This window comes from Bos mutus, chromosome 2 (genome assembly GCF_027580195.1).
Source record: "Bos mutus isolate GX-2022 chromosome 2, NWIPB_WYAK_1.1, whole genome shotgun sequence".
Classification (NCBI taxonomy): domain Eukaryota; kingdom Metazoa; phylum Chordata; class Mammalia; order Artiodactyla; family Bovidae; genus Bos; species Bos mutus.
In genome coordinates this window covers 65244594-65316194 of record NC_091618.1, presented here as the reverse complement: position 1 = coordinate 65316194, position 71601 = coordinate 65244594, and the positions used below count along the sequence as shown (strand labels likewise).

General features: G+C 47.3%; 1 protein-coding gene and 1 long non-coding RNA gene across 2 annotated transcripts; one reads left to right on the top strand and one right to left on the bottom strand.

Moving 5' to 3' along the window:
- Positions 1-56401: 56401 nt before the first annotated feature.
- LOC138992084 (uncharacterized) lies at positions 56402-61841 on the top strand. Its single transcript, XR_011467944.1, has 3 exons — positions 56402-56496; positions 58123-58342; positions 60842-61841. It is a non-coding gene; the product is annotated as an uncharacterized lncRNA (long non-coding RNA).
- A 790-nt stretch (positions 61842-62631) lies between these two features.
- Positions 62632-68316, bottom strand: EN1 (engrailed homeobox 1). Its single transcript, XM_005902026.3, has 2 exons — positions 66821-68316; positions 62632-63725 (listed from the first exon to the last, which is right to left on the bottom strand). Exons 1-2 carry the CDS (start codon positions 67704-67706, stop codon positions 63409-63411), a joined length of 1203 nt encoding a protein of 400 aa, XP_005902088.2. The 5' UTR covers positions 67707-68316; the 3' UTR covers positions 62632-63408.
- Positions 68317-71601: the final 3285 nt, after the last annotated feature.

Genomic DNA, 71601 nt, shown 5'->3' with positions numbered 1-71601 from the left:
ATTTATAACCTGGAGGAGTTCCCATGGACCTCACTGCCTCTAGCTAACATCTGAAAATAGGCATGAACCCTGAGCAGAGTCATCCAGCTTCCAGCTACCAAGAACTTGAAAGAGAATAAAGTCATCATGGCATGGTGAGAACTGAACTCCTAGGAAGACTCTTGTAAAGCAGGCACCAGGAACAAGAGGTTCATCAGAAGAGATTCAGCTTGTTATTTGCTTGCTTGTTGGTTCAAACCTTTGCTTTAGTGGTAAAGTGTCAAAAGTGCACATTTTGGAGTCAGAGCTGGATTTAGATCCTACTCTGTGACCTTCAGGGTCTTCACTGGTGGCTCAGATGGTAAAGAATCTGCCTGCAATGTGAGAGACCTGGGTTTGATCCCTGTGTCGGGAAGATTTCCTGGAGAAGTGAATGACAACCCATTCCAGTATTCTTGCCTGGAGAATCTCATTGCAGAGAAGCCCGGCAGGCTACAGTCCATGGGGTCACAAAGAGTTGGATACAACTGAGAGACTAACACTTTCACTTTTCACTGTGACCTTAAGCAAATTATACATCCTCTCTGGGCAGCAGTTTCCTCTTCTGCAAAAGAAAGATGCAATAACCAACTTGCAGGACCACTGTGCAGAGTAAATGAAAAAAGTCCAGCCCAATAAATAGTTATCTTCCTTTTCTACCTCTCTCAGTTTCAGAATCAGTGCATGGACCCCACGTTGTCTTCTTATAGTAAAGCGTACTCACAGGGAGACAGCAAAATCTGTAGTGAGGTCATCTGCTGTCATGTCTCACGTGTTCATGTTATAGAAATGTACATAGTTTACTTCAGGCTGTGCTCACACCCTGCACCTAAAATGACCTCTTCACTCTTTGCCACCCACCAGAATTCCTTCCATATTCCAAGGCCAAGGTCACAACCAGTTCTACAGTAGAGCCCACTCAGCCCTCAAGTAAGAAGCAATGTCCCCAACCTGAGTATAAGCATCCTGGGGGCAAGGTTTCTGTCTGTCTTATTCAGTGCTATATCACCAACACTTGGGAGATGCTTAGTATACAGTAGGTGCTCAATTAATATCAGTTAAACAAACATTAATTAAACATGCCCCTCTGTAACACCTATAGCACTACTCATCCCACCACCTTTCATTCATTCTCTCCTCTGTCAACAAATATGGTGAGCCTATTGCACAAGGCACTGTGGAAAATGCTAAAATGATTGGGGAGACAGACTGACCTTAGCAGACAAGCCTGCTGTCTAGGAGCTCACAGCCAAGGAGGAGATATAGACTAGTACATACACATATACAAATACATATATATATGTATGTATGTATGTATATGTAAGAAGATACCAGGTAGGTGTAATGCTATTGTGCAGGGGTTGTTCAGAGGAGAGGAAAGCTGCCTTCTGCTGGAGTGGTGGGATCAGATAGAAGGCTCTGATTTTAGCATATCTCCCACCACACGTCTTGTTACTTATTTTCATGTCTTATACCTCCAAAGATCCACAACTCCCTGGAGGCATAGTCACCCCCTCATCTTCCAGGACCCTCACCGTACTTTGAGGGCTCACCCTCCTTCCTACTTCTGGCACAGAAAAGTGTGAATTTATGCCATTTTTGAATACAGGTATTGGGCATGGATGAAAATGGACCCAGGTATGTGGAGTCTTAAGAAAACAAGTTGTCTACAACCCCTTGCCCATTACTTTCTTGTCAAATGGCAAATCATTTTGCAAAATCTGGCCATATCCTGGGAAGCCACCCCTTGCCCCAAATTCACCTGCACTAATGATCCTTCATGAAGACAGAAGTCATATGTTAAACAACATACCATTATAACATGAATAAGACTTCTCAGCTTAAAAATATCCATCAATTTTCTTGTCTCTAGAAATGTTAGCCTTCATAAACCCAGCAAGCACCAGCAAGGCAATGAACCTGGGGCAAGGACATCTGGGCCAAGTCTAGGTGCAACTCAAGTCACACCTCGTCCTATCTTCCAGTCATATTAGCATTTTCCACAGTGCCTTGCACAATAGGCTCACCATATTTGTTGACAGAGGAGAGAATGAATGAAAGGTGATGAGATAAATCGTGCTGTAGGTGTTACAGAGGGGAATGTTTAATTAATAAGTTTGTGTAACTGATATTAATTGAGCACCTACTGTATGCTAAGCATCTCCCAAATGTTGGGGATATAGCACTGAATAAGATAGATAGATTGGGTATCCCTCACCAATCTATCTTTTTTTGGAATTTTTATTTTGTTAACTATCTGTTTCAATTGAGTTATATAATATGCTTAGCACATGCTTACTATACAGTTGGCCCAGCAAACGTTCACTCTCCTCACCATCACTGTTACCACACAGGCCAGCCCTGGATGTATTCCATCTTAAGTGAGGCTCTCAAAATGCTATATGTAAACATCCTGTACAATCAAAAAATCTTAACCTTTGAGAGAAAGAACTTAGATCTGTACTCCCCTGGTATTCACCAAGTGCTTACTACTATTATTTTTGTTTTCAACTTTGAAAGCACAAGGGTATATGCATGCAAGTAATCTGTAAGTACAAAAAGAAAATATGAGAAAATCCTCTGTAACATCTAACATCAGTGGGCCATATTGCAGGCATGGCTGTAATCTTCAAGATTTGATTGAGCAAGGAAATATGTTAAGCAGGATTCTTTAAAAAAAAGAAAAAAAAAACCAATTCAGACTCAGGATAAAGAAATAATAGGTAGGGAAACTATACACCATGGGCACATATAAGAAAAGCAGAGAACCATAGCGGACAACAAGCATATAGAGGTATAACACAAGTCATTTGGATAAGGCTGTTTTTAATGGAGGGGATTGCCTGGGAGTGGAGAGAAAGAACATAGTCCATGGTCTGGGATAAAACAGGACCACTTAATCAGGATTGCTTTGAACTATCACAGTTCAAGAATGATGTGGGGAATATGGAAAAGATTTAGAATAAATTTGCAAACAGGTCCTAGGAAGAAAGGGAAAACCCTCAAGTGAATTGTTACTCTTGAGCCTGGAGAAAAGGATGAAGAGAGAGGTTGTGGCAGTTTTCATTTGTGAGCAGGTACAGCAAAGGAAGAATGGTGAGCAGCTGTTCCTCACTCCACTGAGTCCCGGAATGGAGGAAATAGTCAACAAGAAGAATCTAGGTTAAATGTCAGGATTAATTTCCTGACCATGAGGGTTGTTAAATGCTAAAGCTGTTGACCCACAGATGTTAAGGACTCTCTTTCGTTGACACTCTTTAAAAAGGGAGAATGAATGAAAATGACACTTCTGTCTTGAACAACTTAAGTGAAGACTGCCTCCAAGAAGAATGAAAGAGCAGATGGCTTTTGAAACCTCATGCCCACATATATACATGTTATTTTATAGACATCTGTATGGTGGGAAGCATTCAATAACTGCTTCACACTTAGAAGCTGATATTCTGTCCGAGTGCACGCTTCTCCCTGCAGTGTTGCTTAAGGATGAAAATAGGTCTAGCATCACCAATTACCACCATTACCAAACGAAGCATCTTTAGGAACACACTCCAGATCAGTCAAGCTCAACATGTTCTATAGCCATCCCCCAAAATTGTCCTCTTCTGTTAAACTGAGTAGATGAATTGAGCAAGAACAAGCTAAAGCTGTCCAACCTGGGCTGAGTTTGCCTGTTTGGTGACATGGACAGTCTTGGGTTGTGGGGATGGGGGGTCACAGACAGGGGCCTCAGATCCTCTTTCTGTGTTCAACCCCAATATTCCGTGTGGCGCCAGACAGATCTTATAGCTTCCCTAATGCAGTCCGTGGTCCCACTTGTGAAATGGTTTGCCAACAAGGACTGCTGGATCAGATACCACTACAGAAAACCAGAGCTCCAAGGCACTATTGTTGTTCAGTCAGCAAGTTGGGTCCGACTTGCTGAGACCCCTTTGAGTGTAGCAAGCCAGGCCTCCTTGTCCCTCACCATCTTCCGGAGTTTGCCCAAGTTCGTGTTCATTGAATCAGTGATCTCATCCAAACATCTCATCCTCTGTCATCCCCTTCACCTCTTGCCCTTAATCTTTCCCAGCATCAGGGGCTTTTCCAGGCTCTTCACATCAGATAGCCAGAGTATTGGAGCTTCAGCTTCAGCAGCAGTCCTTCCAGTGAGTGTTAGGGTTGATTTCCTTTAGGATTAGCTGAGCCACATGGCTCAGATGATAAAGAGTCTGCTTACAATATGGGAGACCCAGGTTCGAACCCTGTGTTGGGAAGATCCCCTGGAGAAGGGAATGGTAACTCACTCCAGTATTCTTGCCTGGAGAATCCCATGGACAGAGGAGCCTGGAGGGCTATAGTCTACAGGATTACAAAGAGTCAGACATGACCGAGCAACTAATGCATAGTCCTTTAGGACTGACTGGTTTGATCTCCAAGGCACTATGTGGAACTATTATTGCCAAAGTGAGCGTGCTCGAAGGACCCCTCTGCTAAAGAAGATGCTGTTGATTGGAGCTGAGCTGGACTTAGCTGGTGGGTCCTGAAAGCTATGCTTAGGCTCAACTGAAGGAAGCACCAGGCTGAGTCCTTAGTTTTCCAAATGCAATTAGCTTCCTGAAGCTTCAGTCAATTTTCAGGGAGCTGGGAGTCACAGCACCCTCTTTCAGTTTCTCAAGCTCACGTGCTTCAGACAAAAGGACAATTTAAGGATCTTGCCCTGTTTAGCATTCAACTGATCACTCTTCAGAGAAAATTATTTCTAGATGGAACCAGGACAGAGGTAGCATGAAGAGAAGCATTAATGACCTAAATTTCCAGTAAGTAAAAAAAAAAAAAAAAATCACTTTCTCATGAAGATGTGCATCTGTGTTGGAGGTCCTATGATTCTTTTTTATTATTAAGATTGTTTTTGAAAAAACCCTCAGGGCCATTTCTAGTTTTAGACTTCCAGTCTGTGGAAGTAGTACTAGAAAATGCACTTCCTCTTCTCCAGTCACCTTCCCTAAGAACATTCTAGTCTGCTTGGTCCCCCAGGCTTGGTAGCAGAAAATCATGAAGGTGAATGTGAATTCACCAACATTGGACTTAAACAAGCCTGGAAAACCATCAGTGAAATCAACTGTGTCCATTAAGGTGGAGCAAGAACCTTCAGTGTGGGGAAGAATGCAAGCTGGGTCTCCTATTCACCACGATGTCAGCCAGGCCATCTCTGGCCCTGGCTGTGCCCACCCTGACAGACAGTTGTGGGAACACATATAACCCTCCCCCATCTAGGCCAGACTTCCTCCCTGTCCAGTACATCCCTGTGGGATTGATCCAGGTCCTTCTTCACCCCATCATTGTCTCATCACAGTCCAAACTCAAAGGCTTCAGAGAGATTCAAGAGGAGATACCTTAGGGGGCTGGCACCTTTGGGCAGCCCAAAGTCCCTTTCAACACTGCTATCTCAAAGGGTAAATCCTTTGTTTCAAGGCAACAGGGACCATACAGTCCCCCAGGGAAGTATGGGCTGAAACTAGCAGATGTTTTGTAAAGTGTTTAGAGCAGCTCAGAGCACACATGGCTGTAGAGAAAGGTCAAGGCTGGCAGTGCCCCATCCAGCCTACAGCTCCCCATGCACCTAGGTTCCCCTGCCCAGAGCAGCTCCTGATGGGAGAGGAAGAGGCAAGGAGGATTGACAGGCAGGTACCTGCTACATGCCAGGTGCTGGGCTGGGGTTCATGTGTGTCCCATTTCATAGATGATGACAGAGAGGCTCAGAGGTGACATGACTTTCCCAGTAACTCTCCCTGAAGACAAAGGCATCCTAGGGTAACTCCCTCTCACCTCTTCCAAGCATGTGGACCATTCTGAGTGGGAGTGGGTAATGGTTGAGCAGACTGGTGTGACAAGAATACTGACCAAAAATGATCTATCCTTGCAGGCTCTCTCCCTCTCCTACCCCTCTCCACTTCAGTATGGCTTCGCTGTAGGTGTACAGGCAAGTGAGAGGCACGTCAAAGTAAAGGATGCTCCCAACAGACCCTCTGATCCCAGGGCCTTGAAGTGAGAGGCCCAAGTGGACTACAACAGCAACCGTGTTAGGGCAGGGCAGTGAGCATCAGGACAGGACTGAGGAGGAGTCCTGAACTTGGATTTCGTGCTCCAGCCAGGACTGCTGGAGCCGCCCCAGGCTAACTGCCACGTGCCTGAGTGAAGTTAATAAAGTTGCATCCTAATAGCCTTCGAGGTCTCCTGGGCTGACGTTCCTGAGGGGCCCAGGCGTCAGGAGGTGCTTTGTTCATTTATTTTGGCAACTTGAGCTCTGTGTGCTTCACGCTGCTCTTCCCGTCTGTTTTGCAAGCTTAATAAAGTCCTTGTAATGAGGCTCGACTTCAGTGAGTCTGTGCAGAAGCCTCTGAGAAATGGGGCAAAAGTGACAGGCTTTTTTTTTCTTTCTTTCTTTTTAAAGAATTTACTGTGTTTGCAACAGAGAGAGGTAAGTACTAACAAACTTCTACTCCACTGGTACAGCCCTCATTTCTACACTGTGTCTCCTAGGGATACCCTGTTCCTACTTGAGTATTTCCAGGTTGAGATTTTGCACAGGCACTCTCAGGAAATGGGGCTCAGGAGGTAAAGACACATATCCCCAGTGGCTGGGCAGAGGCTTTGCTATCCACTCAGGGTTACACCTCCTTGTGGCTCCTTCGGTATGGTTGTGTGTGTGTGCGTGTGCACACTAGCCCTGTGCTAGATGCTGATAAAGAAAAACAGGAAGCAGAAGTGGAGACTGTTGCTTGGCCCTCCCAGGATAGGAGGTAGCTGGTGAGGTCTATATACGTTGGGGAATAGCACGCACAGCGTATGCTCAAGGGGAGCTGTTTTTACTGCAAGGAAAAGACTTTGGAGCTAATGTTCCTCAGAGAGAAAATTTCCTGGAAGAGGGTCCTGACTTTGGTCTTGAAGGAAAGGGATAAAGAATGAGAATACTACATCATATTACATATGTATGTTACGTTATTCACCCACACTATGAAAGACATGTTGAGATCATCTCTGTTTTCACAGATGAGGAAAACAAATCCCAGAGAATTTAAGCAACTTGCCCAAGTTCCCACAGCAGAGTCAGTGCCTAAACCCGCAGCTATCTGACCCTACAGCCCACATCTTCCTACTCTTTCTCATTGTCATTTTGTTGCTAAGTCATGTCTGACTCTTTTGCGACCCCCTGGACTGTAGCCAACTAGGTTCCTCTGTCCATGGGATTTTCCAGGCAAAAATACTTCAGTGGGTTGCCATTTCCTTCTCCAGGGTTCTTCCATGGTATAGGACTTGGATTAGCAAGAGAAATTTAGGAAGAAGTTCATGGAGAGAAAAAATGCTTTTATTTTAAATAAAAAACATGAAAAAAGGTTGAATGCTCAATCTCAAAAGACGAAAACCAGGGTGCCTGCAAACCAATTATAAATTCTAAAAAGACAACCCAACAAAAACTCAAAGAAAATTTCTTCCATCAAGGAGAGCTCTATCTCCTTATCTGTTGCATTAATTTCCTCAGGCTGTCATAACAAAATACTACATCTCAGTGGTTATGACTAGACAGAAATTTATTTTCTCATAGTTCCAGGGGCCAGAGTCTGAAATCAAGGTGTTGGCAGGGCTCTCCCCAAAGGCTTTAGGGGATGATACTTCCTTGCTTCTTCCAGCTTCTGGTAGAGGCTCCTGACATTATATTACTTTATCCACCTACCCTGACATTCTGACATTCCTTGGCTTGTGGCAGCATCATTCTGATCTAATCTCTGCTTCTGTCTTCACGTGGCCTTCTTCCTATGTTTCTCTGGGTCTCCTCATGTTCTTTTATAAGGAAGCTGGTCATTGGATTTAGGGCTCACTGCAATCCAAGGTAGTCTCATCTCAAGATTATACCTTAATTACATCTGCAAACGCTCTATTTCCAAACACAATTACATTCACAAACCAGGAGTTAGGATTTGGACATATCTTTTGAGTAACACAGGGCTTCCTTGATGGCTCAGATGGTAAAGAAGCTGCCTGCAAAGCAAGAGACCAGGGTTCAATCCAGAAAGAAAGATCAATCCAGTCAGAAAGATACCCTGGAGAAAGGAATGCCAACCCACTCCAGTATTCTTGCCAGGAGAATCCCCTGAACAGACGGGCCTGAAAGGCTAGAATCCATGGGGTCACAAAGAGTCAGACATGACTGAGCAATGAAACAACAACAATTCTATGAGATTTCCTTCCGCTCAAAACATGGTATGTCTATTCTTGCTTAATACCGTACTGTCTTGATTACCATAGCTTTATAGGAAAACTTGAAATCAAGTGCTCTAATTTCATTCTTCTTTCCAAAAGCTGTTTGGCTAGCACACATACTTTGCTGTTCCACACGTAAATTTTAGAATCAGCTAGTCAATTTCTCCAAAAATAAGTAAATAAATAAAGCCTGCTGCCATTTTGAATGGGATTATATGGACTCTTGCTTAAAATATCTAGAGTTCATTTTATTTCCTGTTCTCTATCCAGGCTAACAAAGAGTCTCCCCTGGCCCTTGCTTCTGGACTTCCCCCTCCATTCAGTTCACCTGGGATCCCTATTCAAGCTAATGACAAAGACAAGAACCCTTTAGCCTCTCCCCAAGTCCTGAGCCACTGGCTTCGATGGGCAGCTGTTGAAATGCACCTCTCCAGTTATCCTTGGTGATGTATGTCTCCTTCCCCATCCCCCTCTCCCATTGGCTGACACTCCATTTTTCTTCCCTCTCCCAGCACTCTCCCTCTCCCAAGCCCCTTCTGCCACCTATCACCTTAGCTTAGAGTTAAAAGACCTTTAACCTATGCAGATTTATTTTTGCACAAGGAAGTACAGCTCTATCCATTGCCCTCATTTCCCTCTCCCTCCACCCACCCACCATACTGCCAACCCAATTCCCTGCCCCAGTGCACAAAGCTTACAAACACTCCCCGCAGTCCTAGAGAAAGAGATGGCCAAATCCCTCCTCTTCTAGCTTCCAAATTGCAGGCTTCTGCAGATGGGAAAATATAAGGTGTGAGGCCCTAGAAAGTTCATAAACTTTTATGCAGATTGGTTTTAGTCTGGTTTAAATTAGGCAACAAAATAGAATTTCCAGATGTTCTATTTGGAATTAACTTGGCTACAGAGAAAAGGCTACTAGAAGGAGGAGTTGGTAATGGGGTTATTTTTACATTCCAGAAAGGGAGTCACAAACAGCATATGGACTTGATTAGAAGAAAAGAACCTGCTGGTTGGCACATTAAGAAGACTGTTCTCATTTATTCTGGTTGAGGACATGCAAAGGTGCAACGAAACATTCTCAAGTCACTGGGAAGATAAAGGGCCTGGGTAATGGTGTTTTGTCCCAGCAGTCAGCTAAAAGCAGAAAGGATTTTGGGCAGACGTAAAGGAATTCTTTGACTATAAGTCTGATCTTCTCAAACTTTAGTGTGTGTTTAATGAATCCAGAATGGATCTTATTAAATGCAGACTGCAATGGGTAGATGATGCCATAGCTTCTGGTCCACAGGCCATGTGTTATAGAGCAAGGCATTACGGTGTTAAAATGGAGCTAGGAAAGAATATTCCACTTACATCGAGTGTTTCTTAAGGACCTTCCACAGATCAGACCCATGTCCAAAGGCCTGAGGTTGGGGAGTCCAAGAAGGAACATGTGAAAGTTGGACATCAGCATAATCTCCAGTGAAAGTAAAGTATGGATAAAGAACTAAGGTGAGAGCCTTTGATTGACAGCCCGGCTGCGCGGCCGGGACGGTCCCTCCGCTCTCGATCCGGTGGGAGGGAGGGGGTTTAAAAAAAAAAAAAAAAGAACTAAGGTGAAATTCAATAAATAGGAGTCATAGATCTTCAACTTGAAGTGCTATGGGGACCCTGAGGAAAGAGTAGCCAATTCTATGGGAACTAAAGGAGGTTCAAACAAGCCAGGTCATGGGGATGATGGTATGTCAGGGAAGAGAAGGAGAGGCATTCTTTGTGAGAGGAAGAGTATGTGCAAAGTCCCAGAAGGTATGAAAAAGCCACAATATGTTTAGGAAACAGTGAACTGAGTGGACCACATGGTGGATGAGAGAAGAACTAAAACAATATAGAAGCCAAGTTGGAAAGTCCTCAGAGTCATACTAAAAAATTTGAAATCACAGCAAAAAGAACCACTGGGCACATTGAGTGAGAACAAGAGTAGCTTGGGTTTATGTCAGGGGTGAAAACTGAAGAGGAGGGAATGAGATGCCTTCATCCTTGTTTAAGATGAGATGAGAGGACCATGGGCCTGAGTAGCTTGACAACAGCCAACACGAAGTCACAAAGTTAGACCTGGTGCCCTGCCTCTGCCTTCATCTTCCCCACTGAGTTCAAGGCCAATCAACCTGAGAGTTTCATGGGCAAACTCAGGCCCCTATAAACATAACAGAAAGGCAGATGTCTGGGACTCAGAAATACAAGCAGAGAAGGGAAAAAGGAAGGATTATGAATCTTTGGGTCAGGTTTAAAGGGCTGAGCATTTTCATTCATTCAAAAAATCCATGCTGTGCCCTTGCACAGGCTTCTCTGTGTCTTCTGAGAAAGGGTCCATGTAAAGGTGAGGTCAGGTATAGCAAAATGTATGCCCAGGTGCCAGGAAGATATAAAGGGGTGCCAGCTTGGGTGGGCAGAAAGACAATGAAATCAAGCGAGAAGCCTAAAAGAGATGGTCCCTTGGTTGAAGGTTGACGGGCAAGAAAATATAACCGGGAAAAGAGGAGGGATAATTCAGGCAGCTGGAACAGATAAAAGCACATGGCATAAGGACCTGCCCCTCCATTCAGCATGGAAGGGCAGTGGGGCTAGGAATGGGTTGTGGCGTGGCAGAAGATGAGTCTTGAGTAGAAGCTAGATCTTCAAGGGTTTCTGGGGTCAGAGTATTGATACTGGGGGAAACTAGCCTAGTGGAATCCTGTCCATCAGGAACTAGGCATAACAACAGTGACACCAACAAAAAGGCCAAGAAGCTGCCTGTGCCAGGGCCACATGGACCAACCTGCACAGCCCAGGACAAACTATGGTGGCTTCACAAGGCTGGGCCAGGACCCCACCAAGTACTTTCCTGTGAATGCTTTGGGCAGACATGTGGGGTCAGGGTCTGATCATGGGGCCATTAACGTCATACTTCCCTTCAAGGTCACCTCAAGAAGAACTCTCATCCTTGCTGACATTCCCAGCCCAGCCAAGGAATGTGAACAGAGGTGATGGGCTCCTATGAGGAATCCTTGAGTCTCCACCCATTCCAATCAAACAAACGTCACCACTGGCATCAGTTGATGCTGAAGTTTAAGATTTCTGAAAACTCAGTTTGGTTGGAACATCAGAAGCTAGATGAATCATTCCAACCTGTTATCAGTCTGAAAGGACCAGGAAGAGAGAATAACTGGGAATAACCACAGCAAAATGGAGATGAGGGGCCTGAGATTAGGACCTTAAGGAATAGAAGCAACATGGAAGGAAGTGGGCATCAGGGCTGGGTAGGGGCAGAGCACTTCCCTGTGGGGCAGGAGCCCCAAGAGAGCTTGCCAGGAAGAACAGTGAGGACAGAAGGAGGAGTAGACAGAGAGCAGCATGTGAGGAGGAACTGAGAGAGAGCAGCATTCAGTGGTGCCAAGTGTTGCAGACACTCCAGTCCCAGCTGTTCTGAAAAGAAACCTGGATGGGGAGCCAAGAGGAGAGCTGCAGATGTGTGCCCTGTGTCTACACAAGGGTAGGGAAGCTTCTAGAGGTACAGACACTCCTCACACCTGCTGTGGTTAAAGAAAAAAATCTTATTCTGAAACTTCTTTAAGTGATAGGGAAGGCCTTATTCTGAACTATTGCAATTGGTGAACCATCACAACAGGGGAGAAGAAGTGGGCTCAACTTCAAGAAGTGGGACAACACAGCCTCTGGGAAGGCATAGGTTCTCTTATGGCCTCACAGCAGAGTGAGGGCATCGGTGGCTGGGAAATTCCTAAGAGGAGGCATCAAGGGTAAGGGGCTTCTGTTAAACCAACTTAACAGGATTCTTGCTGAAAACAGAGAACCCTCATTTGTAGACTTTGCCAATTTCTGTGATGCAAATATGTCCCTTTGAGGCTTCCCAGGTGGAGCAGTAGAGAATCTGCCTGCCAGCGCAGGAGATGCAAGACATAAGCGTTAGATCCCTGGGTCAGGAATATCTCCTGGACCATAGAGAAGGCTGAGAGCCGAAGAAGATGTTTTCTAATCGTGGTGCTGGAGAAGACTCTTGAGAGTCCCTTGGATAGCAAGGAGATCAAACCAGTCAATCCTAAAGAGAATCAACCCTGAATATTCATTGGAAGGACTGAAGCTGAAGCCCCAATCCTTTGGCTGCCTGATGTGAAGAGCTGACCCACTGGAAAAGACCCTGATGCTGGGAAAGACTGAAGGCAAGAGGAGAAGCGGCTGACAGAGGATGAAATGGTTGGATAGCATCACTGATTGAATGGACATGAGTTTGAGAAAACTCCGGGAGATAGCGAAGGACAGGGAAGCCTGGCATGCTGCAGTCCGTGGGGTTGCAGAGTCGGACATGACTGAGCAACTGAGCACACACACAAATATGTCCCTTTGGCTGATTTCAAGATGCCAAATGACATCACTGGACTGAGTTGGGCAGAAACACTAACAGTGGGCCCATCATACTGCTCTGCTCTACTCTTTATCTGAGGAGGTGGGCTGTCAGTCTCTGTGGGGAGGAGAGGACACAGGGAACCTATGCCTTTCTAGAGGTTGCCCGGGGTCCTGCCAGATGGACACTGATCAGCTCCTCTCTCACCTCCAGATCACCTCACTCACCCAGTGCCCCAACCCATGCCCACCTTCTGACATCCAAGCCCACTTTCCTTAAAGTCTACACCCCATACATAACTCTGCTGCTACTGCTGCTAAGTCGCTTCAGTCGTGTCCGACTCTGTGCAACCCCAGAGACAGCAGCCCACCAGGCTCCACCGTCCCTGGGATTCTCCAGGCAAGAACACTGGAGTGGGTTGCCATTTCCTTCTCCAGTGAATGAAGGTGAAAAGTGAAAGTGAAGTCTCTCAGTTGTGTCTGACTCTTCTCGACCCCATGGACTGCAGCCCACCAGGCTCCTCCATCCATGGGACTCTGCAATGTATATCATTCTGGATTGTCTCCAATTCAATCACCTCCAAGCTAGGATGTATGAAGAAAGAATAGGAAATTCTATTTGTGTTATTACCTGGCTAGAGAGTAACACAAACTTTACAAATATCTAATTCAGGATTAAGCATTGCTGCCCTCACCAGTTCATTAAGTCAGACCCTCATGTGTCACATGGTATGTGGGGAATTCAGAGGGGACAGTGGCTGGCTGACAATACAATGGGAATGATGGCGCCTCCCTCACTTTTCTGATGGTTTCAGCATCTTGTGATATATATAGTATATGTGGAAATTATGGATTACATCATCTTAAATAGTAGAATGTTTATAATATTTTAAAATAAGATATGGGGTGACCATGAAAATCTTTTGTATCATAAGAGGACTGTAGGTTATCTCTTGGCAAAGTAATTTTTTTTTCTTAAGTAAAGGTGAGTGTATAGTTTTCTTTTGCAAAAAAAAAAAAATGTTCTAGATTTGCTGAACTTTTCTTTTATGGAACTGGCTCTTGTAGTTTAACAGCTGGAATATTCTTAATTTAAAACAAAGAACAAAAAAAAACCCCTATATTTTCCAGGTAAAGGTAGTATTTTCACAAGGAGTGATAAATAACCATTTTGCCCAAGCAACATGTGCTACAATAAAAGTACTTTGAGAACAGATGTTTGTAAATGTTTCCATCACTGTGTGATTTTATTCCCCAAGATAATATATGTCATACTCTTTCTTTATAAAACTCTAGTATTTGCACACTTAAAAAAAAAAACAACTTGGAAACAATTTTCTAACCTATTTAAAAATTTTCCAAGGAGAGCTTCAGTGGATCTTGAACCCATTTGTTAAAAATATAACTTTTGATTAGTTTACACGAATTGACATTAAGGAAGATGGAAACTGACTAGCTGACTAGATGAATTTCAATAAAAACCTTTGCACAATTGCTAGATGGGATTTTTTTTTTTTAATGAGCATCTTGATTTAGTAAGCATAGCCAACATTGCATTTCTTCCATTTGGATTTCAATGTCTTTATAAAGATTCTTGTTTCAGCTCTGACACCATTAAAACTAAGTATTTTTAGAAAACCAAACTTAGAACCAGAGCTTTGAATCCAATGGTCTACCACAAAGGGCTAAACCAACATTAAAACATTTTCAAATACATTTTTTAAAACTAATAATAATTCTGAATGAGAACAAAATGTCTTTTGCCATTAACAAAATTAACCTTTTAATACTAAAAAATGTTAATAAATGTACCTTTATTCCATGGACTTTGTTTCTATAAGTACTTAATTTCCTTTGTATTTATTTCCTTTTATATCTAGTTTCTTTTGTCCTATTCATAAATGCAACTAATAAACATTTTTAAAGTGCTACTCCTTTTGTTTTTAGCTCACTATCAATTAGTCTCTAATTCTGTGTATGTTTTATCCTAAATAGAACACTAGTGCAGAAAGACATACATATGGTTTATAAATAAGTAATCATAACAGGTGGACATGGAACAACAGACAGGTTCCAAATAAGAAAAGGAGTATGTCAAGGCTGTATATTGTCACCCTGTTTATTTAACTTATATGAAGAGTACATCATGAGAAATGCTGGGCTGGAAGAAGCACAAGCTGGAATCAAGATTGAAGGGAGAAATAGCAATAACCTCAGATATGCAGATGACACCACCCTTACGGCAGAAAGTGAAGAGGAACTAAAAAGCCTCTTGATGAAAGTGAAAGAGGAGAGTGAAAAAGTTGGCTTAAAGCTCAACATTCAGAAAACGAAGATCATGGCATCTGGTCCCATCACTTCATGGGAAATAGATGGGGAAACAGTGGAAACAGTGTCCGACTTTATTTTTGGGGGCTCCAAAATCACTGCAGATGGTGATTGCAGCCATGAAATTAAAAGACGCTTACTCCTTAGAAGGAAAGTTATGACCAACCTAGATAGCATGTTCAAAAGCAGAGATATTCCTTTGCCAACAAAGGTCCATCTAGTCAAGGCTATGGTTTTTCCAATAGTAATACATGGATGTGAGAGTTGAACTGTGAAGAAAGCTGAGCACCGAAGAATTGAAGCTTTTGAAGTGTGGTGTTGGAGAAGACTCTTGAGAGTCCCTTGGACTGCAAGGAGATCCAACCAGTCCATTTCAAAGGAGATCAGTCCTGGATGTTCATTGGAAGGACTGATGCTGAAGCTGAAACTCCAATACTTTGGCCACCTCATGAGAAGAGTTGACTCACTGGAAAAGACTCTGATGCTGAGAGGGATTTGGGGCAGGAGGAGAAGGGGATGACAGAGGATGAGATGCCTGGATGGCATCATCAACTCGATGGACGTGAGTCTGAGTGAACTCCGGGAGTTGGTGATGGACAGGGAGGCCTGGCGTGCTGTGATTCATGGGGTCGCAAAGAGTTGGACACGACTGAGTGACGGAACTGAATCATAAAAGGGGACTGATGGGGCTCATGATTAAAAGTATATAGTGGAGGCTTCCTGGTGGTACAGTGCTTGAGAATCTGCCTGCCAATGCAGGGGACATGGGTTCCATATCCACCCTGGGGGGATCCCACATGCCACGTGGAAACTAAGCACGTGGGCCACAACTACTGAAACCCACGTGCCTAGAGCCTGTGCTCTGCAACAAGAGAAGCCACCACAATAAGAAGCCTGCACATCATAGTGAATAGAGAGGGAGGTTCAAAAGGGAAGGGACATATGTATACTTATGACTGATTCATGTTGCTGTACAGCAGAAACCAACACAACATTGCAAAGCAATTATCTTTCAATTAAAAAAAAAGTTTAAAAAGCATAGCCCCACTCAGCATAACTAGAGAAAGCCTGTGTGCAGCAATGAAGACCCAACACTGCCAAAAATAAAATTGGATCAATAAACCTTCTTTTAAAAAGTGTATGGTGAGCACTCTTGCCTCCTGTCAGTGCTTTGCTTCACCAATAGGCTGAAGTCTCCTTGGTGACAGGGAGAGTGACATAATTCATCCACAACTTCTCTATCCCACCCAATACCTGGCCACTGCTGCTCAAGAAGCATTTGTTGAATGGAGGGATGACACAGCAGCGCAGTCAGGAAAGGATGAACACAGTTGTTGATGAGGCTGGGACAATGACATTCCCTCCTTGGCACTCCACTTGCCTGGGAGTGAAAGCGAAGACCTGTGCTTAAGTGACAGCTTTGCCACAACTTGCTTAGTGACTTTGATTTTTTTTTTCCTCAGCTACAAAATTATGTTTCTCAAACTTCAGACATTTATGTGCCAAAAGGATTTTTGCCATTTTCTTATATCCCTATTTTTTAATTAACCTAATACTTCTCTTTTTAAAAACACTTTTTTTTACAAGCCTTCCCCTCAACAATAGCCTGACATGGTGGGATTAATGAAATAGTTATTTTTGTCTACTACACATTAAAATAAGTAGTGACTATTAAAATATAAAATGTTCATATTCTTGTTAACCAGAGTCTATGCACAATTCTTTGTAAAACTTGGAGCCAGATGGTTATTTCTAAGGTCCATTCAGCTCTGAGCCTTGTGAGTCCGTAATTCTATGAATGGAGTAATCTCCTGACTCGCTGAGGGCTCTCCAAGTCTGGGCACCAGGTCAGGACTGAGGCTCCCACCTTATCTCTGAAACTCAGGAAACACTTCCATCTTTCCATCTGGATCACAACTTCGGACAAAGTTTTGGGAATAAAAGTGGGATCACTTTTATTTCAATATGACACGCTCTGTCTTGGTGTCAACCACTACAATTCAGAGTAATACAGTACTGTATCCAGGAATCTCTTACATTTCAAGCTTTTAACTCAGACCTCCCTTTCCGCTCACAAACACTGAAGCAACAGTCAAAGTGGTATTGCCAAGATTGTGGACTTTATGTGCAAAGTAATGTGGGGATTGAGCCCCATGCTTAGAATAGGGGGACTGGTTTCTGGGTCCAAATGACCAGCAACTACTTTTCAGCAGCATCGCAGTGGGCTAGTCACCTGGAGCACCTCAGGCGTAAATGAAGCCATGACTGGTCCCATCCCTGGCATGAACGATGGGGACTATTTCAGCATGTGCATCCATGGCCGCTGTTATTCTGACAATCAATATTGCTCTGCTCCAGGGCCTGCGCTGAGCATGGAGGACCCAGTGGCAGCCAATACAAGGAGCTCTGCCCTCATGGAACTTACGTTCTACTAGGAGGAGTCAGACAAGGAAGATACTGTTATATATCATCAAACAGTGGGGGATTTTAGGAGGTGGAGAAAAATAAGCAGGGTCAGGAGGATGGGGAATTGACAAGAATCAGAGACTCATCCATCCCCAGACTGTAATTCCCCTCCACACCCTGGTATCAGCTCCCTTCCTTCTCTCTCTGTCCTCTCTCCTAATCCCCCTCATGAATCAGACTCCATTACTCAGCTCACAACTAACAGCATGAACCATCCACCAGTCCCCAGACCAACATTGTGATGTTCCCTATCTGGTTCCTGTCAGACAAGTGATTAGCCTTGCCCTGAACTAAGCCAAGACAGAGCTGGAACCTCAAATCCTAAAGCAGAAGCCCCAGCCGTCTGCCGTAGAACCTGGATAAGTCACTCTGCTTCTCTGGGATGTCACAAATGCAAAAAATATTGAGAGAAGTAGATTATAGTTCAAATCATAATGATGCTCCCAAGACCCTGTGTATGTGTGTGCATTAAGTCACTTCAGTTGTGTCCAACTCTTTGCAACCCTATGGACTACAGCCTGCCAGGCTCCTCTTTCCAAGGGATTCTCTAGGCAGAAATACTGGAATGGGTTGCCATGCCCTTCTTCAGGTCCTAAGACCCTATAAAGACATGAATCCTGAAATGGGGACAGAAGTTGGAGCTGATGTAGCCCCCAAAGTCATCACTGACCTAAGTGATCTTGGGGAAATATCCACTTATAGCACATATAACACCACAGCCTTGAATTCCTGTCATCTGCCAGGCACTGTGCTAGACTTTTATTTGTCCCCACAGTCCTACAAGAGCTGACTTAGACCTAGTAGCTTCTGCCAGCTCCTTGCTTTTCCGTCTCCCCCCTGCCTCCTTCCTGTCCAAAAGAAAGCAGGGTTTATGGGCCAGAGGTCTCACAGTAGAGCCCTGCATCTGGCCCACAGACATGGTTTGACTTCAATGTGCAGGTGGTCTGTACCATGTTTTAAAAGGATACTAAACAGTAACCAACTAATTTCACACTAAATAAAAAAGTCTTTTAAAAAAAATCTGAGTCTTTAGCCCATGTTTAAACCTGGCATTGACTGGAGCTGGGCCACAACAGCCCCATGAGACAAAGCATGGGCACAGCAGTTTGCCACAGACCCCACTGCTCTCTATTGCCTCCAAGTCAGCTCCATTCACTCATTGGAAATACTTCTCTAGCCTAGTTCCTGACTCCTGGCCTCTGTTGCAGAACTTTGTCACAAGTGCTAGAGGATGTCAGGATCCAATGAGTAATGGTACACTGAAATGTTCTTGGCCAAGCGAGCTATAGTGAACATTAGATTTACGTAGGAGACAGAAATGAAACTAATAATAGCTTATTGGAGTACCCTCCATCACAAGCATGTGCAAAGTGTCCTCACTACTCATTTCATTCTGTCCTCATGGCAACCTGTCGGAAAACTTCTTTCCCAAAAAAAGGACAAGGACACAGAAATTTAAGAGAGGATAAGTGACTTGTTCAAGGTCATACTTTTGATATTGAGCCCAGACCAGCTCTACTCTGCCTTAAGCCAGACCTCGCCTCACTTTGCATTTGTCTAGTCCTTTTGACATAGTCTAGTCCATTCTCTCTAGTCCCGGAGAAGGCAATGGCACCCCACTCCAGTACTCTTGCCTGGAAAATCCCATGGACAGAGGAGCCTGGTAGGCTGCAGTCCATGGGGTTGCGAAGAGTCGGGCACGACTGAGCGACTTCACTTTCACTTTTCACTTTTATGCATTGGAGAAGGAAATGGCAACCCACTCCAGTGTTCTTGCCTGGAGAATCCCAGGGACAGACGAGCCTAGTGGGGTCACACTATGGGGTCCCACAGAGTCGGACCGGCATACAGAGGGCCGTCTATGGGGTCGCATAGAGTCGGACACAACTGAAGCGACTTAGCAGCAGCAGTAGCAGTTTGACTTTTCCAAGATGTGAACTCTGGCTCCATTTTTAAAATCAGGATTTTGTTCTAAACAAAATGATGTTTTAAGGAGTCTACCAGATATATTTACTCTCCTGTGTTGCTGGCGAGGATGGCAGGGGTAGGCAGGGCTAGAGGCAGACAGAGCTAGCCTGGCAACTGTTAAGCCATGTCAAATTTGAGAGTGTTTGCAAGACCCATCAACAAGCATGCCTGTGTCTTTTGCAAGACTTCAGACATTCCAGGCCACCAGGCTGATCAAACCAATTTAACGGGGCTAGGGATGAGGGTGAGCTCAGATTTGCTCAATGTTAGGCTGTGTCTGGGCGTGCAAAGTCGTGCATTTCTCACTGCCTGGTCAATACTACCAGAGCAAGAAGAGAATTAAAGAAAAATGCAAAATGAACACTGCACATGTTGCTGGTGTTAGATTATCCTGCTGTTTGCTGGTTTGTTTTTGTGATAGATGATCCTCTAGAATCTGCTCTCCCAGCCCCAATCACAACGGGAGAGCTATTCTTTGATTCAGTCCATCCTTATTGAGGGTCATGTTGTGCAAGTTGTGTGCAGCAGACAACTCAGACATGATCCTTGCCCTAAGATAGACTCCCAGGCCACAGGGGGCAGACAGACGTGCAGGCAGAGCGTTGTGGATGTCCCCTCTAAAACACTGAATGAGGAGTTGGTCACTCAGCCATGAGTTTTGTGACTCTGGTAGTTTGAAAACCTCTCTGGGACTCACTTTTCCTCACTCTAAAAGCATAACGATGTAATACCTACTTCACAAGTTCACTGTGAGAATGACCTCATTGGGTACAAACAATTTTTAATTTTTCTCTTCCCAATCAAAAGGGAAATTGTGGGGCCCCCTGTCCTCTCACCTCACCTCAGTGAAGCCTGATACCTTGATAGACAACCCCCTACCCCAGGGTGCTCAGAAAATCTTCAGGTGTTGGGATCTAAGGAAGGATGCCGTGACCCAAGATCTCAGCATCTTGAAGGTAAAGTCTGCCTTTAAGAGAACAAAAGAAGAGGACCTTAAAAATAGCTAAAGGAGGAAAAAGAGGTAAGGGGGTTCAGTGGTCTTTTGCAAAGAATATCCCAAAGGGCAGGTATAGATTTTAATTCAGTTGGTCATCTAGCTTTTGAGTGTGTGCCTCCTCAGCTGTCAGGGTGGGAGTCACAAAGACAAATCATATCCTGGCCCCTCTCCGAGCAATTCTAGATTAGTGAGCTGTCTGGGCACCAGCTGTTGTCGATCAACTCTGTTCCTTGCTGATCATGCAAATGCTCAGTAAGGATTTGATAAAGGTGTGACTAGACTCCTGGTGCCCTAACATAGAGCCTAGTCTGTGTTCTTCAAAGCCAACCCACCACTGCATCCCTGCTCCATTATCACTCACATCCCCCTACCTGAAGCCACCCATGGACCCTCCAAACCCCTCAGAACTCTTGCATGCTAAGTCGCTTCAGTCAGGTCTGATTCTCTATGACCCTATGGACTGTAGCCTGCCAGGCTCCTCTGCCCATGGGATCCTCTAGGCAAGAATACTAGAGTGGGTTGCCATGTCCTCCTCCAGGGGATCTTCCCGACCCAGGGATTAAGCCTGCATCTCTTATGTCTCCTGCATTGGCAGGGGGCTTCTTTACCACTAGCACCACCTGGGAAGCCCCTCAGACCTTTGAGGATCACACTTTATATCAAACACTTTGTGACCAAAATTGATTCTGCCTATACAGTGCACTAAACTATTTCATTTGCCAACACGTAGTAGGAACACAATGAAAACCGATGAATTAAAGTTCCTTGTGGGCAAGGACCACGTCTTTATCTACATCCCAGACCTATTTGGTATGTTAATAAATTCTTGTAGCTGAGTTGTGCAGTTGCCACCGATGGAGAACACAAGCAGCCTGGGAGAAGACAATGTCAGTAAGTGGGCATCGAGGCCAGAAGTGGCACTAGCCATCTGTCCCAGGGAGGACCCACATGGTCACACACAATGGCTCAATAGCCAGAGTACCTGTTTAAAAGGCCAGCCCTCTAGCTCCTTCTGCAGCTCAGAACCTTGGGCTGTGCTGCCTGCAGTCACAGCCACTGCCATGCCCAATGAGTGCAGAGTAAACAGTTTCTTGGTGAACAATGCTGAAATCTGAACCTGATAGGGATGAAAAGCCCCAAAGAGGGAAAATGATTGTTTGCCAAGTGATGATTTTCAAACCACACCTTCGAAAAGTTTAGAAGAAATGGGTCACAACAATAGCTTTTCCCCTCTTTGGATCAGGGTGATAGTTACTGAAGGATAACATTAGTATTTCCCCCAAATTCAGTGGCATTAACTGTTTAATTAATTAGGCAGACTACATCGACATCTTCCTGGTTTGCATACTTAAAAAAGAAATGTGAAACTGTTTAAATTTTCTGGAGCTTGACACTCATTATTTTCCAGTGAAGTGATAAGATTTGCAGCTCCAAAACCAAATTTAAGCTATTTAAGAAATTTCATGTCAAGCCCCTCAGGGCCAGGTTTGGTCTCAGATAATTTTTCTGCTCATGCTCAAGTCTAGGCAAGGAAACAGAACACAGAAAACAAGAGGTCATGGATTTCTTAAGGCTGGACAGTCCTCCCACCCGGAAATTGCCTTCTGAGCTGTAAGTAGCCGAGGACCAAACTATGTTCTTAAATTCCAGAGGAAAAAATATCTCACCCTGGTTGCAATGAATTCGATACTTTTGTGCTCTGTGCAATATGAGTGATATATAATCCATATCAGGATTTCTAATCCTAAATGTAATATACATCCTGGAAAGAGAGTAATTCTTTGCTAATCTTTTTTAGTTTATTGCATTTGCTGTCTGGGAGCACTCAATTCTAACAAATCCACTCCTGGCCTTAAAAGTCACTCATTACATCGTCTATCTTGTGATGCGATCAGTGGAGTCCGGTTATTTATTTGATGAAGAGCAAAGATTGTCCTCTGAGAACCCTTTCTCTGATTCTTTAACAATTACAATAACTGAATCATTATGCAAGAAACTAAACTCCCATTCAAAATGAATTTTAGATTTTGTTCTTATGCTTTCTGCACATTGAACTGAAAGTTCATGAGTTTTATGACCCGGTTGCGAGAGTGCAGACAAGCACTGGGGAGGGGTGGGATTTGAGCTCTCTTAGATTGTCATACAGAGAAATCACTGTATAAAATTTTAATTATCTATCTTGAAGTAATAATAAATGTTTGATGAGATAATAATGAGACATGCAGGGAAATGTTAATGAATGTGTGGAACATAAAGAGTTTAAATAAAGGAGGAAGCAAGATTGTTCGGTACATCGGCTGTTACTATTCATATATTTGCTACAGCATCCTAGAAGGATGCCTTGTGGTCATCCTGCTGTCAGGATAATATTGTGTTTGTTTACGGTGGAAACAAAGATCTTTGCATATTTTTCCCCTGGCAAAACTGTTACCGAAATAACTCCTAGATTTCCTGGAAATCTGCAGCCCTGTCCTAAAGTTCTACTTCACGTTTTTCTCACCATCTCTGGGCTGGTTCCTACTTCCTTGTTGCTACGGTCCAGGGAGCACTTGTACAAGAATGAGGACAGAATCAGTATCGGAAGCCTCAGGTCACTGACGTCATCAGCAATCACGGTGCTGGGGTGGTTCCTAACTTAATTCAGCAAAAATTAGAAGGTGTTTTCTCTGTCAGTGGTGTTTTTTACTTGGAAAAACACCATATAATTAAAACCATTTTATGAGTTTTTGCAAGAGGAGAAATGATGACTCAGGCCTCAAGATTTGTTGTTGGGGCGGGGGTTCCGGGGGGAGGCTGGGGGTGGGGGTGTGGATTCTACTCAAGCGAGAAATAGAAAGTATTGGCCAGATGGGACATTTGCAAATAGTTTTAATTTTTCCCTTATGCTTAGCAGGGCCTTACTGCATGACTCCAGGAAGAAGCAGAACCAGAAATAAGTAGGATGTATGAGAGCCTTTATCTGCCTCAGGACCAACCACCTAGGCATCAATTCTGAAGTAAGATTTGAACAACACAAAGGCTCTCAAATGTGGTGGGAAAAGAATGGGAGGAAGTGATCACTCACAACTAGCTCTAGGCAGATTTTACCTTTGACTCTTGCCAAAGTACTTAAATCACAGAAAGGAAATTTTCATCCGATAACACACAAGAAGAGGTAACTTTCAGTAGGTATGTAACATGTTCTAAGGCCTATATTAAGCACATCACAGGTATCAGCTCATCTGATCTTCAGAACCCCAAGACATAGGTACATCCCCACCCATCTTGCAGATTAAACAACTCAAGGGAGGAGAAATTAAGAATTCACCTCAAATCACAATGGCAGCAAGTGGAAGAGCCAGGGTCTCTCTTAAGTTGGAGCCTGGGGGTTCTCTTTGCACGAGGTGGTGCAGCCCTCCAAGCCCTTCCTCTGCACTGCCAGGGTGACACAGCCACTGCATCAACACAGAGCACAATCCCCACACGCTGTGGTCCTAGCCCAGCCAGACCCGGATGTACTTGCTGCAGAGGTTGGAGACAGACGGCCGCCGGGGCTGACAGAGGCCTCAGAGCTGAGTTCAGGGACTACCTGGGACAGACTCCCTTCTTTACAGACCAGGAAATGGAGAGGCCTGGTGGGGGTTGGGTTGGGAGGGGGTAGAAGAGTGGAGATAGAGAAAAAATCTCTCAGCTCAGTGCCTACTTTTCAGGAGCTAATTGTGTTCATCTGCTTTCTGGTCAACTTCTTAAAACCACTTCCCTCAAAATAAAATGTGTCAGGAGGGCTCTGCCCTACAGAGCATCCAGTAGGGACTTAAGGATACAGGGAGGAAGAAAGAGCACCAAGAGGAACTAAGAGAGCAAGAAGGAAGAAAGAGGAAGTCGTGCCTGAATTTAAGCAGTACATATTCTGGTGGGATTGAATTCCTTTTTGTTTGCATGTGTCACCGACTCAGTATTTCAAAGGGCACACCAACGACATTCTCATGAAACTAAGTCAGACTCAAAATACACCATTACGACTTAATATATCCAGTATGTAATTTGTACTTAGCGGAGAGGTATTTGGGACCTTTTTACCTCCTCCCCGCTCCACCCTTCGGGCTCCCAGGGGCACGGTGGGAGGTAGGCCTCAAAGCAACCTTTCTTTGTAATCTTCTGATACCAGTGGCAGTTGGACGGCTGTAAAATTACATCTGTCTCCTCTAAGGCCCTTAGGCCTGGACACTGATTCTCCGGCAAGAGAGTTGACCCTCCTGGGTCCTGCTTCACTGACATTCTGGAATAAGCCTCCAAGGCCCAGAGCCCAGAGAAAGATGCATAACAGAGGACCCCAAGTCATTCCTCCAGTGAGAGTTACCTCATCAGGGGTGGCACCCTCCCCCCTCTAAAGTTAGAGGCTAGCCTGGCAGACGTCAGCTCTGAAAGTGGCCACAGAGGCTGGTTTCCCTGCCGAGGCCCGCTGTGTTCTGCCTACAACAGATGCACTGGTCCACACAGCTTCTCACTGGGCCAGACCAGGCAGGCTTTGCACAGGCGCCCCCACCCCAGAGTGTGCAGACCAGGCTGGGTGGTGATGGGGACATAGTTTAAACTGTTGCCTAGTGTTCTCCTAAGCCATCGCCTACTTTGGAAAAGAAAAAAAAAAGAACCTTCATCCTTCAGGCAACAGCTGGAAGGCTTGCCTGAATGGTGCGGCTTCAATGTGGAGGGTCACACGGTGCTGATCTAAGGGCTGTGAAGTCTTGCTCACCCAACTGTTGACACTCAGTAAACGGGGCAGGCGGGGCTGGTGCAGGCATCTGAGGAAGGAGGCGCCCACCCCACCCCCAGCCGGAGAAAGAATAGGAAGCAACTTCTATTCAGGGTTCACAGGGGTCCCAGCCCCCCTCCACCCCCTGCCAAAGCCACCAGGCCCCAACTCTGCTTCCAAGTTACCTTGTATTATAACAGGATTAAAGTATATTTAGCTCCTCTATTAGCATACTTTAGCCCCATTTTGGCCTACTTAAGGCTTCCGGCTGACTTTGATCACTTTTGCGTTCTCCTCACCAACAGGAGGGCCCCTGGCAGGCCCAAAAAAAGTGGGGGGGAGGGGGGATCAGACTGTGAAATTGTCTTGATGCTCCTTCTCTTGTTCCCAATATTCTGCGGGCTTTCCTAAGCGGCCCAGTTTACACCCGGAATGGGCAGGAAGAGAAGAGGGAGGTAGGAGGAACCAATAATAATTAGGTCTTAGTTGGAAGAGGAGAGAAAAGGTTTGAGCATCTCCTAAGAAAGAAGGGGGGGGAACCCTATAATTTCTACAGTGTCTGCCTTTTTATTGCTTGCATTTGCATATAAATTAAATCCATATTGTAGCTTTAAGGCAAGCCCGGGCTTGGAATTCCGCACAGCTCGGGGTCCCATTGTCTTACAACCAGTTCTAGGCGGCGGCGAAATGAAAAGGGAGGGGACAGCAGAGGAAGGAGAAAGTCAGCTTTGTAACGTTTTTAATTGCCTGTTTGTTTTCTCCGCCAATTACAGGCAAATTAATATTTAAACTTTGGGAGGCTGTGAAGAAGCGCTTACAAAATAGATTTCAGCCCTCCTCTGTGTGCAGCCTGCTGCTCTCGACCATCCTATGCCTGAAATTTTGTGGTGGTGAAATTAAAAAAAAAAAAAATCATCGTTAGAAAAAAGGACCAACATGGACCTAGACCCTGTTTCGATTTCTTCTCTCATGGCACCTCGTGTGCCAGGATGCCCCCGTGCTTCTGGACGGAGCCAGGGTTGCCAGGAAGGGCCCTGGCTGAGTGTCCCTGGCTTTCTTCAGTTTTCCTGTGGACCCAGAAGTCTGGCCCAGAGACTCTCAGCTCTGTGACAAGTGACCTCGGGTTAAATTCTGATTCACTGGAGTGTCGCCAAGGAAGCGTGGGCAAAGCCACTTTCCAAAGTCCTAGCAAGCACCTCAGGATGGGAATGATCACGCAGGTCTGGGGAGAACCCGGTGGGAAAGGGCCTCCCTGCTGTCTTAAAACCATTCTGCAGTGGTGGGGAGGTGCAGGCTTATCTCTTGAGGTTCAGCCTGGCCCAGCCAGCACATTTTAGGGAACTCCTGAGTCAAAAAGTAATCAATTACATAAAATTCTAACAGAAGGACAAGAGGCAAGAAGTCCCACCTAGGCCTATGCATCCTTTTTGTGAGATGTGTTGTTTGGGTTTATTTATTTAATTAACGTGGGTACTCTGCACTGCCTCTCCCTCCATCCCTTCACCTCCCAAAACATTTCTTCTCCTTATTGCTTCTACGGAGGTGTGTCATTTAATTTGGGAGGAGGGGCCCAGCTAGTTATTGTTGTTACTAGATTCATCTTATAAATCTCCATTCTGACATTACTTCAATAAATGGTTCCTCGGAGTCCTTGGCACCTCTTTGGAATTATCTGTCTTTGCTAAGCGTCCTCAGAGCCAGCTTCTCGAAGCCCTGTAATCGTCTACACTCTTGGAATTGATCTGTCTAGAGGTTTTTTGACTCCATCTTTTTTCTTTTTTTAATTTCCATAATGTTTCTTTCCTGGAAAGAGAGCCCAGAGTGCAGTGGCAGCTTATCAAACACAGCCTCCCCTTTCCTTTGTACTCAGAATCTCCAAAAAAATCCATAGTTCTCCCATCCCCCACCCCTGTGATATAGACACTGCTTCTCCCGTGCATTGAGGTCTTCTGAATTTCATTTTCACTTTCTTCAAAGACCACTCCAAAGGCTCCATGTTCCTCACCGAACTGCACAGGATTTTTTTATTTCTTTGAAACAAGCCCTTCATGACTCCTCCCTGACCTGGTCCCATGTGGGCACTGCCAGATGGGATGCAGTTTCCTGGGAAATAATGGTACGTCTAATTGGGTGCATTTTGCCCATTTGCCTGATTTGTGTCTCTGGAAAATATAAGCTGCCCGCACTGGAGATGCCAATTCAGCACCTTCCACTGTGTGTCCAGGAAAAGAAAAGTTAAACTTGGTAACCAATTTTTTTAAGATCAGTCATTGACTGATTTGATGTTATCAAGTTGTTTCAAAATAATAAGAATGATAAGAATGGAAGCAAATATTCTTGATTGTTTACTCCAGGTCAGGCTCAATGCTAAGTGCTTTACAGCAGAACATGTATTTCATTTGTATCCTCAGGGCAACCCTAGATGAGCTATGTACTGCTTTTAATCCCAGTTTTATAGATTATATAACACAGAGAGGTCATGTAACTTACCGTAAGTCCCACAGCCTATAGGATGCACAAAGAAAGTGAAATCGCTCAGTCGTGTCCAACTCTTTGCGACCCCATGGATTGTAGCCCACTAGGCTCCTCCGTCCATGGGATTCTCCAGGCAAGAATACTGGAGTGTGTTGCCATTTCCTTCTCCAGGGGATCTTCCTGACCTAGGGATAGAACCCAGGTCTCCCACATTGCAGGCAGACGCTTTAAATTCTGAGCCACCAGGGAAGCCCCAACCAGGATTCAAACCCAGGCCACCTGCATAGAGCCCATTAATTAACGTAACCATCTGCCAGAGTCCAACAATGTTACCTCTGTGACAACAGGCAACACGGGCGTCTGGAAGGGGCTGACGTGACACACCACACTCCCACTCACATCAGGCCTAGTGACAGCCTGTAAGGCAGTTCTCCCTTTCACTGATCAGAAACTAAGGCTTAGAAAAGTTAAGGATCTTTCTCTTATCTATTGCTAACAGATAAACTGAGGCATATTAAAATGTGTAAGAGTTTATTTGAGCAAAAACTGATCGGAATTGGGCAATGCCAAGCCAGAAATAACTAGGAGCCCCCCTCCACAGGTGCTGATCTCGGGGAGCTTTAGCCTACAGTAGCTTGAAGCAGGGCTTGGATTCCCCAGCCATAGATTGAGGCCAGATCACAGCAATGAGAGCACCAAATCCTAGCCACTAGACCAGTGGTGAGTGGCAGGGGCCCTGGCTCCTCAGCTTTGCAGAAAATAATTCCTATGAAGACAGAAAGTAATGAAACAAGTAAAGTATTTTTTAGGAGAAAAAGAGTACAGCAGGTATGGATAGACACATGGGTGGACTCAAGAGAGTCACTGAGTCGAACCCTCGTGGTAGTTTGAATTACTTTTATGGGCATTTCTTCTGTGTTTCCTTTAGCCAATCATGATTTGCCTGGTTCACAGTCCATATTTGGTGTATCTCAGGATCCTCCCAAGTGTGCTCACCCATGTCTTAGCCAAGGTGGATTCTACCAAAAAGGCATGTGGGTAGAACATCCCTTGGCATCACTTCCCTTTAACCTCCAAGGAGGCTTTCTGCACATGTGTTGTCAAGGAGGTTTCCTGACTTTGAGACTAAGAAATATGTGGACTGAGCAGGGGCCAGCCTCCTCCCTTAACTGTCCTGTTATTCTCATCTTGGAGTTTCTGTCCACAGGGAATGAATCGCCAATTGCTCTACCCTGGGTGGAGGCCCATCTACCACCTGCCTCAGTGCCAGGAAAGATTTTATATAGAGAAAGTACAGAGGCAAAGAAAAGAAATTATTTGATTGGCTAAAGCTTAAAGCCTCAGTTCAGTTCAGTTCAGTCGCTCAGCCGTGTCTAACTCTTCGTGACCTCATGGACTGCAGCACACCAGTTAGCCGTTTACGACTGGTTATCCTTAGTGTTTTGATTTTGTAACTTTAAGGCACTTATAAGCTTAGATGTGGGTCGACTTCCTTAGGTCACCATTATGGCTCATCAGTGACCTGAGGAAGCTTATCAGTGTAACGGCTCATCAGACAAGTGTAAATTTGTCTACGTTTAACACTCTGTTCCTCATATGCATAGAGCCCACACTCAAACCCAGGTCAGCATGAATTCAAATGCCACCATCTTCCTACTGTATCACCTGCTCCCAGTGTAGACAACACCTGCATAAAAAGCCATGTCAGTAATACCCACTGACTCCAACAGCCAGCTGTCTCCATTACCACTCTTATAAGTGCCCACAGGTGTGTACGCAGCACTGCTCAGGCAGGTCACACAGACTCTACAAAAGGCTATGTGACCAGCCTTGTCCTCATAGATCCCACCTCTTGGGGTGAGGAACAGAAGAAGCCAGACACTTGGAAATGAGCTTGTGATCTGACTCAGCCAGCCAAATGTTTTCAAGATCACAGGCAGTTCGAATGCTCTGTTTCAATTTCTGTGGATTTGGGGGTTCCCAGACCTTTGAGCCAGTCCAGTACCCACCCCACCCCCCAGTCTTCTTCTCTGGCCAGCAGCTGAGCCTGTCCCAGATTCAGCCTCACTGCCAGGCCTGTGCTCATCAAGACTATCGTCACCAGGAGTGAGACTAGGGCATGAGAGTGGCCCAGAGACCCTCCTCTCTGGGCCTCAGATAGCAGGATTAAAAGCCTATCATCCTTTAAACCAGGAATACATGCAAATGACACAAAAGAGAGCACAGAGTAAAAAACTCCCCTCCACTTCTATATCTCAGATATGCATCACTTAGTTCTCCTTCCCAGAGGCAACCACTGTTACCATTTTGGGAGTATATCCTTCCAAAGATCATCTGTGCATATATAAGCAATTTCACACACACACACACACATATATATGCTATGTAGGTACATAAACACATATGTATGTATATATGCTTATTGTTGTTTATAGAAATGGTAGCATTTGTTGTAGCTGTCCAATTCTTTTTAAAGGTTCTGTAATACCTTATTATATGGATATACCATGTGTGTGTACATGCCTAGCCACTCACTTGGGTCTGACTCTGCGGCTTCATAGACTGTAGCCCACCAGGCTCCTCTGTCCATGGGATTTTCTAGGCAAGAATACTGGAGCGGGTTGTCATTTCCTTTTCCAGGGATCTTCCCAAGCCAGGGATTGAATCCACATCTCCTGCATTGCAAGTGGGTTCTTTACCATCTTAACCACCAGGGAGCCCTGGATATACCATAATTTATCTAATAAGTCTTCTAAGCATTTCTTAATTGCTTGACTCGTTTGCTGTTCTCAATGCTTTAGTGAAAATCCTTGTACATGGTCACCTCACAAGTGTGCTAACATATTTATAGGGAAAATTACTGAACCTAAAAGGGAATGTGTATTTTTTCATTTTGATAGTTGTTACCAAATTATTCTCTGTAGAGATTTTATCTTACACTTCCATCAACATTATATAAAAGTGCCTGGAGACTTCCCCAGTAGCCTTCCAGTGCAGTGGGTGCAGGCTCTATCCCTGGTCAGGGAGCTAAGATTCCACATGCTTTGGGGCCAAAAAACAAACAAACAAAACAGAAGAGACATTGCAATAAATTCAATAAAGACTTTAAAAATCATGCACATCAAAAAACAAAAAAAAAAAAAGTGCCTGCTTCCCCACAGCCTGGGGAAGTGATATAAAACTTTTTGCTCTTCGCCAATCAGGTGAAAAGTATTATCTCATATTTTGTGCATATTTATTTCTATTATTATGAGTGAAGTTTAGCAACTCTGCAAATGCTTAAGAACCATTTGAATTTCCTCATCTGTGGATGATGTACATTCTTTGTCAAATTTTCTGTTGGGTTGGTGGTTCTTATTAATTTATAATGGTTCTTTATACATAAGGAGACTCACTTTTTCCTGGTTACGATAAATTGCAAACACTTCACCCAACTTTTAATTTCATTTTGTTTATGGTGTTAGTTTTGTTTGTTTGTTTCACCTAGGTGGCCTTTTTTACAGCCTGGATTCTAGTTTCACATTCCCAAACCGTGAGTTACTTGATAAACATGATGGCATTTAGAGATGCTGATACTATTTTAAGGAATCAGAGATGTTTAATAGCACTGCTAAGATTCAAACTGCCAGCAGTTCAGATCTCAGTACCTTGGCCTGTGGAATGAGGGGGTGAGACTAGATGCTATGTAATGCAACTTTCAGTCGCCTCTGGCATCCTGTTCTTCCCTAAATCATTCCTACAGCTCCCAGGTCTCCCTGGGTCAAGGGTCTTGCTGGCCACTCTGCTACTGGGCACTGCTGATGGATACAGCTGTGGGAGGCTTCCTTGGCATGAGGGCCTTGCCTCCCCTGAGCCATAGATTCTTGTCCCCCTCCTTTTGGGTAAGCCTTTGACATCACCTCAACTGGACAAGTGTATAGAATTCACACCTACCACTCTCTGGCCTGCAGAGCACAGAGTAGACAGGAACCTGGGTCAGCCGGTATAGCATTTAACTCCAGCCTTCCCCACCAAAACCCCCCAAACAACCTCTGACATGTGGATAGTCATCAAAGCCCCCTGACTCTGCCTTTGGAGTCACTTTGTAGATTTACATTCAGCACCTGGAATCACCTAGGAAGATACCCACTGTTCATTTTCAATACTTGGATAATATAAGCAATATAGCACTATACCTTGGGGTCAGGTAATGGGCTCCAAAGAACCTGAAGGGTGGCAACTGTGCTGGCCTTTGGTACTGCCGTCATGCTGATTTCCTTCAGCTGGTCTGTGTTCTCCCCTGGGAAATTTATATTTCTTCCTGGCATCCATCCTACATCTTCTCTGGCTACCACGGAGACAAAGAACTCCTTCCCTGGCTTTGAGAATGGCTTGTTTTAGAATTCTTCTCCAGCCTCTCACAGAAGGCCCTGGTCTGGAATATAAGAAGCCCCTTTTCTCCCTCCTGCCCTAACTCACAACCTCAAATGACATTTTCTGAGACCAAAAACTCCTCTTTGAAGCAAAACAGCAAAACCCCTCCTCTGGTCTCATAGCAAAGGCCTGTCACTTAAGCACATAATTTAAGGGGCATTGGGGTCTTTGCAAAAAGGAATATTCTCTATACCCCTTGAGCTTAGCAGGCCAGACATTTTTACCTTCAGAATCACTCCTTTGAATGAGAAATAAGTAAGATTACTATATCCGAATGCTATAGCATATTCACTAGGACTAGGACTATTTTAAATGCCCTGGGCCAGGGCTGGGTGCTGGGGACAGAGAGGTGAGGGGGTTGGTTTGCCTCCAGGTATCCCAGTTAAGGCAGGAGAATACACCAAAGTTTTAGTGGGTGAGGCTCTAGTGGATCAGGCTCGTGCCTGGGGGAAGAGCTCAGGGTAACTGACTTGCTGATGTTCACTTTGGAAAGTCCAAAGCGTACCTGACCTTGAGAAGATGAGCTGTGGGGCAGGGGAATTTCATGCTGTTAACAGCTCTGTTTGTGCATCAAAGGGGAGCAGAGAGAAGAGGGACAGCTGAAAGGAAGGAGGTGACCAGAACACCTTGGCTTACCTCCCAATTTCTCCAGAAGTAAAGTCTGGGTCCAGCCTTGACGCAACATGCCTGCCAGAGCCGGTCCCAAACACCCTTCTCAGCGCTGTGCTATAAGCCAGCACAGTGCTATGTGCACACAGGGTGCCAGAAACTGGGCTAAGAGCTCTGCAGGCATCATTTTACTTAAACTGGCACCCCCTAAGAGGGAGAAGAAACAGGATTGGATGAGTAGAATGATTTATCCAAGGTCACCCAGCTAGGAACAAGAGATGAGATTAAAACACAGGTCTGTGCATCTGAAACCGACATGTTTAAACCAACTGCACTTGCTTCAATGGGAGAAAGGCCAGAGGGACACAGAAACCTTTTTCCTTTTACTGTTACCTGAAACAGATCAAAGGTCACTATGGGCCTTGACCCCAAAGAAATGGACCTGACGTGTTCAAGTTTCTCTACAGAGCAAGGAACCCATCTGATGGGCAACAGATCACATGTGTTAGGCTAGTTGGAGTCTCAAAAAGTATCTTGTCTTGCAAGGGTTCAAATGTGCTCCAAGAAACCCACAGCATCTGGACAAGTCTGGCCACCAGGCTGCCCAGTGTCTCTATTCTCAGTCAGGTCAGCATCCTTGAAGTCCTAGTAAGCTTTTCAATAAGACACCATTTAAACAAAGGCTGTCAGAGGGTCGAGGTACGTCAAGGACCTGTGCTGGGCTGAGTGCAGACCCCAGGTCTCTCTGAGATCCAGCTCCGTTCTTGGCCTGAGAGCGCTTGTGAGAAAGCATTAATACCCAGGGAAACCTGCTCCTGGCAGGCTGCACGTGCCCCTAGGGTGCCATCCAGGGCATCCAGGGGCCCAGGGAATCTGAAAGCCCCCAGGCTCTGAGGACCAGCAAAAAACAACTGTGCTTAGGTCAAAAGGCAACAGCCTGCAGACAACATGAATGCAGTCAGGGGTTTACACATCACACACCAAGCCTGTTCATAATCTATGCTCTGGTCAGTGAAGCAAGGACTTCTGTGTGTGTCTGAGTAAGCCTGGTTCCCTTGGCCTCTCTGAGCTTCATTTTCTTCAGCTGCAAAATAGGGCTCATCAGATCTTTCCCACAGTATGTGCACTCACTTTGGGACTGAATGTCTATTATTTGGGGCTTCCTAGGTGATGCCAGTGGTAAAGAACCTGCCTGCCAATGCAGGAGATATAAGAGATGCGGGTTCAATCTCTGGGTTGGGAGGATCCCTTGGAGGAGGGCATAGCAACCCACTCTAGTATTCCTGCCTGGAGAATCCCATGGACAGAGGAGCCTGGCGGGCTACAGTCCATAGAGTTGCACAGAGTTGGACACGACTAAAGTGACTTAGCAAGCACGCACGTCTGTTATTTGATTTCCTTGTGCCTGTTTCCTTGTTAGCAAAAGGGATAGTTAGTAATTCCACCTGCCTCAAATTCTCCCAGGGGTTCAATGATTTCACACATGACCTGACAAAGCACAAAGCACCTGAAACAGTGCCCTGCACATACTAAGTCCTACAGACGTACATATACATACATGCAAATATTAACGTTCTTCTTCTTCTTGATCATGTTACCTCCCCGTGGCTGGGTCTTTGTGCATTTGTGTGGTTCTTGTTCTCCGGCTGGAGAGACCCCCATCTTCTGTGTTGTTTGGTGCCCCCATAGTACCTAAAATTCTCTTCGGCCCTCAGAGGCTGCTCTGTGACTTCACCCTCTTCCATCTTTTCAGTGTTCTCTCGCTGAGGACCTAAGTATCTCCAGTCCCCAGAGGGTCCAGCACCAAACCACTACTACTCTGAACTGACTGAATGAAAATAATGATTGTGGCCCCCAGCCAGGATAATCTGAGACAAATTTAGAAGGCCCTTGACTTTCACAATGGGTTAAAATGACATTGTCTGCATTACCACCCTGACTCTGCACCTGGATCCACCGGCAAGAGAGAAGCAGGAGGCTATCTGTCTCTGCTTCTCCCACCGCATAGAGGACCCGGACGGCCATCCAGTCCTGCTCTGGGCCCACAGTGCCCCCACTTTGGTCAGGCCCAGAGGTGTGGGGCCTCCCAGTGGGCGGGCATCTGTCTTGAGTTTGGAATCTTGCCCATCCGTGCTGGCATTGTTCCTTCCTGCCTTTGTCTCATGGCTTTCCTTCCCACCGTTTTGTGCAGCTTCCAGAATGGACCCTTCTAATAACGGGTTGCCATCATATATTGTACACACACATACACACACACACACACACACACACCTGCCTCTGTCAGGCTCATTTTCATAGACCCTCCCACCCCTGGAAGATCTCTGCCTGCAATGTGCACCCCCACACACACCCTGGCATGCCCTGGCAACCTCTAAAGGCCCTTGTACCCTGCCACAGTGGTGCCAGCCCCTGAGCACAGGCCTTTTAGAAGTTCCTTCAAAGGGGCTTTATAGCTGAGTACTTGCGAAAAATGTGCCACTTACAGAGTTTTATCTGTCTATTCTATCTGCCGCTGGGGCAGATAGACCAGCATCCTCTTCATAACAGCTCGTTGCTTTCCATCCAGAGTTTTCCCCAGAGCCCCGCAAGGCAGCCCATCCTCCTGAAGGGGAGACAGGAAGGCCACTATCCCTCTGCCTGCTGTGGCCAAGCTGAGCTAACTTGGTACTCAGGAAGGTCACAGGGATAATCCACTGCCTCCAGGCAAGTTATCCCAGGATATCAGCCATACTGCCAGAAAGTGAGATTCAAAATCCATTCCAGAATTTCAGAGCTGGGTGGTCAGCCTCAGCCTATCCAGTCTGAGTCCCTGTGTGTAATATGCAGGGAGCCCAGGCTTGGGAGGTGGCATAACCGCCATCAGTCACAGCGGCGTTCCCACACCACCTACTGGGCGCCCACTGTGTACAGACACTCCTCAGTCGGTGCTCACAACAGCCCTGCCAGGAAGATGCTATCAGCCTTGCCTCTTTAAAGAGGAGGAAACTGAGGTGCAGAGAGCCTAAGGAGCTTAACCCAGATCCCTCGGAAGTATGGGATCCAAGGTTCAAGCCCAAGATACAAGTATAGGACTCATCACTGCACTGTGTGCCTGGGAGGCTTTAGACCCAAGTCCTAGCTCTGCCGCTCACTTGCTGTGTGACCTTGGACAAATTACTCCATCTCTCTGAGTTGCTGAAATAAGGCCTACTTCGATGTATAGCTAGCAACAATGAGGGCTTCCCAGGTGGCGCTAGTGGTAAAGAATCTTCCTGCCAATGGAGGAGATGTAAGAGACACAGGTTCAATCTTTGGCTCAGAAAGATCCCCTGGAGGAGGGCATCGAAACCCACTCCAGTATTCTTGCCTGGAGAATCCCATGGACAGAGGAGCCTGGCGGGCTACAGTCCATGGGGTCACAAAGAGTCGGACACGACTGAAGCGCCTTAGCACACACAGCGACAATGATGGTGTAGGCCTGCCCATAATGAGGGCTTGATAAATCAACCCGTTCATTCTGCCTGAACCTTGTAAAGTCTGAGAAGATTCCATTCTCACCCTAAGATAGTTTAATGTGCATTAATCTAATATTAACCAGAACTGGTTTCCCAGCTAACACATCCAGCCTTATAACCAACTCCAGTCCAAGTTCTTGTGAAAAGAGAGGGGTCTGCAGTAGGACTCTCTCAGGGTCATGGATAGATATGCCTATTCACCTTTAACCTGGACTGTGAACTTTATGTATAAACACCTTTAAGGACATAAGACCATTCATGGAAAGCCCTTTGCCTTTGCACATGTTTTCCCCTCTTCTGCATCCTTCAGAACTCACTGAGGGCAGCAGCTCCTCCAGGAAGTCTTCCCTGATTGTACCCATGCCAATCCACTCCCAAGGCCTCAGGTCTCCCTGAGGTTTCCTTAGCACTCTGTCCCAGAAATTACCATCCTACTTTTTTCTAGCACTTAAATCACTCCATCTCAGGGGTCCGCTTCTCATCTTTCCATTCAGTGGTCCTCACCTTTTCAAGTGCAAAAAAAATCCCCTATTGTTGTTCTTCAGTTGCTAAATCGCGTCCAACTCTGTGACCCCATGGACTGCAGTGCACCAGGCTTCCCTGTCCTTCACTATCTCCCAGAGTTTGCTTAAACTCATTTTCACTGAGTCAGTGATGCCATCCAACCATCTCATCCTCTGTCAGCCCCTTCTCTTCCCACCCTCAATCTTCCCAGCATCGGGATCTTTTCCAGTGGATTGGCTCTTCACATCAGGTGGCCAAAGAATTGGAGCTTCAGCTTCAGCAACAGTCCTCCCAATGAATATTCAGGATTGATTTCCTTTAGGATTGACCGGTTTGATCTCCTTGCAGTCCAAGGGACTCTCAAGAGTTTTCTCCAGCACCACAATTCGAAAGCATCAGTCCCCTATCGAGCTTTTTAAACAGACACACACCAGGGAGCTTCAAGGTGAGGAGGTCCAGAATTGGACCCATGGAATCTGAATTTGAAAGCTTCAGAGGTGGTTCTGCTGTGACCAGTGCTGGGGGGGCCCTCAGGGCCAGTCCAGCATCCTGGGCTCCATAGTAACCCTAGCATCCAACAGAGATCTGCACCCAGTTAGTGCCCAACAATTATTCACTAGATTAATGAGTTTCACATCTCTTTTCCTCCTGCCCCCAGGTTTTTACCAACTCTATGCACAATTTTGAGAATACGGTGGAGAAGGTGTTAGGAGATTGAGGGGAAGGAGAAGGAAATTCCATTTCCAGAAAGAAAATGAGGAATTCAGTAATTCCTTGGCTAACTTGGGCTCCTGAAGGCCCTTTTGAATATACTTGTTAACAACTATAACAACTATAACCTTAACACCCTTGCTTTGGTGGTTCTTTATAGTTTTCAAAAGGGATCCTCCTGTGAGCAAACAGGGCAAAAATGATTATCCCCATTTCAAAGATGGCCTCAAGGAATTTCAGAGAAGGCAGAGATCTAAGAGATTATTCTTAGATTGTTTTTAGGAGACTCTTGAGAGTCCCTTGGACTGCAAGGAGATCAAATCAGTCAATCCTAAAGGAAATCAACCCTGAATATTCGTTGGAAGGACTGATGCTGAAGTTGAAGCCCCAATCCTTTGGGCACCTGATATGAAGAGCCGACTCATTGGAAAAGACCATGATGCTGGGAAAGATTGAGAGCAGGAGGAAAAGGGACTGACAGAGGATGAGATGGTTGGATGGCATCACCAACCCAATGGACATGAGTTTGAGCAAACTCCAGGAGATAGTGAAGGACAGGGAAGCCTGGTGAGTTGCAGTCCACGGGATCACAAAGAGTCGGACACGACTAAGTGACTGAACAACAGCAACAAGAGATTATTCTAACCATAGAGATACCTCATTTATTTTTAGATCAGGAATGTGGCTCACAGAGAGTGAGGAGCTCCTGATGGCCAAAATGAGAACTCAAGTCTCCAGATGTCCATGGTCCCTCAGCTGCCTTAAGGGGCTGACCCTGTGTGGCTGGGGAAAGGGAGGCCAGTGTGGAGGAAGGGGGTTCAGCTACCAGCTTGACAGTTCCACTTCCAAACAGAGCCCCTGTCTCACCCTGCACCAGCTTCACTCTCTTTTTTTCCAGCTCCTGATGTGAAGGAAAGTTCTCTAAGGTCTCTGAGTTCATGGGCCCACAGAGTCGGCAGACTAAAGTTCAGTGCCTGCAGCCTTCTAGTTATTTCAGGTCTTCTCCCCAGTTAGGGCCTTACACTGTGCTGCGTGCGACAGCAGGTAGGCTCTTCCCTGGGGCCTGTGCCCTCGCTTCCAGCACGGCTCTCTCCCTGAGGCCAGGCATTCTCACACTCTCCATCACAGCTTCCCGCCTCTGGCCCTCACTCACACATCAGCCATTCTTGGGGCTCTTTCCTAGGCCCTCTTCTCATTCCCCTCCCCACTCCCTCCCTGAACCCATCTTCTCCCACCCACTCAAAAGACCTCAAATCTGCGCCTCTGGCCCATCCCTCTCTGAGACTTCATGGACCACCATGGTCACATCAAACTGAAAGTCTCAAGTCCTACTCATGCTAGGTCATGTCTGACTCTTTGCAACCCCATGGACTGTAGCCCACCAAGTTCCTCCATCCATGGGATTCTCCAGGCAAGGATACTGGAGTGGGTACCTCCGGGTAACTTCCTGATCCAGGGATCAAACCCAAGTCTCCTGCGTCTCCTGCATTGAAGGTGGATTCTTTTACACTGAGCCACCAGGGAAGCCCAAAAGTCTCACAAACACCCCCAAACTCCTTATGTTTGTGATGAATCTCATCATCAACCCTCACAAAAAAATAGATCTGTCCTTCTTCCTGTATTCCCAGCCTCCATTGCCCAAACTCCAAACTCCAAACTTAGAAAAAGCCTCAGCCTCTGCCACCACCACCCCTCCTGCAGTCCCAAGGATTCTGGTTTATAAGCATCTATTGACTCCTTCCTCAGCCACCACCCAGCCACCAAAGAAGGGCTCTGCTACCAGCCTCCCTGCTCCCCACACCATGGGTCAGGGCACTGCCAGTCCACATTACCTTGCTCTGCTCGGACCCAGGTTCCCTGCCTGCTTCCAGAGGGTGAAGAAAGGGAAGAGTCTTCTTGTATTGCCTGTCACAGCACTAAACTAAGAAATAAGGTTTCATGGTGCTTTTCAAAATTTTTTTTTTTTGGCCACAAAATCATAGTTAAAAATAAAATTGCACTGAAATACAGTACACATGCACACATAAATTTTTAAATTATAAAATTTCATCACTCTTACTACACAGGACAGACAGACTCATATTTCCTATCCTATGGTGCTAATGGTAAAGAACCCTCCTGCCAACACAGGAGACAAAAGAGACGCACGTTCAATCCCTGGGTTGGGAAGATCCCCTGGAGAAGAGCATGGCAACCCACTCCAGTATTCTTGCCTGGAGAATCCCATGGACAGAGGAGCCTGGTGAGCTACAGCCCATAGGAGTCAGACACGACTGAAGTGATTTAGCATGCACGCATTCTATTTAAGTTTCTCTATTGTATCTTTTTTTTTTTGAAAGTTGCTTGCAACCCAGTGAATTGATTTTGTGACCCACTAATGTGTCATGGAGTTTCCCAGGTGGCTCAGTGGTAAAGAATTCACCTGCTAAGCAGGAGATGTGAGTTTAATCCCTGGGTCAGGAAGATCCCCTGAAGGAGGAAATGACAACCCACTCCAGGATTCTTGCCTGGGAAATCGCGTAGACAGAGGAGACTGAAGGGCTACAGCCTATGGGGTTGTAAAGAGTCTGACACAATTTAGCAGCTGAACAACAACAATGAGTCATGAGCCACAATTTCAAAATCACCTGTCCATTGTAATGGAATTTAATAATGGAATTTGCATTTTGAGCCTGGTGGATAAACCAAGGCTCTTCTGCTTGTGTGGTTCTTTGTGTCGGCAGTTTGGATGTGAATCCCACAGATGAGGTGAGTTCCCCACGGCAGTCAACAAATGTGTGTGGCTGCCAGGGTCTGGTGGATCAGGCCTTTGCGTGTGCCGATACATGTAAGAGGTCTGTATATGGGGGCAAGAGGCATCTCAAGTTGTTTGACCGGAAGTTTCTTGTGTGTAAGTGTGAGTCAGCGCGCGTGCCCCAGCAGGCTCTGAAAGAATCACAATGGAATCCCAAGCAGCGCCTCTCAGTGTTCCTGTGGACTTGACCCCACTTGCCTGCCCTTTCTCAGCAGCCCCCCATCACTTCTGACAGCAGCAAGGGAAGGACCCTTGAGAGAAGTCCCAGGAATCCAACCAAGCTCATGAAAGTCTCTGGAGAAGAGCGCCACCCCAAGGCCTGGTGGGCCCACAGATACATGATTCATGGTGGGGTGGGGGCACACAAGGGAGGAAGAAGGGAGGTGTCCAGGCCTCCTCCCCATGTCTCCCTTCCCCCGTGGTCAGAAAAACATCACAGTTGTGATGTCCCTCTTCTGAATCGTATCTCCAAGTCTCTCATGGGAAACAGCGTGGTGGGCTCCTTCTGTCCATTCAACATCTCCCATGTCTTCCAGTAAGGCTCAGCACATGTAACACTCCCAAGAACGCCTACCTCCCAAGTACGCCTACCACAACAAGGTCTGCAGCTCATATTTAGCACTTCCTCTAGCTATTCTAAAATGCGTAAATGTTCAAACCATAAGTCAGACAAGGGCAGCCTAGCCCTGCTCAAAGCACTCCAGTCACTCTCTGCACCAGGAATGATAACCTGTGTCCCCGCCCACGGGCCCTGCTCCACCTCCAAATTAACTGTAGTGTTTAAATACTGGTTTGAAAAAAGGAAATATTAAGGAGGGAGAGAGAAGGAGGGAAGAAGGGAGCGAGGAGGGAGGAAGAGAGGAAGGTAAATCCTTTGCCAGTTTTCCCTTGAATCTGACTGCTGCCTGCAGAGTCCTGTCACCAGTAGGCCAAAGAGAGAGGCAGAGGCGAGGGTATGGGAAAGAGACAGGTGCCCTACACCTGTCCCCAAAGCAGCAACCAAAGGGCATCACTTCCAGCCTGACCCTCCCCAGGGCCTCAGCCTCCCTCCATCACCCTGGACCCAGCACCCTGTCTCTCCCTTCTCCTTTACACACACCACCTCGAGCTTGGTTCATACCCCATCTCTGAACCCCTTTCTCCTTCAAGAGCCAACTCAAAACTCTTCTCTATGGAAACATTTCTGGATGACTTTTCACTCTATGAATCTCCAGCTTGCAAATGTTTGCCTTCTTTATACTATAAGACATTTCATCATATGGAAACAAATCTTTAATATTTGGAAAGACCATAGGCTTTAAATTCCAGTTCGGCTACTGTCTAACTGTGTAACCTTGGGCAAGTTACTTAACCACTCTGAGTATCAGTGTCTGAAATTACAAAATGGAAATACTGATACACCCTAAAGGGCTGTTATAAGGAGTCAGTGAGATGAGATACATGTAAATAACTTGGAAGAGTATTGGGCAAATAAGAAGCAATCAATAAACGGTAGCTTTTATTATGACATGTGGCATGAAATTCTAAGAAAATAATCACGTAATTGTTTTCTTAATTGCATTTACCTCTACATGAACTAAATGTGAAATCACAGAGGAGGAAACTGTCCTTCTCAAGTCTTATGTCTCTTCCTAACCCCATCCCTGTTCCCGTCAGATCACGCAACCCACAGTCAGGAAACAGGCAAGTCATCAGAACCCTAGGCTTTTCATGAACACTTCCAAGACGCTGCCCACTAGGGCAGGGTGGCTGGTCCAGCTCAGGGCTAAGAAAGAGCTGAGAGAGGGGTAGATTCCAGGTGGAACAGGAGCTAGAAATTCTACTCCCTCAGATTCAATGCCTAGAAGTGGCCAGAAACCACCACAGCCACCCTGCCCACCTACACAAGAGGCCTGCAGCCAGCAGAAACTAAGACCATATGATTTCCTGGAAGGGCTTGGGAAAAAGTCCCACAGGGCTCCCAACCATCTCCCCATGAAGAATGCAATGTTCCTGCTACGTTTATATTTTGAAAGCTTTTGCTAACCAAATAAGCTACAATAATATAATTGTACTAATAAAAATAACAACCACCATTTACCAAGAGACAATAATATTCCATATATCTTATAACTGTTATTCATTTTTAAATCTGTTAAACAATAAGGCATTTATTTTCCCATTTTTATTCATCAAAGGGACATGTACGTCCCAGTCAGAGTACTGGTCCACATGGTCCACATGAAACAGCATCTGTGAGCCCAATACTCTGTAAGACCCCCAGGCCCAAGCAAGGAAATAGGTCTGGCTGGCCAGGGCAGCCTCAGCAGGTGGTGTACAGACTACTTCTGGCAATCACCTGAAACATGGTGATTGCTATAGGCCCCTTCTCCCTGTTACTCTTGTCAAGGACCTCAAGTAAGGGACAGAGGCGGGCAACTGAATGAGCCCAGTCCCCTCATCTTACAAATGATAGATCCATACCGGAAGTAACAAAAGTCCCACTCTCCTGTCACACACCTGGTAGCAGAACACAGGTTTCCTGATCCAAGTGAAGAAAGCAGCCTGGACCCCTCGGGGCACTGTTCAAAGCTGCCAGAGGGCTGTCCCCACGCACTCCCCACCCACCCCACTGGCCCTCTCTGGGCTCCGGGCATGCAGAGAACTCTTTCCATAAAGAGAACCCATCTCCAGTAGGGCACCATCAAGCACTGGCTCGGTCAGAGTGGCCACAAATGTAATTCAAATTAAAACAAGGCTAACCAGAAAGCTGGCAAGAAGGAGACTTTAGAGAGCTTTGATGCTTCCCCTAATGACTGTGTTGATACTATTCAATCAGATGTCAGGTATCAAATTCTCTACCTTTAGATTGTTTTGGAAGCTCTTGCTTTATTGATGCCACATATGTGATCAGGGCTATCAGGGTGTATTCTACTCTGTCTCCTAATCGCCCTCTTCCAATGTCCTTGTTTTTAGAAGAAAAGGTGGGGTATCCGAGGGCTATTTAATATATATATACACACACATATATACATATATTACATATAATAAATGAATGGAATCAGGAAACATGCTTGCTACAGATTAGGTCTCCTATCAACAGAAATATTTCTCAGAATGTCTCATGGCCAATGAATTTTTATACATCACTATTGTCTACAGATCTATATTATGGGAGAAAAGACATAAAGAAGCAAGTTAGAGAAAGAGTTTGATAAAAGACACCCCATTGCTAGATTCACTCCAGACATGTGCTCATGCCTTAAAACCAAACCATTTAATTGGCATCAGAGGGGCCTGACCCACCATGTTTGAAATGCAAACAAATATTCACTTGAAATGTTCACTAGTTCCACAGCACCCAATGAAGCAAGGCTTGGGCTGAATCAGTGGGATGGGGTGGGGTGGGGTATGGCAAGTCTGCTGGCCATGTTTCAAGATCGGAATTTTCACCAACCCAGAATTTTCACATCCAAATGTATCTTGTCCCCTTCCAAAGAGACATGCTGGAAACTCATATTTTATTCCAGCTACACTGCTATGCTTAAAAGCCGCACAGACTCTTCTAGAAGTGCATCAGATTGCATGGCACACTCTTTTGAAAATCCTCAGTGGTGGAGAAGTTTTGTCCTTCAGGGAGGATCTGAGTTTGAGTAAGAGTTGAAAGTCGTTCTGAGCCAAGTCTGATGAATAAGGCAAGTGATCAGACTGGAAATGCTATTTTGAGCATTAGTGAGGTTCAGATATAAAATAACAAGACTCCTTTTATGTGCCTGTGATGAGGAGTGTGTGTGAATATATGATTTGTAAACTAGTTTCTGAAAGAGAAACTCTTAAAAGTTTCAAGCAATTGCAGTATTCCTGGAGCAAGGGCATATCCTTTCAAAGTCATTGCTTCAAAGAGGTCAACGGTTATTGGGAAATAGAAATGGGAGGGTACAAACCCAGGTCTGAGGCCATTACTTTGGAGCCCCACGTGGTGAAAGAAAGCAGCGAGGTTCTATCCATAGCTGGAGTAGAATCCACTCCGTGGCCAGGCCCTGGGCTGCACGCACATTAATGGAGACCATCACACTGGGAAGGCTGGAAGGGGGCTGGGCCCTCCTCCCAGGCCTGCTGGCTGACTGGCTCTGTTCTGAATGACACAGCTAATTAAGGTAAGTACTATTGCAGCTCTGGGCTGGAGCTGCCGAAACGGGGCTAGCCTTCCTGGTGTCACAGCTTCCAGATGAATCCATATTTCAGGGGTTAACAGCTCATCTGTAAATAAAATAAAATGTCCTCTGGGCTGCAGCCAGGTAGCCCATTCCTGCCTTTGGCCTGAATGTGATTAGCACATTGGGGTGAAGGCAGGGAGGGGGTGAGAGGGCAGTGGGAGAAGGGAATCAGTTGGAGATTTTTTTAAAACCCTCTGAGAAGTGATTTTGGTGACTAATTTCCGAAAGAGGTTCCCCCTGGGACACTACCTCCCTAGCCCCCTAACTTTTAAAACTAAGTTCATTTTGAGGAAAAAAACATAGTAAATTGGCTTCTTGTGGCTCAAGGCCCCCTAAACAGAATCAGTAAGGCCAGGGCACCAGACAGACCTTGTGGGTGCATAGGTCTTCCTTGTACTTAGAGAGTAAGGTGGGAATAAATGAGGCTGGCTTCAGGTTGTGCCCCCCAGTTTTTGTCAGAATCTCAAAGATGAAACCAAAAAAGACACAGCAAGCTAACACGAACTGTACCTGTAGAAGCAAATAGGCTAGGAGGTTTAGAAAGCAGGAAAGGCACAGGCACCTACATGAAAACAATCCATGAAAATCTGGTCCTTCCACTAAACCTAGCTTTAAAACAAACAAACAAACAAACAAACAAAAAACCCTGCTATTTGAATACTCAACTGTTGTTTTATTTTCAAAACCAGGTTTGTGTATGAAGCCCCTGCATCTTCTTCAAGGTAGTCAGGAGCTCTGCTAAAGCTACACAAACTACATTCTCCAGGAAGCCTTCTGCCTCTTGAGAACATGCTCAGAAAGAAGTAAACCTGTGCACCCACCCCCACCAGGCAATTGTAATAATAAAGTGAAGGCAACCATCTTCACAAATTTTTCCATAAATCAGAAACTCTTTGAAGGTAAAATGTTGCTTATAAAATAGCAAAGTGGCATCATTTAGGCGTAACCAGTGATTATGCAGCAGAGACCTAGGGATAGGTTTTGTTTAATTTTCTGAAATACCCTAAGTGTGAGCCCAGGTGATATTTTTATGTCTCCTTACGTGCCTGTCTATTTAGTCTCTTTAATAAGCTTGGAACGATGATGCACATGGGTTCCATTAAGGGCTTGAAAGTTTTCTCACATCTAGCCACACAAGAAATTCCTCCCAGTATATCTAACTTGTCTGCGCGTCTGCTCTCTTGTTAACTTTCCAGCAACCTTTCCTTTCTTCACCCCACTTTCAGCATGTGGTGAAGGCATTAGCGAGGGTCGCAGCATATTATCTCCCCGTTCCAGTTAGGTGAGGAGGAACAGTTGACTGTACTTTTAAAAGTGCAGTCAGCTTTGGAAAGCATGAGGGTTTCTGTCTTTTGGGCAGGGCTGGGGCGGGGGCGGGGGGGGGGGGGGGGGGGCGGCGGTGGTTTGTTGTTGTTGTTGTTGTTGTTTTCACAAACAGCCCCGCTGTAAGAAGCCTGTCATTTCTCAGCCTGTTGTAGAACTCCAAAAGCCACACTCTAGCAGTTGTCTTCCCACACATCAAAAAACAACCACCACTCCCCACACACACACACACAGCTCAGCTTCCATATTTCTAAAGCTTTCCTTCAGAATACTTTTAAGAAATTATTCCTACACTGGGCCTTCCACAGAGTGCGTAACACAGACTAAGGGTTTTTCTAAAATCCAAATCTGAGCAGGAATTTTCTGTTTCCATGAAAAGGTTTCTAAGATGTGCACAGAAAATGAACTTCCAATAATTGTCTCCACCGTATTAACGCATATCTTCTGTTGGAAGAAAATCTGTAACCTCATCAAGGAATAGAATTCAAATAATTTTTCATTGTCCCACTGCACAAAGCTAAGCTTAGGCGAGTCCTAATTTGTTATTCATTCTTCTTGTTTAATTCATAATTTGATGCTAAATGTGGTGAAACAGCAGTGCCCCACAAACTCAACTGCATCTGTTCTCAGATACATTTCTTGCAGCTACACAGGCTTATGTTTTGCACTAAAAATGTTTTTAAGCTCAGAAGAGCAACATAAATGGAGGGTGAGTTATTTTTTCTATGCCTAGCAAGCCAACATTAATCTCTCTCCAAATTTTGGGTTCCGTTTTTAGTTTTTTACTCTCTTTTACTCTTTTTTCTCCCCATTCTGGCTAACTGTGCTTCTCAGTATTTCCCAAACCCTTATTTAAAGCAAATATTCCTCCTGACAAATGTTTTTGGTTTAAAACTAATGTTTGCCCCAACTGGGTTAATGCCACAGAAGCTAAAAAAAAGGTTTTCAAAAAATATTCCACAACCTGATTTTTAATTTACTGCATCATCAGCTACTTTTATGATAATATTTAAGCTACTGAAACAAAACCAGCCTTAGAGGGGAAAAAAACAAACACCAACAAAAAGATAGTTTATTTTTAGCAGCTTCATTCTCACTTAAGGTGGCTACCGAAAAGGCAAACAGTCTCACCTAGGAACAGTAGTTTCTCTCCTCTATTTTTCTTTCTCTCTTCCTTCCTTCTTTCCATTAATTTTTTTCTCTCTTTTTTTCTCAGTAGCTGAGTTAATCACATTAAAGGTTAGACTTCACAAAGTGCAGTTAACAAGTCTCTGTAAGAAGGCTTTTAGAAAGAAACACTCCCCACCCACCCACAGAAAAAAATTTATAGAGTGGTGATAAGTGTAAATAGTCAACCGTGGTCCAGATGTGCAAAACCCCGAAATGAAAAGAAGTTTAGTGACTACAGCACTTCATGAGGTCAAGTTTGGAAAATTTGGCTCAGAGGGCCACGATGGTGAGAGTGTCATTATTTAGGAGTCAGGAAAGTAGGGAAGGGAGACAATAAAATTGCCTCGAAATTCAGGGAGTTTCTTCATCTCGGGTGCTTCAAACTGTTTTACTCCAGAGTTCATTGTTTTAGAGACAAGTCAGATGGGAGAGATGGCAAAGCAAAGTAAGCATTCTATGGGTTCTTATGGGTCTCTATATCCTATGTTTGTTCAGACTGATTTCTTAAGAACTAAGCATTCTAGTGAGAGACAGTTATGCCTAGCACTGTGCAGATAAAAAACACCCTTGAAAACCATGCCCTGAAGATGCAAACTGTAATGGAAACTGAGCCAGGGCAGTGGGCACCTCCCCCTACCCTTAAGGAACTGCTTCCAATCAAAAGGTGAGCCCCTCTGCATGCCTCCACATTTTTAAGCACTGGCCTAGATTAAGGCAGCTCCAAGCCATTAGAATGGGCCTTTCCTGAATGGAAAAGACGTTACTGAAGTTTTGCCTGTGTTTCTGGTAGAAAATGGCCCTACACCAGGAGCACCGTGCTGGTGGCTCCTCAGCAAAGTAGAAAATGTCACTTACGCATGAGCCGTGACAACAGCATGTACAGGCCCGCACGTACGCTTTCCTCTGCCGAGCAGCTGCTACAGCTGCAAACTGCAGGGCAAGATCAAGAGGACTAAAGAGGCCAACGACCCCACATCCACAGCGCTCTGGCCATGGAGCACTGCAAGAGAAAGTTCAGGTTATGTCAGGATGTTTCCCCTGGAAATGAAGGGGAGGTTTCCTTTAAGCTCCATAATTAGCTTGTTTGAAAGCTCTCTGATTCACCTCTCCACCCTAATTCTTAAGATCATGAATTTTGCATTATTCTATGCACAATAATGCACATAAAATTAAATAAACAATTTAATTAATTTAATTAAAATTAAATATTAAACATATTGTGTATAAGGAACCTGCGCCTTTGATTTAATTGGGCGGGAGAATCCCAAGCACTTTGGGTAACAGCAGAAAATAATTAAAAACAACAAGTACGTTAGCCTCTGGGTACAAGAAATAGTTGGGAGCCTTCTCTTGAGAAAGGTTTATTTAATTAAAATTAAACTAATCTTTGGAAAACATTTGATAAGCATTTCATAATACAAATCATAATCCAAAAAATGAGGCTCAGCCTGCTTCTTCACAATACACGAAAATTGTGTTAAATAATTTATCTCTGGCAGTAGCTACTTTCTCCTTTATACACACACATACACACACACACACACAGAGTAATTCAATAGACAACATGTTTACTAGGTTTGAATTCTAGGTAATATTTGATTCATTTAAAATCTAAGATAAACATTAGCAAAGCGTATTAAGCGTAATACATCCATAGTGAGAATTTAGGAGACAGTGCTTGATTTCGAACTGGGTATTGATTTTCAGAGTCAACAAGCCTCCTTCCAAAAGCATCCTCATGAATTCATTTAAAAGGAAAATGTAACTGTTTTGGCAAATCACTATCGTGTTAATATTAGTGATTTTGGCAAATCAGTAATATAGCCCCAAACACTGAAAGATCGCGGTCCCACAGTCATCCTCAGATACATTTAACTCACAAGGCATCGTGGTTAGTGCTTCAGACCAGGAGAGGAAAACCATTTATATTCCTGCTTCCCTCCCACCCCCAGTTAATGTGACTAGATCTGTTATTCAGTTGCAGAGAATTAGATAATATTAGACACAGACCACAAAAGAAAGTCATCAGATACACACACACTACCCTGCTAACTCTTCCCAGGGCCTGACCTGCCAGAACCCCAGACGTCCATCGTCTTTACTAAACCAGGGCCCAGTTTGACACCTATAGCCTGAGCAGGAATATCACCAAAATAAGTTTGTGGTCCAATTCCAAAATTACTGAATGCCTGCATCTCAGCTAGCAAGTACCTACAGGCATAACTCTAAGCCTAAATTATATAAATGCCAATTGTCCACCTTTTAAAACATCACATACCCCTAAAGAAGACCAAAGTTAGACCATCCACTGACTCAGGTAATTCCCTTCACTTCTATTTCTGAATAACTTAGTTTACCAGAGGATATAAAATATTTTCTTATATTCTAATGATTCATAAAGGATAAAGAAACTATATTCACCTCAGAGATCTGTTGGGAGCGTACAACAATGCATTTTTGTTTTGTCCTTACAGCAAAAGATTTTCAATATATGTCTTGACAACAAATCATATTCTCCACTGGTCATATGTAACCTAAAAATCATTGTGTGGGCTGTACATACCCACAGGTGTCACGCACATAGAAAAATATGAGTCAAATGTCGTTCTACCTACACCAGGTCATTTTATAGTGTCTTTGCTTTGTAAAGAAAGCCATGACGATATGTAACATGCTATTTTATAAGCAGTAATTCATAATGGCAACTAATAATTATTCCTACAACATCACGCATTCCTCAAAAAATTCAGCTAAGCTTTTAACCATTTTCCCTGTTTGGTTCAACTTTTCTTTGATCAGAAGAACAAAGTACCATTGGAGACTTACAGTTGGACTGAGAGACACGGCGATCCAAAGGGTGGCCTGCCTATTACCAGACTTAAAATTAAAAGAAAAAATCTGGAGATGGGGCAGAGCTAAGAAGGATTGTAAGCAAAATATCCCAAAGCCACCTCCAGTTCAATTAACTCTTTCACATCATTATTGGAAAAGAATGCTTAACCCTCTAGAAAACACCCTGTGAAGAGCCTGGTGCAGCCCTGGCTCCCTCCAGCCAGGACCACGGCTGCAGAGGGTTTCTCTTCTGCCATCCAGGGCTTGTCAATGGTGCCCTTCATTTGCATGTCAATCCTTTTACATGATTAATATGTATTTATTGACCAGAAGGCCTTCCCAACCTAGGACAAAGGGAGACAGGCAGTCAGTCCCCTTTTATAGGGCAGCTATAACTTTCCTGGCAGGACTGACAATTGTGCACAGAAATAATTCTCTTCCAGATAAAAAGTTCCCACCATTCAGACTCATGAAGTGATGGAAAGAAAACAATCTAAACTGGGCACCATAAGCTCATGTGCACCCTCCACCCCTTCCCCCTAAAGTCATTTGTCTCCATTTCCTGCCACAACTGGAGAGTGTGGACAGTTACTTTGAAGACCAGAAAAAAAAAATGACCCAGAGTCTGAAGTTTTTACATCTCGTTGGGCCCACAATGGCCTCTGAGGCTGAGGTCTGCCCACAGGCAAGGCCTGACCAGAACCCTGAGTTACCTGGGGGAGGAGACTTGCCTTCTTTCCGACGAACGTGAATCTAGAAACAGGATGAAGCTGCACCCACCACAGCCCACAATTCAACTCCTCATCAATCTTTTATTCACTCAAATAAGCGTCACATTTCCCAGACTGACATGTAGAGTTTTATTTATTAAACAGCAAATTCCATTTTTATAAAAAGATCAGCCTTGTATCAACCATGAAAGATTCCCAGAAATTCTCTCCTCTTATATCTATCTCCTCACTCGTCCCACATATGAAACTAAATAAATAACAGCCTGGATGGTCAAGCAGTGGCATAAACTTCCACTTTCACTCTGGCATCTGCCTGTCTGAATGTCAGAGATGAGACTCCAGATAAGTTTAGAAAAATTGTGCACAGTATTACGATGACTTGTTTGTTCTGACGCCAAGGATATTGAGTCAGAACATCCAAGAGGGTTTTTTTTTTTTTTGTCTTTATCCTGGGTGGTTCTGGGACTTACTCAGTTTGATTGTTGGCTTCCCACTTCTGAGGGTATTAAGTTCTCCACCCCACAGGGAGGCTGACAGCTCACTGTCTAGGGTTTCCAAGGAAAAGTGCATGAAACCATTTCTTCTATAAAGTCCTTCACTGCAGAAATTAATAAGAAAAAAGGGACTTTCCCTTTAGGTTGAGGTAGTTCATAGGCAGCCTCCACGTAAGCACTGTAACCTCTTGAAGGAAATGCACACACGTTTATGAACACCAACAAGAAATCAGTCACCTTTTCACTTCAAGGCCAGCTCCGAATTCCTCCCCAGGATTCATCATCCTGGGACTTTATGAAAGGTACTCATTAGAGGTAAACTCACTTGATTTTAAAGCAGAATTCTGGGGTGTTGCTCCTCCCAGTCTGTCCCTTACCTACATCCTATCGAACTCTAGGCAGTTGGGAACAAATGGTACGCTTTGCAGGAGGACTTGTCACAGGCTTGCTCTCCACCCATAGTCTGGTCTGGACAAGGTGAGGGAGGGAAGCAGTTTAAACAACCACATGGCTGTCTGTCTGACTTCAGCCAACCTCTGTTTCATTCACGGTGTCATTTTTACTTAAACTGGTTTACATGTATAGACTGTGCATAAAAGAATCCCAGAAAGAGTCCTAGAATTCCAAGAATGTAAACTTCAAGGGCTAGGCCTGCAATGGTGAACTTACCACAAGCAATTTAACATAGAATGGCCCCATGGATGTTCATAGGCAGGATGTTTCAAATTTCTGCCCAAGTTTTGCCCATACAGAAATGTGATGCTTATGTTGAAGAAGGTATTTCCCTTAATAATAACCTCAAAGAATATTGCCCTGAAATAGACCCGGAGTCATTTCAGAGATGCTCCTCTAGCTTCATACTTTTTATGTGATGCCCAGAATGTCAGGACTCCCCCTGCATCCATCCCTGTTCCCAATTCAAGGTTACACTTTCAAAAGCTTCTTGAGACTACTCCATACAACCACATTTCCCAGGAAAAATATCCACCAAAAATTCAGACATGAGTGTGGATAGCCCCTGAAAACAAATACAAAGACAAGGAGGGAAAGTATCATGAGAAATAGAATATAATCTCTAAATTCTGTACATCTGTGCTTTATTCCACTAACCTGAACAGATCTATGTGTTAAAAGTAGGGAAATAATTTTTTTCCTGAAGCTACTGACATAAAAAACTAAGGTAGGTGCACCTAAACCTGCCTTTGTTTTCTCTTTGACAGATCATAAATTCAGCTAAGTTAACCAACCAGAATCAGTCCCAGAGGTATTGCCTCTGATATTATTAAAGTTAAGGGATGGGTTCCGATGTTTACAGTATTCCAAATAATCAGACTTCAGGAATTCACATGGCTAATCTGGAAATCTGGGCTATACCATACCAACATGGCACCTGGGACGCTAAGAGTGCAGCCCACCAATGCCCACCTCAGGGCATCACAGGCACTTGACTTAGGTCAAGTTCAGTTGATTGAATAATTTATCAGGATACAACAGAGGTTTCCCTCTAATGTTTGTTATCCTTAGAAGCCAATCTCTGTTGGCCAAAGAATACCTTTTAATTTCAATTCACTGACTCCCACTTCATACATTTGGTGGAGTAAAGGAGTGGAAACCACAGCATCCCCCCCCAACAAAAAAAGCCTTCTAAATTTGAAAGAAGATTGAAAACTCCTGAACACCTCTATTCTCTCTTTGACTCCCTCCTTATCTAAGATTGCAGGCCATTAATCCAAAATGGGCACTAGAGCATTCTGGTATTTGCCTTCACGTTAAAATAACTGAACAATTAATGAAAGTTGACCACTGTTTGTGCGAGCAGCAAGCCCTCTCCCTTTCTTAGTGACGCATGATCCGTGATCGTATCTACTCACCGTCGCATCCCCTCCCCATCCAGCTGGCTCTGTCACCCCTTACTGCATCAGTGGAAACTCCCCAGGCTCTGTGAGGTGACTTTGCCCTCAAAGAACCATTAAGACTGCTGCTCTTGACCACTGAGGACCTTTGTGGTAAAAAAGTCATCATCTATTAAAGGCAGAAAGGACAACTACAGGGGCTTGACTCCATTGCAAGCTATAGACAAGTCACCAGCCACCTAATAAGGGAAATGCATCATTTCCAGGATGGTCCCTATTGATACCCCAAGGCAAGTCTCACACACTTCCATAAGGTGGCTTCTTAAGAAAAACAAGCTCCTCTAAAACAGAAGCAGAATTAACTTCCACTTTCCCTGCAACCTGTGAGCTGGATAAGGTGAGAGAAAGAAGGACTGACAGTCCCTCCTGGTTATCCACCACCCCCCTTGCAAACAACAGCCTTTGTGTTGGAGGGGCTCCCAGCATGGGATAACTGGAATGTGGGCCTGCCACTGTGTTGGAGTTAATAATACAGTGTCACAAAGGAATTTAAGCCTGAACTTGGGAAATTCTCCTTCTAGGAGTTTATACTTCTTCCTCTTCAAACTTCACTGCTCTGTCTCAAAAGAATAAGAAATCTTTATCGTTTTTCCCCCTAGAGGTCATTACACTTCTTTTCAACCTTCTCGTTGTGAGATGACCAAAGAATCACTGATTATGGAGAAGGCAAATCGCCTGCAATGTGTGAGACCTGGGTTTGATCCCTGGGTTGGGAAGATCCCTGGAGGAGGGCATGACAACCCACTCCAGTATTCTTGCCTGGAGAATTCCATAGACAGAGGAACCTGGAGGGTTACAGTCCATGGGGTAGCAAAGAGCTGGACAGGACTAAGCAACTAAACAACAACAACCACCAAGTCACTAGGTGAGTTTTGTACATCAAAGATAGAAAGGCTCTGGATCTACTTCCAAAAGGACCCATCGAGACTGCATATATGCATCAAAATAAAACTGTGGACAGAGAGTTGTCACTATGGACACAAGCCCTTGACCGCCTGAGCATGGAGAAGATCAGGGAGGGCTAGAGGGTTGGAATGAGAAAATGAATGAGGTCAGGACAGCGTACATGGGTCTCCTGGCTCTCCTGGAACACACTGCAAATTCCAAGGAACTCCACTGTAAATAGAAAAGGGAGGTGCAGCATTAAGGTTAGCAGTGATTTGCACTGCTTTGGGGACCCATAGACTACAGCCCATGAGGCTCCTCTGTCCATGGGATTTCTCCAGTCACATACACTCAACATCACAGGGATCCTCAAGAGTAACCCTCTGGACACCCCTTTTCTCCAATCTCAAATCCCTCAATTCTCAAGTCAGGGGTATGTAACTAGGTCTTTACTCCAACCAGCGGGAGCTTGCTGGCTGCAGCCCCAGCGAACAGAGCTCTTCCCTTCCCCAGGTAAGCCCATTGTAGGGGCTTTTCCCGACGATGCTGTCTCACAGCCAAGTGAGCTTGTGAGCCCAGAGACGGCTGAGGATCCGAGACAAGGAACTCGCTCGCTTGGTCTTTGCCGGGCAGTGTTTGCCATTTGCGGGAATAAATGAAGCATCGGTAATCTCCATAATAGAGCTTTCACGCTTCATTCTCTGAAACTAAGTTGGAGCTTAGACAGAAAGAAAAAAAGGAGGACTTTTAATTTAAAGTAATGATCATCAACACTCTGGCTCTAGAGAATCTCTAGGGGAGGGGTCCCCACCCTACCCCCAGGAAGCTGGAGGGAGGGCCGCGGCTCCCGCGCCTCACCAGGCGGGTCTTTTTGCTTAGATTGGTGGGCCAAATCCAAACGTGAGCAGCTCTCCTGGAGTAACATGAAGGAGAGAAGCCCAGAGAGGGAGAAATATCCGATCAGGTTGTCCAAGAGAAAGGAGAGCAAGCCCTCTCCACCGAGGCCCGGCCAGGACTGGGGGCAGAGGCGTCTTCTACACAAGTCAGCAGTCCTCACTTGAGTTGCGCGGGGCGCTGTGGGGGCGCTTCCTCAAAACCCCGGGTATCTCTGGTTACTTTCACCCGCGGCAGCTTCGGTTTGGGGTCAAAGTGTTTGCACGTGGGGTGCATGGAACACAGAATCTCGCCCACCTGGAATCCCCTGATCCTGCCTAGTCCGAGAGCCCCAATAGTTCTATCCCAAAAGGGAATTTTGTTCACTTCAGCTGAATGAAAGTGGCGTCGGGAGGCTTTGTCCTTCCAATTCTCTCCTCCCCTAACACCCCGGGTCCCCTCACTCCCTTGCCACTACGCAAACCCACAACCCTAGACTTCTCACTCTGCAACTCCAAACAGCTCGACCCTGTTAGGGCATTTTGGAGAAGAGATAAGAAACTGAGGCCCTAGGAACATGAAACTGGGGTTTGGCCGTCTTCCCCCGAGTAGGTAACTAGCGATTCCGACGGAGCTCTGTTTCTGCCCGCAGAGGGACAGCGCACTTGAACCGACCCTGAAGTCGTGAGGCTAGCGTTGAAGGCCAGAGCTCAGTCCACAAGGGGAGGAGGCGGGGGAGTTGCAGCCAAGGACCGAAAGTCCTCGCCCGGCCTCCGTCCTTCTCACGCCCGCCTAGCCGGCCGCACCTTCCTGGAAGCTCTATAGGGCCTGGGTGGGCGCCGCTCAGAAAAGATGCTGACCAAGGGCAAGAGGACTGCGCTAGTTTTAAAGAAATTCCATGCAAACAGTTAACCTGAGGGGGAAACCACAGCTGTGCCTAGGAAAGCGAATTGGCCAAATATCTCCAGAAAAGGAAAGGGAAGATGGAAAAAAGTCTGCCACCTGAAAGTGGGCGCTTTATTGTGGGAAGAGGCGGCAGGGGGCAGGGCTGCTGCAGCAACTTTTTCTCTCGCCCCCCAAAAAAGATCCCGCATCGGGGATTTCGGAAGGCGCTCACCTAGTCCAGGAAAATGCAGGTGGCGGCCCTTCGCGGGCCAGGTTCGCCCCAGCCAGGCACCAAGCAGGCAGGCGCCCAAGCTCTCGGACGCCAGGGCCTCCGGGCCAGCCAGGGCCGCGCAGGGCGCCGAGCGGGCTGGCCGAGCCGGGCAGCCGAGCCAGCGAGGGTTTCGGCTCCCGGTGGCAAATGTGCGCGAGCGCGCGCCTCGTCTAACCCTTCAGGACAAGTTGAAACAAATAAAGTCGGGTCTCCACAGCCTGAGGTCCACCCCTCCTCCTTCCTGGTTTGACCCCAGGCCCGGCCGCTCCAAAACATGGTTTGCGCAGCTCAGATTGCCAGCCGCTACGCGATACCGCCAGGGCAAGGGCGCACCGCCAAAGGAAGGGCGCTTCCCCAGGGGCCACGACTTGGTAGCCCGGGAGTCAAGGGGGCCGGGGGTGACTGGGGAACGTGGTGGGAGCGGGGAGCGTGGCCGCCTCCAAGGTCAGCCCCGGTCCTGCGCGCCGGCCCAGGGAGGGAAGCGAGAGGTCGGAAGTCCCCGGCCTCCCTCATAGCCTCCAATCCCGGGAGCAAACTTGGGAGCCGGGCCACGGACCAGAGGAGACGGAGGGCAGGAAGCCAAAGAGACGCCCAGGCACACCCTCCGCAAAGGCCGAGTCCGAGTGGTCGGAGAGGTTGACCGCAGGAGGGCAGTCTTCTGAACGAAAACGGAAACCTTGGAGCAGAGGACCAAGGAGGAACCCAGAGGCCGGGAAGCCCATAGAAAATTACTGAAAGGAGAGCGAACCCGGCCTAGACACAAATCGAAACTGTACAGAGATAGTCGCTTGGGGGAACCCGGGTAGGAGATGCGGGAATATTGGCGCCTGCGGGTGGAGGGAGGCGGGTCCCTGTCCATCACCCGGAGCCCGGCGCCCGGGCAGCCCTCCCTTTGGCGTCTCCATCGAGCCGGTGGACAGGATCCCGCGCTGGGCTAGCAGAATTGGGGTTTCGAGGTTCCCCGAGAGAGGACGAGCCCCAGATGCTCTCCGATCTCCAGCCTGACTCGACAGGTCAGCGCAGTCCAAGCCTACGGCCTTCGCTGCGCTGACCGGAAGTGCATCTGCGAGGCGCCCTCCGCAGACCGCGCTGGGCGCGCAGGCAGCTCCAGCCAGGCGGGAGAAGCCAAGGTCCGAGAGGCCAGGGGCGGGCTGTGTCAGCCGAGCCAGACTGGGCTCAGGAGGGAGAGGAGATTGTGAGGGTAGACGCTGCTGATTGTGGTGGGAAGGGGTCATCTTGAAGACCTCCGGGGAACCTAATCTGAGACCAACCTGGGTGAAGTGGGATTTGAGAGCAAGAATTCGAACGTGAGGTACTAACTTGAGAGAAGAGTGGGAGGTTGGAGATGGCGGCTGAGGACTACTCCTACTTAAGAGTTCAGAAGAGAAAGAATAGCCTTTAACCCAAATCCACCCCATCCCGACTTATGCGGAAGTTCTCTTACTGTGGAAACATAGCACACCGGGAGAATCGTCCTGGTATTTTATGACATATAATTACTGTGTAAGCTTTAACGATGTTTGGTGTGACTTTGGCAAGAATGTCCCTGGACCTCACTTTTCTTACCTGTAAAATGGGGCTGATAATATTCAACTCAAAGAAGTGTGTGAGGTTGAAAAAAGTAAACTGTGTCAAATGGCTAGCAACGTGGGACACTGGCTGTCAGTAAATAGAGAATCTGTTATTATTTTTAAATTTCTGGATGTGTCTTCTTGTAATGATGAATTTTCATCTTGGATGAAAGACTGTTAACGGCCGCCTCACTGCAGCTGGAGGGGGGTGTGGGGCAGCAGCAGGGCTTTATCAGTGGTTTCCCACTGCATTCACTTCATCAGTGGGTACCACTGTGTGCCTTCCGGCCTGAATCTGCTGGCCTCTCAGTCAGGGTCCTAGCCCACTCTTGCAGTCGTCTGTCCTTGAGGAATGTTCAATTTTAGTAGGTCTGTCTCTTCCTTGGATTCCTTCCATCTCACCTACAGGGGTCTCCCTCCCCTCTGCGATGTAATTGCTGTTCCTGGGGTGCCAGGAGTGAGTGGGAGAGGGCGGGGGGAAATGGAGTGGGGGTACTGAGTGCACCCAGGATGGCGCTTCTCACCACCCCTGCACTTGCACTTGCATGGCAGCTGGGTCTGGGAGGAATCTTCTGGTAGCTGCTAGTCCCTGAGAGATTGCTTGCGTGTATGCTCTGTCCCCTGGCAGAATTGAGTGGGGAGGCTTGTGCTCACAGCTTCCCCCAGCACAGGGCTCCTCCTGCATCCTCCCACAGCCGCCCCTCACCCCATTCCCACATCTGAAAGGCAAATCTGGAGCATGGATCCAATCCTCTTCTCGGGATAAGCTGGGTGTGTTTGAGCATGCACAGTGCTCCGATCTCTGCTTTTCTGCAATCCATTATTGCAACCTGAAATCTTTCCAAATGTGCTCACAGCAACCTACCCCATATCTTTGGGAAGAATTCCAGAGTGGAGGGGCCTGCTCCATCTCCAGAATGGCATCTCTGGGAAAGGCTGCATTTAGAAGCAAACTCAAAGTGCAAATTATAATGGCCCAAGACTTACCCAACTCTCTAAGAAATCAGTTTCAGAAGTCTGCCCTCTCCTTCCCTGGATCTGCTTCACCCCCAGGAGGTACACCTGGGAAGATGCAAGGTAGGTGGGAGGGAGGGATGGAGACAGGTGTAGCAGCAGCACATTTGTGTCTGAGCCCAGAGTCTCTGGGGGAGAGAAGGGGCTGCCTTGACTCCAGACTTTCCACCCCACACAATCAATCCACTCACCTTAGTCCCAGTTCTCTGGTGGCCTTCATGAAAAGAAGTGGGCAGTCTAGTGTGTCCCCAGCCCTGGAAACAATGCCCTGTCTCTACACTGGATAGGAGCAAAGCCCATTAGCTGGGGCATGCAGATATGTATTGGACACCAGCAGGTGTACTCCTGGGTCATGTAAAAAAAGGGCCAGAAATTTCTACATTGACCATGGCCATCTGCTTGCTAGGAACCCATCTCTGTATGTCAGTTCTAGATATCTAGATACTTGTTTGTATATTTGCTCATATTTTACATAGGTGTACAAGTATTATATATGTGAGTACATTTTTTGTGCATTTGGATATGCAGAAGTATGTGCACATGTGCTGTATGTCTATATATGCATTGGTACCACCCACTCAGTGACACTCTTGAGGCCCTTACTGGACTTAGAGGAAATCTGAAGATTTTGCCTCTCACTTCCAGTATGCTTTCACACCCTGCCAGGCATTTCCCCTCCTACCCCCGACCCCCAGTTAAATGAAACTTTTTATTCCAGACTCCCTGTGGATCCCCTCCAACAATTAAATGCCTGGCCTAAATCATTTGGGGAGGAGTGGGGGCTGGTGGAGCCCCCAGTCTTGCCCCTTTCCACAAGTTACCACAATTCTTTCACCTGGGTTCAGAGTAAAAGAGAGAAGAGGTCTCTGGTGGGGTGATGAGGGATGGAGCGGTACTTGGCCACCTCCCTCCAGATGGAGTGAACATGATTTCCAATTTAAGCCATGGTGACATAGAGATTAAATGGGCCCCAGGCTGTGAGGCAAAGCGAGGAGAGGGGTCTTCAGGCTCGCCATCCCCTTCCCAGCCTGTGCCTGTTGGAAGATGAGGAATGAAGGTTGCCTGTATTGCCAGAGGAAGGGCTTTCATGAAGAAGAAAAGCAAGGCTGACCTTTGGAGAAACAGATGGCCATCCCCAGAAAAGCCACAGCAGACACTTTCACAGGGCAAGGAGTTTGGGGAGGCCAGTCTCCCTGACCCTGGCCTTGGCCTCGGCTTCTTGGTGTCAGCCAGGGTCACCGCTACCCCTGCAGTTAGGCTTTTTTACTGAGGACATTGGGGCATCTGGAAGCCCTGTCACAGGTGACAGGGCTGTGGGGGCCAGATGGGGGGCAGGTTAGTACAGACTCTTTCTCTGTGCCCTTGGCAGCCTGGACACACATACACACACCCACAAACACTAATCGCTATTGGTGCCTATACACTCAAAACACACTTACACCTCCCAAGCCTAAATAAATATATTTATTTATCAGTCAATAGCACCTCTATACAAACGCCCACGTGCAATACAACCCACAAACATACAAGCTAACACAGACCTACAATGTACCACCATACACCCGAATACCCCTTCTGTAGTCCACCCCCTTCCACACCTCCTCCTCCTGACCCTACTGAAGGAACAGGAGTTTCTGGCAAGAGAACAGAAGAGACCTTTGCCCTCAGAAAGAGCCAAGGATCAATACTGTTTAGACTTGGCTAGTGTGTATTTCCTCCTGGGCTGAGGAAGATTTAAGTTTATGGTTCAATCCAATCTTTAAAAAAATAGGTAGAATATAAGGAAGTTGGGATAGCACACTCTAGTATTTATTTCGATGCAGCCCCAGACTTTAATACACAGGCAGCTGGCTAAGCCAGACCCATAAATCAGAGAAATCAATGCCTGTTTATGATTATTATTACTTTCTTTTTTTAGAGGGGGTGCATGAAAGAAGTCTGACTGGAGTCCTCCTTCCCTAGTCTCTGCCCCAATCAGGAGGAATAAAAATGGGGATGGGGAAGAAAGAGAGAAGATAGGAAAGTCATACTGGACCATTTCTTGAGGACCTCAGCCAGATTTCAGAGATAAAGGCAGTTGTAATGAGTAGGTGTGACAAAGAGGAAGACACAGGGGGACCAGAGGAGCCATGGACCAAATGTTTAAGTTCTCCAAGCTTTAGTTTCCTCCTCTGAGTAAAGAAAAAAATTCTATTTACCCATAGTGATAGGAAGACAAAAGGAGATAATGGGCCAGAAGTCAAATTACATAATACTGACACATCCATACAATTTACCAATATAATCCTGGGGAGAGGTGACCACCTCTCTCTCCCCCAGAGGGAAAACTCTTGGCTTTGATCTCCTGGTACAGATAAAGAGGGGCCTTAAGGAACAGGATGCTTCTTGGAGTTACTACTCAAGTTGGCCCCTGACTCTGCATCTGTGATCTTGAGGGACACAGGTATCCTAAGGGGCCACACTGAGGAAGGGAGAAGGAAGAGTAGCTCAGTTTCCATGCATTTGGATAGAAAGATTCTCTGTAGAACTGGGCACCCTAACATCCTATCTGCCTGTGGCCAGATTCTGGAAGGGGTACCCTCAGCCTCAGATCTCAGCCCCAAAACCAAAAGCTGTGGAGAACTTGAAGATTCCGGGCTCCTCCCCTGCATCGCCACCCCAAGAAAAGCAAAGGATATACTTCCAGTCACCAGAAAACAACTGGCCCAGGGAAGGGTCCACCTCACTGCTTTCAACTCTTCACTCAAGGATTGGGTGAGCATCTATTATGTGTAGAGGTTACTCTACACACCCAAAAAAGATGTGAATGGAATGCAATAAAGTTGGGAACCCATGGCAATGTGAAATGTGCTCTGCAACTCCAGGCCCCTGAACCCCAACCCCTCAAGCCCTTCAACAGGAACTTCAACACTCCCTTGGCTTCCAAGGCCTGACACCTGGCACTGTCATTTCACACCCAGCACAGGCCCAAACCAAGGTGAATTTTTCAAGAAAGGCAGACTGATCGGTCATTCCCACTCTCACAATAATCAATCCTGCAAAAACAACAGGAAAGAAACCCAAGGAAAGAGCACAGAAGCAGGGTTCCCCTACATGCACAAACACACCTGCAAACACAAATAAGCACATGTGCGCACACTGTGAACTCACAAACATCCAAGTATGCATCTAATTACAGAGACATGAACATCCAATCGCATAATGTTCACATAATGCAGAAATACACAAAACCCTGTGGGCACCCAGATGTACCAGTATTCATCTACACATGATCACATATGCACCCGAGTTTTTGGGGACACCTACATATCTGGTCATATGAATATAGCTGCATACGTACATACTACAGAAGAGAAAGAAAAACGGGGAGAACAGAATTTACCATTTAAAAAAATCCTGGACCAAAGGGAGATTAGAAGGGACCTCCCCTTTCTCTTCCTAGTCCCTGAATGGTGGGACCCAGTGGCTACCCAGGAAGGATAGGCCCTAGGGTCTGGGACAAGTGTTCAGACATTTCCCTCTTGGAAATCTGGGGGTTCTGGGGCCCCAGGGGGCTGGTGTTTGTGCCCCCCTCTATCAGAAAGCAAGCCAGGCTTTGTTGGGATTGTGAAAGGAACTTCGCTTATTAGATTTGGGGCAAAGGCAGGCCTGTGTGCATGTTGAGATCTTCGCCCCAGAGCAATCCCTGTAGCTGACTGAGGGGTTGCAGCTCCACATGGCTTCTCTGCATCGGGGCCTCCTCTCCGGACTTCGCCCACCATGAGTCCTGCCAGGTTCCTGTGCCGTCCTCGACCAGCCGTCTAGACAACCGAATCACTTCTCCATTGGAAGAGCAGTGAAGTCCAGACAGGCCAAGGTGGCCCTCGCTTAGTATTCCAGGCAGCCCCTCACCTCTGCCATGCCCCGGGAAGTCCTTTTGCTTCTAAAGGAGAAAACCTCTAGCAAGACTGCATCAGAAAAAGAGACAGAAAAAGAAAAGAAGCAAGCTGGAGAGAGGAGCAGGTTGAACCAGAGTATACTGCAGCCCGGCTGGTCCTGGCTCCGCGGGAAGCAGACCAACAGCTCCGCAGTGTTTCCGAAGTCAGGACTGGGGTTTCCGGCCTTTGGTCTCCTTTGAATGCTATCAGAGACCAGGCGTGTCCCGCTAGACCCTCCAAACCCGGGCCATCCCCGGGTCCGAGCCATCCCTATCACCGCGCCCTCCTTGTACCCTGTATTCGTTGTGCGGTGATGGATCTTAAGGCCTGGCGGAGCCTCGGGGCTCCGCGCTCGGTGTGTACCCGCTTTGCGCAGGGCCGCCCTGCGTCTTCGCCCTTCCCCAGCCCGCAAAGAGGAGGGCCGTCAGGCGCTCGTGAGCACAGTGTACACTTTATTTCAGACTACAGGTTTCTGAACATAATAAAATCTTTGGCTTGTAGCGGCGGTTCAGTCTCGCAGTCTGTGGGGTCGTATTTCTCAACAAGTCTCCGGAAAACGAAAGGGTCGGGGACAGGACAGACAGACGGACAGAAGGGGCTGGGGAGATGGGGGAGGGGGAGAGGCGAAGGGCAGACACGCAAGGAAACACACTCTCACGCACACAAAGAAAAGTCCCAGAGAAACGGAGGGCCAGCGATGCGGGACGGGAGGCACCGGAGAAGCAATAACATTCAAAAGAAAACGAAACTGGGCCAGGGGCAGCGAGGCGGAGGCGGGGGATAAAATAATTATAATAATTATAATAATTATAACAATAATAATAAAGGAGATTAATAAAAAGTCCAGCAAATAGAGATCGCTACACATAATTCTTTTCCTTACCTGAAATTAAATATATACAAGGTTGTAAGCGGTTTGGCTAGATAGAGCTTTAAGAGTTCGTAGTTTTCGTCCCTTATACTGTGAAGAGAGAACTGATCTTATTTTTCGATAGCACCTGTCTGAGTCTTTCTCCCTTTTGAAAAAAAATGTCTGGTTCCAATGTGACTCTCCATTCTGGGAACCTCTTTTTCTCTCTTTTCCCTGTTGCTCCCTTCCTCCTTTACGCTGATTCTTTCTCCCCGGGGCGTGGGGCCCACACTGGGGCGGCCGCGGTGCCAGGAGGGGGCGCGGGTGCGGCGGCCGGACCGCGCGGCCTCTGCCGGCGGCGGCTACTCGCTCTCGTCTTTGTCCTGGACCGTGGTGGTTGAATGGTTGTATAGTCCCTGCGCCATGAGGTGCAGCGCCAGGCCGTTCTTGATGCCCGTGGCTTTCTTGATCTTGGCGCGCTTGTTCTGGAACCAGATCTTGATCTGGGACTCGTTGAGGCTGAGCTCCTGGGCCAGCGTCTGCCGCCGCTGCTCAGTGATGTAGCGGTTCGCCTGGAATTCCGCCTTGAGTCTCTGCAGCTGCTCGGCCGTGAACGCCGTTCTCGGCCGCTTGTCCTCCTTCTCGTTCTTCTTCTTCTTCAGCTTCCTGGTGCGGGGACCTGCAGCATCGGAGGTGGGGACAAGGGACAGAGGGCAGGGGGGAGAGGGCAGAGGAAGAATTGCGTGAGAATTGCGGAGCGGAGCTGGAGCATCTCGCCCCGGGCTTCTGGGGCGATAGCAGAGGCCGTGCAGCTCCTCCCGCCCACGAGCCCCTAGATCAATCTGCTGGCTACTGGGGTCGCTGGGTTCCCCTCTGGGAATCCTCTGGGATGCCACAAGGGTCACAGAGGAAAACTGGCCTGCCCAAGTTGTGTATGCACCTCACACCTCAATTCAGAACAGACCCAGCCGTGATAGGTTTAAATCATAGAGTCCAAGATGGAAAGATATTTGGAGCCCTATCAGGCCCAACCCAGAGTTGGAGGTCAGGAGCCTGCTGTCTTCACAGACTTGGCATAAAAAGAGGCTCAACAGTGGAGTCATGAAGACTGGGATAGGACTGCCCTGCGGGAATTGCCATCCTGCGAACTATTTTTCTCCCCCTCCTTAAGAAGCGCATCTACACCCACACACCTACAATAAGACCACATCTGCTTGTAGCTACGGACTCCAGAAAACAAGGGGATAAGGAGGGCGATGTGAGAGGCTTGCCTAGCTCCAAAACATTCAGCATCTGTTCTCTCTACCTGCTCTTCTTTCCCTCTGGCCTAAAACGAAGCCCCTTATGGAGTCCCAGGAAGACACTGTCCACCTGCTTCCTGGAAAGGGGAGAAGAGGCCTTCCCCCAGTTGTATGCCTTATCCACATGCCCAGGCCCCTGGGGTCTCTGCTTTGTCCCTTGGATGGTACCAGTAAGAAAGAGAGGACCCTCCCCATCCTACACCCAGTGGCACAGGCAGGTCTCTCCCCCTAGTCCTTCGGATACAGAAGCTGCAATCTCAGGATTGAAAACTGAACAACAAAAGCAAGTCAGAGCTGTCTTTTCTGCCCACCTATGGTGATCTGCAAGAAAACTGCATTCCCCCTCCCCACATCCAGAAGCAAAACAGGGGCAGAGGGACAGAAAGGGTGGGACAATCCGGACAAAAATCTGTGCTATGCCCTAAGATGGTTATAGGAAGAGGCCACAGGAAACCTTCCTAGGAAAGTGAAGGGTCCCTCAAAAATAGTCTGGGAAGAGGGCTGGCTATGAAGCCCAGCCCTGAAGAGAGGAGGAAATAGAGGCCTCCACATGCAAGTCGTCTCTAGCATTTATTTGCTGGGCCCTGTCATGGTTATGGGAGCTTCCTGAGCTGAGTGAAGTCCCTGTCTGGCCTGTTAACCTCTAAAACTGTCTGGAAAGTAGGGTCTGCACCGGCATCTCGAAACCTAGTGACAGAGGGGTAAACCAGGCAGCTGGCCTCTGGGGCAGACCAGCTCCAGGGGTCACCAGCTGTCCTGTGACAAAAGAGTACAGGCCTGGCCGACCACCGCAACTCAAGACTGGGTTGAGGTTCCTCTCCCTGAACTGCCCCTGCAGGATTAGAAACCAGCACCCTGCCTCCCCAGGCTTGTAAGTAGGAAAGCAGCCAAGAACAAAGACAAGCCCCACTCCTGAGCCCGATGAAGAAAGCACTGGGAGGCGGGGTGAGGGGCCAGGAAGGCCTTGGTTTAGGTTAGTAATTAGCTGGTTGAGCAGAAGTGGCCCAGGAAATGTGTGCAACCTCAGAAAGGCCCCATTGTGAGATGGGCATCTCTTAGGTTGTTAGAGCGTTGTGGCAGTTGTTTTGTTGCTGTTGTTGTTGTTACTGTGTGTATGGGTGCCGTTGCAGAGGCATGAACACTTGTAATAAAATCGTAGCCTCCTGGCCAGCCTGAGCCGCACAGCCTGACAGCTCAATCACTCTATCCATCAGGCGAGTCAATCAAAGCAGCTTTTCGGAGGTTCAGGGAGCCCGATGTGTCAATAACGGGGCTCGAGATGGCGGGGGCTGATAGCGCTCATCGATCCGCGCCCGGCCAGCAGCGGAGCAGCGGTGGGAAGTCAGAAACCAGTCGGAGTGGAGCGCCGCACCGCGACGCCAGCCCGGCCTCCTGCCAGACCCGGGCGCGGAACCCCAATCGTAGGCCAGAACCCCTGCCGCCCTCCTCGAGGCGCCCATCAGCCTCCTGGGAGCTGCGGTCCCCGGAGGCGGGCAGACCACAGCCTCCTCACCAGGGGCCTCGTGGCTGCCCCTGAGTACCTCTCGGCCTGGGGTTCTCCAAGCTCAAAGAGGTATGTGGGGAAAGGGCCAAAGGAAAATTGAGAAAAACGGGCCTATGGCTAGCAGAAATTTGCTAACGGGCAGATGTACGGAAGGAAGGAGTGAAAAAAGGAAGGGGCAGGGCCCGGGAGGATGTGCCAGGCGGGCCACGGAGAAGCTGAGGTGGGGGCTGGCTCTTATGCCCTCGGCCCAGGTCTCTGGCCTGAGCCTAAGGTATCTTCTGTCCTCTCCCCCGTTTATCTGTCAGTTCCAGAGAATCGGGAGCCAGGGGCTCTCGGCACCCACTGTTTCCGAAACAGCCTTTCCCTGGATTCTACCCAGGCGGGTCAGGCCCTTTTGGCTACCCGGCTTGCAGAAGAAGGACAGCGATCAGACACGTTTCTCTTTCTTCCTGTGTCTCCTTACATCTATCTCTATGCAAATGATCTCTCTGCAAAAAATATCGATACGGTGTTTATGTCTGCAAGGACACAAAGCGAAGATAATTTCTCTAATCAAAGCCTTGCTCAGTTTCGGCCTCCGCAGGATTTCAGACCCAGATCGCTAGGCCCACCTTCCCGCTGATTCTAAAAACCCCTTTCCCTGGAAGAAAAAGCGAAGACTGATTGAGTCTTTACTAAGAATAATAAAGGTAAAACACAAAGAAGGCGAGAAGGGCTCGGAGTTCAAAATTGAAGGATCCCACTCCCTGTACCCTGAGCCATAACCTCCCGGGCGGTAGTCGCAGAGCCCAGGAGCACAAAACTGGGTATAACACTCGGTAGTGACTGGAATCGAAGGTGAAAAGGAGAGAGCAGGCATGAGAAAAGAGAACCCTCGGGATCCGGCACGCACGCTCTCCCCAGCCCGGCGGCTGAGAGTTCTACCGGCGTCTGCCGGGCTCACCGCTAAGCCTAGGGCTGGGTACTCACCGGAGGACGGGCGATCGGAGTAGCGCGTGCAGTAGACCCAGGCGGGCCACACGAGGGGTTGCTGCGAGTCAGTTTTGACAACGGGCCCGCCGTTGGCTGAGCCCATTAGCAGTATGGCCGGGTTGCTGTGCTCCGGGTACTTAGCACCCTGCGCACCTGGACTCCCCACGCCGCCTCCACTGCCACCGCCGCTGTCCGAAGGCTTGGCCGCTGCTGCTGCCGCCGCCGCCGCCGCCGCCACGGCCGCTGCTGCTGCCGCAGCCGCCGCCGCCGCTGGGTTCCCAGCTTTGGACGCGCCCGCCCCGCCGGCGGTGGCTGGCGGGGAGCCTTCGGGTGGGCCACAGTTCCCGTCCGCGGTGCACAGGAGTGAGGCGGCGCCCGGCGCCCTCGTTCCCAGCGGGTGGACGGGGTCTCTACCTGAGCCGGTCTGGCTTCTGTCACGCTCGACCCGGCCTCCGCCTGTGCCTCCTCCGGCCGCCGCAGCCGCCGCCACCAGGAGCTGCGGCGGCGGCTGCTCCTTTTTGCAGCCGAAGTCCGGCCTCAGGATGTTGTCGATGAAAAAGTTGGTGGTGCGGTGCAGCTGGGCCGCGGGCTGCGGCTGGTGAGCAGGCGCCGCGAGATGCTGCTGCGGCGGCGGCGGCGGCGGGGGCGGGGGGTGCGGGGGGAGATGCGGGTGGTGGGCCAGGGGCGGCAGGCAGGGCGCCGCGGGCGGCGAGGGGGGCGCGGGCTGCGGGGACACCGGCACGCTGTCTCCATCGCTGCCGCTGCTGCCGCTTGCGCCGGGACTGAGACTCAGGGTGAGGCTGCCGGGGGCCGCCGCCACCGCCGCCGCCGCGCCGAGGCCCGAGTCGCGCTGACTTTTAGGTTCCGGCTGCTGTTCTTCCATGCTCGGCCGCCCCGCCGCCTCGGCCGCCGCGCCGGCCCCCGCCCCCCCCGCCTCGCTCCCCACCCCACTTTGCCAGCGGCCCGTGGGGGTGCGCGGAGGAAGGAGGCCGGCAAAGCCCCAGCGAAGGCACGGGGCGGGTGCAGAAAAAAAAGCCCAGGCGCCTGGCCTGGATCTCTCGCTCTTATCGAGCAGATCTCGCTGTCTCTCTCTAATTTGTAGATATCCAGATATGGAGACACTTGGCTATTTCTTTTTTCTTTCTGCAACCAGAATCAATTTGTTTTAAATGGGGAGTAAGCCACGGTAAAAAAAAAAAAAAAAAAAACAAAAAACAGGAAAGGAAAAGGAAAGAAAAAAATCTCCAAGAATTTTTTTTTTCCTTAAAGATAAAAATAAAAAAAAAAATAGTCTTTAAAGTCTAGCCATTTTCCTAGGCAGTAGTGAGGGGTTTGACTTCCCCGAGTGTCACGCTCAGCTGTGCCCAGAGCGCGAGGCTGGCAGCGCCTTTAATCGCCTTTGCTTTTTTTGCAGGGAGAGCGCGTCTCCGCCAGCGCCGGGGCTGCTTTTTTTTTTTTTTTTTTCAAATCTCTGACAGCTCGGATCTTTGCTCAAACTCTCTCGCTTAAAAAAAAAATCACCCAGGCACACTTTTTGCCTTCAAACCGGAAGCACGTGAGTCAGGGCCGCACGTGTGCGGGGCCAATGGCGAGCCAGGACTCGCGCTGACACCCGGGCCTCGGCCCAATAGGCGCGCGCGGGACTTTGCGGATAAATAATCCGGGGGCGGCGGCCGCAGGCGGAGAGGGGGAGCCGCGGCGCGGGCCCCGTGTGTCCGGCCCTCCCTCCCCAACCCGCACCCGAGCCCCTCCCCCTCTTTCAGGCCAGGACGGAGGAAGGGGCAAAGGAGACCGAGAAGGGGTGGATTGAGGGGTGTACGCAAATAGACAACTCCATAAACAACTTGTTGGAGAAATGCAGGATTATGGGTGCGTCCGTGCAGGCGCAGGATCAGGAGGCAGGGGCATCGGCTCTTTTGGCAACCCCCATGCCTAAGAAACAGCCTTTTATTTTCTCGCTCTAGCTTTTTCTTGCTTGTCATTAAGGGTGAAAGAGTGCTATCACTGTCGGAGTCTGTGTGTCTATGGTGTGTATTTGGGGAGTGGGGGGAGTGGGGTGGGGAGAGGTGAACCGAGGATGGTCGGAGATGTGAAACAGACCTAGATTTGGCTACTTTCAGTGGAGCGGTTTATTTTTCACAAGTAGCAAACGCCAGAGGCCAGCTGCGCCTAGCTAGGTCTGTAGGTTTGTAGTGCATGTTGGCCGGCTGCACTGCGTGCCCTTCCCGGGGTTTCCGTACCCATGCCCGTCCCTGGCGGGACCTTTGACAACCCGTAGGAGCTGTCCTGCCGCCATTAAGCCAGGTCCAGAGGGCGCGAGAGAGTCCTTTCCTGGCCGCCAGAGTCGAGCGGTCCGGGCATCTTATAGTTGTCCTGAGCCAAGTAAGTCAGGGTGCGGATACCCGCGAGGCCCTGGCTTTTGAGCTCAGGGAAACCTCCGTTTTCGATTTCCACGCGAAGTGAAATCTAGCGGATAAAAGTACTGCACTCTCGGTATTTGCCCTAGCCAGTTGGACAGCGAATTTCCTCCAGTAGCCCAGATTTTCCTGGGATTGTACCCCAGTCCTTGAAGGCCTCTCACTGTAGCCCTGAATTTTCTTATCAGGTTTTGGGGGGGAGGGAGGAACTGCAGGGGCTCCAGCCGCTCCCACGCTCACGGAGATCTGTCTCCAGTCGCTGGGCTCTTTTTCGCTGTTTCCTTGTCGAGGCACCCCGAAGTTTTTCCACTGCCAGGGACAGGGTAGGGGAAGGTGAAGCGCTGAACATCGGCGGGGTTTGGTTTGCCTACCAAGCCTTTTTGGAGGGCCGGGATCCGACTATATGGTGACGCGTAGAAAAACTCAGGCAACTGAGGCCTCCGAGAGGGTGTTATCACGGAGCTCCAGCGAGCATCTAGCCGGGACCGCCATCCTTAACTGGGGCGACGGAGAAAGGATCTTTTTGAGGATGTTGTCTAACGGAAGCATTCAAAATAATCTCCCTGTGCTCAGAAAAGTCACAGAGGGTTAGTAAGAGAATAAAACGAAAATCACAATAACCGTAACCCCCGCACTAACCGAAGTTTCTCACAAGGGGCTAGTGGAGAGCGGGAGTTGGTATTGCTAGCTGCATCTCTAGGTCAGCCGAGGGTCTTCCGATGCTCGGGGCTTTTCGGAATTCCTAGGTGGACTTTCCCGGCGGTTCCGGGGCGGCGAGAACCACTTTCCCGAAGCGCTGCGCTAAACCAGGCCCGACGTGATCTCCTCAAACCTCCCAAGTCGTCCCCCAAATCCACCTGAGGGTCTCCCGGGTCCTCCTCAGTTCTGTACCCAAGGGCTCCCCGAAATCTCCCGGTGCCCCACCCATTCTCCCCGAAATGGGGGTGGGATTTTATTTATATTTAAGTTCGCAAAATTGAAATCTTTATCCCGCAAGCGAGCGTGGGTACTTAATTAAATTCTAATTAGGACACTATCAATATCCTATTTAGCCGCGTAGCTTTTGTGCGCCGCGGTCCCTTTCAGCGCCGTAAATAGGGTCTCGACGCCTTATCTCGCCTGCAGGAGACGCCTCGAGAAGGGCTGCGGAAGATAATTTATAGGTTTTAATTACTCTTCATTCCGCCTGATCAGCTTGGCGTTCATCACAGGCTTGTGAATAAAACCCTGGTCAAAAGCTCTGTCACATCGCGCTGGCAAGACGCTTAATCAAAGTGAGCGGCCCCGCGCCGCGCGGCCCGGCTCCTCCACGTAATTTCCAGCCAGCTGATAAAGCCAGCTGAATAATGCGGCGGCCCTTTGGAGACACCATTTACAGAAATGACTTTATTGACGGCTTAACGTCGGTAATTCATTTTACCTTTCATGTAGTGGAGCCCGGATTTGTTACAGTAATGGGATGATAAATGCACCCGCGGCCCACGAGCTCCGGCTGGATTAGGCGGTGCTCCTCGCGCTGGTTTGCCCCCCGCCCCCCGCAACAGCATCCTCCCCCAGGCCAGGCCTCCGCCGACGCTCCGCATCCAGAGCCACTTGCTCTCCGAGACCCCTACTAGGGCCCGCGCCCTCCTCTCTTATTCCTGAAAGTGAACACATTATTGGGAACTTTGTGTTAGCGGGTTGGTGTCCTGGCAAGCCTAATAGTAGGGTGTCACAGTGAGCAAATGTTGAACCAGGTGGGTGTGTGAGGGTCCAGAGGACTCGGAGGGTGCCCAAGAATGGACATGTGGGTGAGGAAATACGGGCAGGGTGAGTTGTATGTAAAAGCCTGTAGGTAGAGGGGTTAAGTGTTTGTGGAGCAATGTGTGTGCAGGTGTGAGTGCACTTTTGTGGCAGTCTTTTAAGGGGTACTGGTTTGTGCCTTTGAGAATTTCTACCAACTTGATAGATGTCCAGGAAGAGGTGGTCTGTCAGGAAGCAGGTTGGGAGAATTTTCGCAAATCCAATTGAATCCTTTTCTTCAAATGCCCTCTGCTCCAGGGCCAAAGATATGGAAGTTTAGTTCTGAGCTGTGCCGCTCCGCTGGGGCTAGAGGGCTCACAGAAGGCCACTGACATAGCTATATCTCTGCAATAAATTGACTGTCCCCGAGTTCTGCCAGCCCACATAGAAGTGGAGAATGATGAGAAAGAAAAGGATTTTTAATGCCAAAAGGAGCATTTCTTTCCTCACTTCATTGAAGGGTGAAGGGAGCCGAAAGAAGCTTTCAATGGTGGAGGGTGGGGTAAGCAAGACAGGGACCCCTCTCAACCCTCCTGCCTCTCTCCCGCTCCCAGACTTCCTCCACTGAAGCTAACTAAC

Bases quoted from the DNA above. Each gene is read 5' to 3' on its own strand.
- EN1 (XM_005902026.3), bottom strand. From the start codon at position 67,706: ATGGAAGAACAGCAGCCGGAACCTAAAAGTCAGCGCGACTCGGGCCTC. The intron at 63,726-66,820 runs GTGAGTACCCAG...CCGATGCTGCAG, and splicing joins CTCCGATCGCCCGTCCTCCG to GTCCCCGCACCAGGAAGCTG.